The sequence below is a fragment of the Nicotiana tabacum genome, chromosome 18 (genome assembly GCF_000715075.1).
Source record: "Nicotiana tabacum cultivar K326 chromosome 18, ASM71507v2, whole genome shotgun sequence".
Taxonomy (NCBI): domain Eukaryota; kingdom Viridiplantae; phylum Streptophyta; class Magnoliopsida; order Solanales; family Solanaceae; genus Nicotiana; species Nicotiana tabacum.
Window position 1 is genome coordinate 96788565 of NC_134097.1, and position 72089 is coordinate 96860653.

General features: G+C 38.5%; 2 protein-coding genes across 2 annotated transcripts; one reads left to right on the forward strand and one right to left on the reverse strand.

Annotated features, from left to right (window-relative positions):
* The first annotated feature begins 29378 nt into the window (after positions 1 to 29378).
* On the forward strand, positions 29379 to 29821 carry LOC142172592 (uncharacterized). The gene is made up of 2 exons (XM_075236250.1): positions 29379 to 29526; positions 29601 to 29821. The coding sequence occupies exons 1-2, from the start codon at positions 29379 to 29381 to the stop codon at positions 29819 to 29821; spliced, it is 369 nt and encodes a 122-aa protein (XP_075092351.1).
* Positions 29822 to 36074: 6253 nt separating this feature from the next.
* LOC107816558 (beta-glucosidase 40) lies at positions 36075 to 42612 on the reverse strand. Its single transcript, XM_016642284.2, has 13 exons — positions 42135 to 42612; positions 39887 to 39953; positions 39473 to 39531; positions 39283 to 39358; positions 38172 to 38243; positions 37963 to 38050; positions 37617 to 37872; positions 37411 to 37526; positions 37063 to 37286; positions 36931 to 36962; positions 36721 to 36823; positions 36495 to 36603; positions 36075 to 36380 (listed from the first exon to the last, which is right to left on the reverse strand). Exons 1-13 carry the CDS (start codon positions 42273 to 42275, stop codon positions 36206 to 36208), a joined length of 1518 nt encoding a protein of 505 aa, XP_016497770.1. The 5' UTR covers positions 42276 to 42612; the 3' UTR covers positions 36075 to 36205.
* Between the last annotated feature and the right edge of the window lie 29477 nt (positions 42613 to 72089).

A 72089-nucleotide genomic window follows, 5' to 3' on the forward strand; every position in this document is an offset into this window, starting at 1 on the left:
GATCTGCCGTTATCATCCATGTACCACATCTTACTCATAATGCTTCATTAACTCTTTTCTTATTTCCTGATAACATTAATACCGATCACTTTATTCTGAAAATTTGAACAAGACATTATTTTTTGCTTTTTGCTTCCCTTTGCTCCATCCAGTGGCTCTTCAAGTTGCTTAACGTTCTCGCTTTACTAGGGACGCGAGCCACACTAAGGTAATATGTATCCCTTCAAGGCTTATAGTGCATGTCTTTGTAGTACTCATATCTGGCTGCACTATTTTAAAGTGTACCATTTGGGTGTCTCATAAGGAGATCTATTAGCATATTTGTAATATCCTTAGGAAACTTCAACTAACTCTACCAATCCATCCACTATTTTGGGTTATTATACCCCCAGCCGGATCCTGATAACTCGTCCTTTTCTTAATCGATGTCTGTTATCCCCCATAGGGCATAACTGAGATGGGTACGGCCAATTATACATACCTCTGTTACCATTGAATATAACTCAAAAAACTTATATTTCTCTGCCTGAATTATAAACACTGTTAACCTTTATTAACTGGGCGCCTCGTACTTTTCTTCATCTTACTTCTTTTACTTGTTGACACTTGTATTTACCTTCTAAATCTCTCATTGTCTTTCACCATTAAGGTGGATATGTATTCTTGCCTCAAGATCCTTACCAAGAGGCTTACATCTTTTAGTACGCACATGATCTACTGGAGACCTCACATTTACTTATCATAAACATGATGCAAAGTTTAGTTCCTCTTACTCAACTCTCCCATAACTATATCTCTTACCATCTATCTTTCTGGATGTAGGCATCGTCGTATTATGAATAAGGTAGAGTTTAGGAAATTGAGTTCTTACAACTGAGCTCTACCACACGATCTAGAGTAAGAAGAAAGAGTGATAGTCCTAAATGCCATGTAGCCTCCTGCTTATAAGTGTGGTGCATGACACACCCATAAACAAGACTCTACTAGACACGGCTTGTAGACTCCTTAGGACAGAACTGCTCTGATACCACTTTTTTCACGACCCAAACCGACGGACCGCGATGGGCACCCGGTACCATACTCAACCGAGTACCAACGTAAAGTATCTTTCTTATTACATTATCATATACACGTGACATACAGGCTTAATAGGCCAACATGATCTTTTATAAACACGAAACATAGGCCGACAAGGCTGCACAATCTTTCTCGTACAGGACATATGTCTACAAGCCTCTAAGAGTACATAAATGTCTCAAAGGTCGGGACAGAGTCCCGCCATACCAAACAATACACGTATAAATCATACTAACCAAACTCGCAACTCCGACGCAAATGGAGTGCACCAACATCTTCCGCTGAGCTGATAGCCTACTTGGAGGGCTCTCGACCTGTCTATCTGGACCTGCGGGCATGAAACGCAGCGTCCCTAGGCAAAAGGGACATCAGTACGAATAATGTATCGAGTATGTATGGCACATAAATAAATACATAAGAGACATGGAAGAAATATAGAGTACATGACTCAACCTGTAAGTCTGAATAACTTTGTAAATCATAAATTACTTTTAGCGTCATGCATATGCGTATGAATGTCATGTCGTGCATAAGTATATGTTTCATAACATCATCAGCCTCTGAGTGCATCCCATCATATCATATTGGCTGCTGTGGGCAAAATTATCAATGTATACCAGCTGATCAGGTGGTGGTGTGTATATAATGTCATAACCTTTCCTATATCCCATATACATATATATACATCCTATATACATATATATACATACATATATATATATATATATATATATATATATATATATATATATATATATATATATATATATATATATATATACGCGTATATAATGCCATTTGAATCATATTTTAGCCATTGTGGGCAACATCATCATCATATACCAGCTGATCAGGTGGTGGTGCGTATATAACACCTTAACTTTTTCCCATATCCCATATACATATATTTACATATATATGCGTATATAACGCCATCTGGTCATGGGTCAATGCACACGTATGAAATGCATGAAAAATACGTAATAATCTCAATATTCCTTCCGGATAAATTTTTTTCCAACTGCGTATTATTCTGAGACCCACGAGCAGAAGATAATAATATTTTTCATGGGGAATCAAGAATATAGACACCCTTACTATTTCTATGAATAGAGTAATTTATGGAAACTATGAGTTTGCTCGTTCTTTTAGTATCATATGGACCATGCCAAAAGAAAAAAGGAAGGGCCTTAACATACCTGGAGTAGGCAAAAATCCGTTTGATTTTCTTGAAAGGTTGCACCGTACTTTCTTAGGAACACAAAATCTCGCATTGCTAATGTGCTAAAAAATTTCGTCGGAATTTCTTTGTTGCGAGACTTTTGTTAAAAGCTTGTTGGATGGAGTTGTAACATCTGGTTTGGACATGTCTTGAATTTGTACTAGGAAGAAATCAGACTTGCAATGTCTATGAAACAAAACTTGTAAGAATTGCTCATGTCTTTGATTGTAGTACTTGAGTATATTAAATGTAAGGATTGAAGTATTTCTTTATAAAGAAACGTATTTAAGGTTGATGACAAAGGATAACGCCCCACCCACTCTTCTGATTGTAGTCTTTTATATGGAAAAGATTTGAATTGAAATGAATGGGTTACAATCACATAGTTGACACCTAATCAAATTTGTTCAAGAGTCACTCTTTTAATATGGGGCATGCTTCTACGTTTTGGGTTAATCTTATCCAATATATTCTCAATTAATTAGGTAATGTCCCATTACCCGGTAATTAATCAATTACCCGCAAAATTGAGAATTATTCTCACTTACTTAAAATATTACTCACTTTTCACATACCTTATATACCTTACTAGTATGATCGTGTGGTACCTTGTATGGTACTAGTCCATAAATACTTGGTATTTTAGCTCGGGCCGTACTTTACCCCAAAATGTCAAACTTGGACAAAATTCATTTTCTTTGATTTGCTCCCCCTTTCACCTTCACGAATTTACTAATCACTTGTGAAATAGCATAATCTTTATAATCTCCAAATAATCTCTTACTTGGACTGATGTCAATTAAATTACAACAAATTCAACGTACAATACTTCAGGGTGCAGCATCGTCGTAACTTAATACTGCGAAGCGTGAGATCACCGTAATGTAATACTGCAAGGCATAACATCCTCATAATATAATACTGCAGGAGCAGAGCATAACATCATCATAATATAATAGTGCAGAACATGATATCGACATAATATTGCGGGGCGTAACACTTCTGTGCAGATTCCTTGATTCCTTAGGATCGGAGGGCAGTTTTTCAGTTTTCAGATACTCTATATACTTGTTTCTCCAGTACAAAGTTAGGCTTGTTGAGTTATCTCAGCGTGACCTTCTTCCACTACTGATCTCATGACTTGTACGACCGCTCCCGAGTTGAACTCATCATCGTCGATCGATGATCCCAAGTTAGCGAGGTATCTCTACATTAGTTCCTCTCTGACTTTGAATGTCCCATTAACTTGGTTCATCATAAGGAGGGAGTCGCACATAGCTTCGATCACCTCTGCCCTCAAGCTTTTGGCCAGTTCGAGACCTGCAATCATGGCCTCATACTCGGCCTCATTTTTAGTCAATTTTACAGTCCTAATTGATTATCTAACAATATTACCCGATGGTGGCTTTAATACGATGCCAAGTCCATAATCCTTTGCATTCGAGGCACCGTCTGTAAAGAGGGTCCAGATTCCTGAGGAAGTCCTCGAGATCAAAAACAATTCTCTTTCGACCTCGGGTATTAGGGTCGGCATAAAGTCGGCCACGAAGTCTGCCAAAATTTAAGATTTGATGGCGGTCCGGGGTCGATATTTGATATTGTACCCGCTAATATCCACTGCCTATTTGGCCAGTCGTCCCGAGAGTGCGGGTTTATGCATCACGTTCCGTAATGGGTAAGTAGTTACAACACCTATAGGGTGGTATTGGAAGTATGGTTTTTGCTTCCTAGAGGTGCTTAGCAAAGCGAGCGCCAATTTTTTTGAGGATACCTAGTTTCGGCCTTGCCTAGAGTTCTGCTAACATAATAGATAGGAAATTGTGTACCTTATTCTTCCCCGACTAGGACTCCACTTACCACCACCTTGGATACTACCAAGTATAGGTACAGTTGTTCGTCTTCCTTCGGAGAGTGAAGAAAATGGGGGCTCGAGAGGTACCGTTTGAGTTCCTCCAAGGATTGTTGAAATTCTGGAGTCCATGAGAAGTTATTCTACTTTTTCAATAGTGATAAAACCTGATGGCTATTTTTGGGAGACCTCGAGATGAATCTACCCAAGGCGGCTATGCAATCGGTTAACCTTTGAACAGTTTTGATGTTGTCCACAACAGTGATGTCTTCAATGGTCTTGATCTTATCGGGGTTGATCTCGATCCTCGGGTTGGATACTATGAATCCGAGAAATTTCTCGAACCCGACATCGAACGCGTATTTCTCCGGGTTCATCTTCATATTGTATTTCTTCAATATATTGAAGGTTTCCTGCAAATATTTTAAATAGACCTCTGCTCGCAGGGACTTAACTAACATGTCGTCAATGTAAACCTCCATTTTTTTCCTATTTGTTCTTCGGACATCTGATTTACTAGGCGTTGGTAAGTAGCACCTGCATTTTTTAGTTTGAATGACATTACGTTATAGTAGTAGTTACCATACTCAGTGATGAATGAAGTTTTTTCCTGATCACCCGGGTCCATCCAAATATAATTGTACCCGAAATAGGCATCGAAAAAACTAAGGATCTCATGGCCGACCGGCACATCGATCATGCATAATATTGGGCAAAGGGAAAGATTCTGTGGGGTATGCCTTATTGAAATCTTTATAGCCTACATACATTCTTAATTTTTTCCCTTATTTAGGGACTACCACTAAGTTTGCTAGCCAATCCGGGTATTTAACCTCTTGAATTGACCTATTTTAAAGAGCTTAGATACCTCGTCTGTGATGAATGCATGTTTGACTTCGGACTGAGGTCTCCTTTTCTGTTTGATTGGATGAAACTTTGGGTCCCGACTCAGCTTGTGAGTGGTTATTTTCAGGGGGATCCCTATCATATCAAGGTGGGACCAAGTAAAACAATCCACGTTAGCTATAAAGAATTGAATGAATTTTTTTCCTGAGCTCGGGACTTAACCCCATGCCCAGGTATACCTTATGATCGAGCAAGTGCTAGATCAGTACAACTTTCTCCAGCTACTCGACCGTTGACTTGGTGGTGTCGGAATCATCAGGGATTATGAAGGACCTGCGGACCCCGTATTCATCATCCTTATCGGCCCATGCTTCTCTAATTGGGTCGGGGCTGGTGTTGGTAATTTCTATTCGATTTCTTCTTCAGCAACCAAACCCGGACTTTTTGTCATTGTAAATGCGGATATCCGGACCGCCTCTTCGACAGCGAACATTTCCTTCGCAGCTCATTATTCTCCTTAGATCTTTCTAATCCCTCTTGGCGTTGGGAATTTTAACACTTGCAGGATCGAGGGTACTGCTCTCATGTTGTGGATTCATAGCCTCCCGAACAGAGCTTTGTACCTCATATCTCCTTCGATTATATAGAACTTGGCTTCCTAGATGGTCCCCGCGACGTTCACCGATAATATTATCTCCTCTTGGTTGGTTTCACAGGCCATGTTGAATCCATAAAAAACTCGGACTACTGGCACGTTTTGATCTTGTAGACCAAGCTGTTCCATAACCCTCGATCTGATGATGTTGGCCGAGCTACCTGGAACAATTAACACACGCTTAGCTCGAGATTTATTTATGAGTACAGATATTACCAGTGCATCATTGTGGGGATGCACAATCCCTTATGTGTCTTCGTCATTGAAAGACAAAGTTCCTTCAGGCACATAATCCCGAGTGTATTTTCCCTTGTGATGCATACTTTGGTGCGCTTTAACATCGGCCCCTGGGAATGTCGACCCCACCGATAATCATGTTAATGATGTGTTGAGGTTCTTCCTGCTTGACCTATTTATTAGTGTCTCTATTCCTAAAATGATTCATGGCTCGATCGCTCAGGAACTATCAGAGATGTCCGTTATTGAATAGCCGGGCTACTTCCTCTCTTAATTGTCGGCAATCTTCTGTTCTGTGTTCATGAGTGTCATGATATTTGCACATAATATTAGGATCCCTTTGGGCTAGATCGGACTATAGAGGTCGAGGCCATTTGGTGTCTTTGATATGTCTGATAGCAGATACAATGGCGGCGGCATCAATGTTGAAGCTGTATTGCGATAATCTTGGCGCTTCCTTTGGCCCGATGGGCCTATCGAAACTGTTTTAGCTCATGAGTCCTCGGTTGTTTTGACCTCGATCACTCATCCTTTCACTTCTTACAGGGTTTCGCCCGGACACGTTACCTCTTCGGTCCTTGTTGTATGGTTGGTAACGATCTCTGCTTGATCTTGGTTCACGATCAATGTCTCTTTTGACCCTGTCGACGGCTCTAATGGGATAAATGGACTCGGAAGTGGCCCCAAGTTAATCGTCTTCGACCCTGATTTTTTACTAATACCAATTATGCACAGCGGCTTAAGTAACAGCCAGATACTTTACTAGATTTTGTTTTAACTGTTGTGAAGCCAAAGAGCTTCGAACATTGAGTCCTTAGGTGAATGCCTAAATGGCCCAATCGTCTGTGATCGGAGTCAGGTCTATCCGTTCTATTTGAAATCGAGATACGAATTCTCTGAGCATCTCATTGTCCCTTTGTTTTACTTTGAAAAGGTCTGACTTTCTAGTCTCGACCTTGATAGCCCTGACATGAGCTTTCACGAAGGAATCTACAATTATAGCAAACGAGTCAATAGAATTAGGAGGTAAATTGTGATACCATATCGTATCTCCCTATGACAAAGTCTCTCTGAACTTTTCAGTAGGACAGACTCGATCTCATCATCCTCCAAGTCGTTCCTTTTGATGGCGCATGTGTAGGAGGTCACCTTCTCATTTGGGTGGATCATTCCATTGTACTTAGGAATCTCGAGCATGCGGAACTCTTTAGGGATTGACTTCAGAGCTGCACTTAGAGGGAAAGGTTTTTGAACAAACTTCTTGGAATTCAAGCCTTTTAATATCGGCGGTGCTCCCGGTATTTGATCGATCCTAGAATTGTAAGTTTTCACATTTTTGTCATTGGCTTCGATCTTCTTCTCTCCCGATTCTACCCATTTTGTCAGTTCCTCGAGAATTTTTATGATCTTGGGGTTAGTTCCTAATTCATTTTCATTCAGCCTTTCCGCGACCGGTTCATTTATGTGGACGACTTCCTTGGATGGCTCAGGCTCAATTCTGGTCAGGGCGCGATTTTGGTTCTGAGTTGAGCTATTGCTGCCTGTTGAGCCTGTAATATTTGAAAGATCGCCCGCAAGTTGATCCCATCATCTTCACCGTTGTGCGTATTTGGTGCAACCGAACGGACTTCCCTACGAACATTGTTCTAAAGATCGATAGGCAAATTCGTATTGATGGACACATGCGAGCTAGTATTGATCGGTTCTAAAATTGGAACTCTGTTGAGGTCGACAGGGGGGGCAACTCGATACCAGGTGCTACATTGTTGTTCTTGCCATAGTGGTCGGATTTACCATCCACGTTTAAAGGGGCGGACTGGAAGTTTAACATTTCGAATTTTAACCTGAAATCAAAGGCACTCCAAAGAACAAATGTAAAATAGGATATGTTGTAGAAGTTTTTATCAAATAGTCACTATTATCCTTAGCCCCATGGTGGACGCCAAACAGTTTACCCTCAAAATCGGATAATAATTAAATTTGTAAGTGGTTTTAAGGAAATATAGATTAATTCGACACAAAGTAGTAAAATGGATTACATTGATCAAATAAAAATAAAAATAAATTAAAACCACACATGCAGGATAGTTTCGGCCTTAGTGAAATCTTTCCCCTCAATCTTGACACACTAAGACCACACGCGCAGGATTTTGAGCGTTCAAAACTCTTTTTACAGTAACATTTTTTTTTCCCGGAGAAACAAAGCATGCATTAATAAAACCCAACAGTCAATAGTACAAAATCGGATGAAGCCTCGGTGACAATCCAAACAGGAAAGTTGTCAAACCAAGAGACTTCACTAAGTAACACCGAAGAAAATTTGGGTAACTTATGAGTACAAGTATTGAACCCTCTACTTAAATATTTAAAAGATACATCACTCAGATGTTGCTGAAGTGCCCAAATATCTTCACAAAGAGTATTAACCACCCATGAAGGACCGCTTCTTCCATTAAGCATTTGAACCATTGTTAAGGAATCAGATAAGATATCTATATTCTTCCAACCATACTTCACCGCCAGTTGAATTACTTTTCTTATTGCCCACGCTTCAGCTATTATGGCTTTTCCAACTAAAGGAATTGGACTACCATAGGCATAAATCACGTCACCATTAGTCTTTAAGGCTACCATTCCAATATTCGCTTTGCGAGTGTTTGGATCCAGACCTATATCCACATAAAACAACACTTTTTTCTGAAGAAAGAGTTAGTAATGGTAGATTAGTAGAAGCATCGCTCATAGTGTTAACATGTTCCTTTGCAACTATAAATTCATTAAACTCAAATAATGCTTTAGATAAAATCTCATTTTTATTCCAGATCACCGAATTAAAAATATACTTATTCCTAGCCTTCCAAATCATCCATAAGATAGATACTGCTAGTTGCAATAAGGTATTAGTTTCCGAGAACCTTTTAATGTCTAACACTAATTTATACCACCATGTAGCAAATCAGAGATCAGATGCAAATTTGGCCAACGAATCAGACTCATTTTCCACACATAAATTGATCTAGGACATTTAAAGAACATGTGCTCTAAAGTTTCAAGTTCTAGCCCACAAATAGGACAGATGTCATCCATAGAGTGGATTCGTTTTTTAATAATATTTTTAACAGACAATGTATTTAAGACACACTTTCTTAAGAAATATTTGAGCTTGTTTTTAATATTTAAAGACCATAAATGGTTCCAAAAGGATTTCGGGAACCCATGAGAACTACTTTCCGCACGATGAGCCAAACTTCTATCATTTGTTAGGAACAATTTCGCCAAATAATATCCAAACTTCACTTCGTATTTACCTGAATTAGTAAAATGCCAAACCAGTCGATCATTTCCCCTACGGAAGAAACTGGAATAGTTAAAATATATTCGACATCATCTTCACTAAATAATGTATTCAAAATGTGCATATTACATGTATTAGTACTATCATCAATTAGTTCTGATACTTTCATATTTGTCGCAGTACCACTCATCATACTTAAGGGGTAAAAGGAGCTATCTCGTGGTAACCATGGATCTCTCCATACTCTTACAGATTTACCATTTGAAATATTCCATCTAACACCTCTACTTAATATATCTCGCCCCCATAAAATATTTTTTCATACCCAAGATTTATATCTATTGGTCGGTGCATGTAAGAAAGATTCCTTAGAAAAATATTTACCTTTAAGGACATGAGAAACTAATAATTCCGGTTCAGTCATAATTCTCCATGCTAGTTTGGTTTAAAGAGCCATATTAAAAGCTTTGAGATCCCGAAAGTCTAACCCCCCTTTAAAATTTAGTTCACATAGTTTTTCCCACTTTTCAAAATGTATCTTTCTCTTATCATCATTCGTACCCCACCAAAAGTTTGAGAATAAATTAGTGATTTCCTTACATAGCCCATCAGGTATTTGGAAACAAGACATAGCATATGAGGGAATAGCAGCTAAAACAGACTTTAATAAAACTTCCTTCCCTGCTTGACTTAAAAACTTTCCTTTCCAACCCTTTATTTTAGATATATTTCTATTCTTTATGAAAGCCAATATTTCTTTTTTAGATCATCCGACAATAGCAGGCAATCCTAAATACATTACCCTTTCACACATTCGTATATTATTCAAAGAATAGCATATTATAAATTTTTCCTCCTCCATAGTATTCTTACTAAAAAAGATTGCAGATTTCTCAAAATTAATAATTTGTCCGGAGCATCTGGAATATATGTCTAAAATATTATTAATCATAGCAACACTATTCATATCAGCTCTACAAAATATAAATGAGTCGTCTGCAAAAAATAAATGGGAAACAGAAGGACTACTTCTCCCTAATTTGAACTCTTTTAACTTTCCTTGTTGTTCAGCCGAGTATAATAGAGCAGATAATCCTTCAGCACATATCAGGAATAAGTAATGTGATAGAGGATCGCCCTGCCTTAATCCTCTAGATGGCTTTACACAACCCTTAACCTCTCCATTAAAGTTAAATGAAAAAGAAGCACTCATAACACAAGTCATAACCCAATTTACAAAAATTTGGTGAAAACCCATTTGTAACATCATTTGCTGAATATAAGGCCACTCCACACGATCATATGCTTTAGACATATCTAACTTTAAAGCCATTAACTTATCTTTGCCTTTTCGTTTGTTTTTCAGCACCTCCATAAATTCATGTGCTAACACGACATTATCCACAATTTGTCTTTTTCCAACAAAGGCAGCTTGATTCATAGAGATAAGTAAAGGCATCAAAGGTTTCATACGTTTCACCAGAATTTTTGTAATGATCTTATATAATGTAGAGCATAAGCTAATAGGTCTAAAGTGATTTACGGTAGGAGGTATTTTATTTATGGTACCAATGTTATCAAAGTTTGATTTCAAACGGGTAAAAGTTGACCTGTCTTAAAAAAATACCTTACTGCCAAACAAACATCATGATAAATTAACGGCCAAAACTGCTGGAAAAATAGTGGAGTCATTCCACCAATACCAGGGGACTTGTTAGGATGCATAGAGAAAATAGCTTCTTTTATTTCCTCATTAGTTACTTCACTAATCAAGCCCAAATTCATGTTTTCATCAATAGAAGTTGGAATAGACTGAAGAACATGAGATAAGGAGGAACGATTAGAAGTAGTAAATAGTTCCCTATAGAAATCCTCAATTTCCTTTAGCATACCGTTTTTGTCACAAATCCACTCTCCTCAATTCCTTTAATTAGATTCCTCCTTCTTCTCTGAAGAGTAGACATATGAAAAAAAAAGTATTTTTATCTCCTTCATTTAACCATTGAACTCTAGACTTTTACTTCCAATAAATTTCTTCCTCCTTATATGCTTTACCTAACTCATTTTTCAGCTTTGATATGACAGTTAGATTAGGTCCTTTTGGATTAAGTTGTGCAAACTTAAGAAGATTTTTCAGTTGCTTAATCTTTATCATAGAGTTTGTTGCGCCCTTCTTTCTCCATAAGATTAAAGAATTTCGACATTTTCTTATCTTTGAACACACTTTAGATTGACAATCCCAGAAGGATTAGTTACCCAAGATTGTTTAATTAATTCATTCATGAGCTTCAGAGTTTCCAACCTATCTTTTATCAAAATAAAATCTTTTTTTCCAGCAATCATTTAGTCCATTTGTGGAACAAAGAATTAATTCATGATCTGAAGCATTATTTTGAATATGAAGCACCATAGCATGATCATATTTTAATTTCCAATCATGAGATACCAAAACTCTATCTAACCATTCTTGAATAAGTCCTTCATTAATTCTGTAAGAAGACCAAATCCAAGGTTTCCCTCTATAACCAAGGTCTACCGCTCCTAGCATATAAATAAAGTTATTAAAATCCTTAAAAGTCCAAGGAGCCCACATAGTTCCCCCAGATTTTTTTGAATTATCAATAATATCATTAAAATCCCCTAGCAACATCCAACGGTTTCCCCAAGATACTGATCTAGTAATAAGTTCAGCCCATTATTTCTTTCTAGTTTCTCTATCTGTGCTAGCATATATGAAAATACAACAAAAATTAATCTTCTTTTCATTATCATAAATGGAGAACTCAATAAAATATGATGAAGAGTAAATGTTACTTATCTGAGTGTCTTCATGCCAGAGTAAGGCAAGTCCACCAGAGAGTCCAACAAGGTCCACAATTAGGAATTTTGCATCCCAATTTTTTGTCGTAGCCACTGAAGTCGTGATTGTTGGTTCTTCGTCTCACATAGAAGAATACAATCCGGGTAGTGGATATACATTTGCCTTTTCAATACGGGGAACTATCAAGGATCCCCCCAACCCTCGACAATTCCTCGCCAGCAACTTCATTTCATCAAGGGAGACCATTCCAGCCTGGCCTGCCCCACTACCTCTTTCTTTTGATGTTTTGCAATAGTTATTGGTGTAACTATCTCCTTAGCTTTTCGTTTTACCCCTATTATCCCAAATTCTTCCCTAATCGGAATATCAATTAGAATATTAGGCTCTTTTAAATTGACTGCTTCATTCCCAGAAGTAACATCACTCACATTTACTCCATTATGTGCATCATCAGTAGCTTTATATTGGTTCTGTAACATCGTCATCTCAATACCATCCTACTTTTTGTCTTCTTGCCTAAACTCATGTATACAAACGTTCGCAACTAACCTTTCACCCGGTATAATCGCAACTTCATGACTGTTTCCTGCAATATCTCCTTGTCTTTTGAAAAGTGATTGTGAATATGAATAGACTGGAAGTTTAGTTTTTTGCAAAGTATTCGTATGGAGTTGGCCAGTATCTTTATTTTGTGAATCAACAAGTGGTAGACTATTATTAGAGATATGGATTGTTTCTTCCTCTAGAGAATGTACCCGGTGCACTTCCTCTTTGGCATTCAAATTATCATCGCCCTTTGCTTGCAAATCCAGAACTTCCTTCCCTTGTAATCCATTTTCCCCCACTTGGACATTCTCTTTCTCGATACCATCCTGCATATCCATCGAGTCTCCGTCATCTTCCAGATGTTGCAAATCTTTCCTAGTTCTTGTAGCAATTTTCTCCTGAATTAATTTATAGTTACGATATCTCAACATTGTATTCCCTACTCTATCATTACTAAAATCTTGACGCTTTTGACTTTCCGAGAAAGATGCATTGTTCTCTGCTCGTAGTCATGTCCCGAACTGGTCGCTTCTAAGATTTCCTGATCGTACATCTTGTTCCCTATGTATACAGGTTTTATCATTATGTCCTAGCACACCACAATAGTAACAAACATAAGGTAGATTTTCATATCTCAATTCAACCCATATAGTTTTAGAGCCTAGCTTGATCCATTTCTCTCTAAGCAGTGGCTTAGTAATATTAATCTTGACTTTAAGCCCCATATACTGACCCTCTTTACTCCCATTTTCAGGTATGAGAATATCTAGGATTCCGCCTAACGCATGCCCTATTTTCCGACCAACATCCTTTGATATCCAGTGTAAAGGAATGTTCCAAACTTGAACCCACATATTACTCTCGTTAAAAATTGGAGAGTCACTCTCCAATCCTGGTTTCCAAGGATGAATGTTGAGAAGGTATCTATCATATAACCATGGAGTACCAAGTTTAACTTTATCTAAACCTGTCTTGTCTTTAAAGATGAACTGGAAAAAATTCCATGTGATTTCTTTAATTTGTAATTCTCTAGGGTTACCCCAAGCCAGAGTCATAGCATTCCTAATTCCATAAAAATTCACCTTTTTGTCAGAGATTACCTTACCAAGAAGACTTACTTCACATTCCTTCATGCTTGCCTAAATATCTGGAAACTCTATTGCCACAACCTCCTTTTCTTCCTCTGTTAAAATACATTTATGAAGGTGTTGTGTAATTTCTTCTGCTATCTTTGCACTGTAAATTCCTGATGCTAATGATGATATGAACTTTGTGATTTTGCTTCCCTTTTTGCCGTATCTACCAGACAATCTTTGATCTCTGTTGTTCTTTCTTTTTGTAATCTACTACCAGTTCCAGATGCCAAAATCAACGGCGACAGTCGCAAGCTTTAAGCCTATGAGCTTGCTTACAAGGAAAGTTGATGGAGATAAGTACCGGACCAGAAATGAGAAGGGGACTTGTCGGCGGCTCGGAAATCTAGAGAGAGAAAGAGAGAGAAAATTTAATGAGTGAACGGAGTGTTGCAAAATTGAGGAACAGAGAGGATGAAAGTAGCGATTTTGATAGAGTTATTTGTTGAAATCTGTTTGAGAGTATGATTAGGAGGTAAAAGTGAAGTAATTTTTTTGTAGATTTGATAAATTAGGGCAAGGAATAAAACCCCACAGAGGGGAAAAAGCTCTCAGTTGTAGAGAGAGAAAACCCTCACGAAGAAGGAACCGCGGACCAAATTTTTATTTTTACAGTAACATTACTTTCAAATTTCGGTACAACTCATATTTTATCATTTAATCCGATACACATGCGAAGACATACACCATATATTCATTTGATTTATGTAAATACCAGGACTTAAATCAACTTCATTTGGCACTATCGTAGAACCCTATAAATTTCACTTCTGATATATTGATAGAAGTTGCATGAAATATGAAAGTAGTATCGTGGTTATTTTAGCATATTTACCCATGATGAGTCAAAATATTTGAATATTCAATTTCATTTTGGAGAAAGAATATTCTGTTTGAAATATTCGCAAACTTCTTTCATTTAAAACCACCTTTAAATAACATGTACGTGAAATTTTAATTGATTATATGGTTGAAAATTATTTCAAAGATAGAGTTGGTCCGAGAGTACGACCTCTAACTTCATAATAAGAGGTATTAATGATACGCAACAAATATTGTTTAGCTTTTTAGATTTTTTAGTTTCTAATTAATATTTTAATCAAATTCTTCTTAACTATTTTTAAATATGTATTATATAAAATTAATACGCACATGTCCAGAAATCATACTTAGTATTTATACATTTGGATAAAAGATAGCTATGAATCTGGACCAAAGAAATTGGAGCTTTCACATCTCCCTTTCACTTGATGAGAAAAATACAAAAGTAGGATTGGCGTAGATTTAGGTCCACCCCACAGTGTACAGTGAAATGATCGTAATGAACAGACGAGACTTGTACATTAAGAGCCCGTTTGAACACAAAATTTTTCGCTTTTTTCCGAAATCAGTGTTTGGTCATAAAATTTTCAATTTCCACTTAAAGATAAATTTTAGAATATTTCGAAAATTTTAAAAACTCCACAAAGTTATTTTTAAAATTTTCACTCAGATCTCTCACAAAACTTCAAAACAACTCAAAATTATATTAATGTCCCACAATTCTAATTTTCAAATACTATTTTCACTTAAAAAAAATCACTTTTTTAAAAAAAAAAATCACTTTTTTTTTAAAAAAAATTCATAATTCTTATGTCCAAACGCCCACTGATAGTGCTCTCAGGACTCAAGAGAAACATATCTTACAAAATTAGAATCTCTCTGACCTTAATTAAAGTTTTGGATTCAAGTGGTGGAATAAAACTTCTCAACAGGGAGCACTTTATCCGCTAGGTAGACCTACCCTATGTGACTTTGAATTAGTCAGACCACACGAAGTTGTTTCTGATATTAACCGGAAGTTTGGACATAAAAATTGTGAAATTTCGGGAAAAAAAGTGAATTCTTTTCAAAGTGAAAATAGTATTTAAAAATTAAAATTGTGTTTCAATATAAATACAATTTGGAGCTATTTTTTTAATTCTTGTGAGTGGTTCGAAGTAAAAATTTTAAACAACTTTTTAAAGTTTTTTAAATTTCTGAAAATTTTCAAAATTCAACTGCAACTGAAATTTGAATTATCATGGCCAACATTTAATTCAAATTTATTAAAAAAAAATCGAAAAAAATTAAATTTTTTTATGGCCAAACATGCCCTAAATGCCTAAAGCAATAAAGAGAAGTCACGTGACTACTAGGAAGGATTAAAAACTATAACAAATTACTTAGTTCCACATATAATTTTTATAGCTTGTTGGCCAATCTTCTAAAATCAGCTTCTTATGTGCCCGTTTGAATTAGTTGATTGTAAATAGATGATAAACTTGAAGTGCTGAAAAGTATATTTAAATGTTAAAATTGATTTCTTTAAATAAGTATTTATGTGTTTGAATAAACATGTTGAAACTGATAATAAGCAGTTGATGTGTTTGGTAGAAAAGTACTGATATGCTATTCTTTTATTAAAATGACTAAAATACTCAAAAATAATTATAAAAGATTATAAATTAAAAACTTTCTTTATAAAGAAAATGATGAACAACGAATATGTAATGAAGAGAAAGTTAGGAATTTTATTTTGGAAAAATATTTTGTGAATTAAAAAATATTATTAAGGATAAATAGTAAAAATCTTGGTCAAACTAAAAATGCTTATAAGCTGAAAAATCATAAGTTGGGCGTGACCAACTTATGACATATGACTGATTTTAGCTTATAAGCACTTGGCTTAGAAGCACTTTGTGTATCTACCAAAATGTGCTTGTAAGCTAGTTTGATCGACTTATAAGCTAAGTCAAACACCCTCTATAAGAAGCGTCACGACCCAAATTTTCCTCCGTAGGATGTTGTGATGGCACCTAGTCTTAGGGACTAGGTAACCCTAGCATTTGATGGAATAATAATAACATTGAATATCATCTGACAAATGCAAAGTAGAAATCTCAATACAAGATTTACAAATCCCAAAACCGGTAGTACAAGTCATAACCTCTACTGAGTTTGCTAGAAAACTTCTAAATATAACTGTTTCAAAATAAAGATAAACATTGTAATTACAATATCAGAAGGTGACTCCAAAGCCTGCGAACGCAGTAGCAGGTTTACCTTGAGCCTCTACAGCAGATCTGTACAACTAGCTAGCAATCGGCTAACTTCGAATACCTGAATTTGCACAAAATTGTGCAGAATTGTAGTATGAGTATGCCACATTGGTACCCAGTAAGTATCAAGACTAACCTCAGCGGAGTAGTGACGAGGGGCAGTCAGGATACCTACTGGACTAGATAACCTGGACAAGTGTAAGCGGAAAACTAACATAGTACTATATCTCTACAAAACTACGCATAATGACAATAATAGTGCAATGCGTACAATAAGAAATTGAAGCAACAATTAGCAACAGAACACAACATATAATAACACAGAAGAGTAAGCTAAACACAGTTTAAATTCGGTGAAAACAAATAAAAGAAGGATAAGTGACAACTCGACAAGAATGGCCGCTTTCACACCAAGTTTATCCAATAATCTCCACGACATACGAAACTTCAAAATATTCACAATTCACAGGTAGAAATTAGTGAACCCTAAACACTTGGCATCTTGTGCCTTCATTATAACTGGTAACTGCACGAACGACTCACGTGCCACTAGAATCATTCTCACATAGAAGGAAAGTAGACGAGGGTGTGTAGGAAGGATCAATAACATCAGGATCCATCTTCTTAGACCGATATGTGTAATTAACTGTGTGTATGCTTGTGCAAGTGGTCTAACAAAGTTTAGGCCAATTAGTAAGTGTAGAGAAAATGAACAACATGTAAGAATATTTCCCACAATTTTGCACAAGGTAAAACTCACACAGGTTAGGCATGCCACTACACAAATATCAACAACAACAATGCCTCCAGGCCATCACAAGTCATCGCAATCAATCCCGGACATGCCCACCTTGTCTCACTACGTGTGCAATAATAAAGTAAATGCCCTCCTTGTCTCGCTGCACGAGCATAATAGTATTCTCACCTTGTCTCACCACATGCGCAAACACATAGATATAGTCTGCCTTGTCACGCCGCATGTGGATAATCAATAGAAATAATAGCACTGCAGAAACCTCGTACAAATACCCGAACAAATTCTCCCAACAATATCACGTGCCAACAACATAACAACACAATAGAATGGCATTCACAACATGTTCTCATATTCCATAATATTTCCTCTAAACAGTTTTTTATATGGTAAAATCGGAGGGTCCAATTTTCCATCGTTATGACACCTCAAAGGCTCAAAATCACGGTCGAGTTTTATCCCTCGAGGGTCATCGATGCTCGAACTCAGGACAGTATGAGGCCGATGGTTACGGGAAAAAAATGGGGAGTTCCCAAGGCGTGAAGCTAGAGCCGACAAAATCTGTCAAGCTAGTCTGAGCTCGTATCGTGGCATTAGTTAGGTGTCCCATCTCCATATCTTTGTAATAAATGCACTTGTACTACGTTGGGATTCCCCCTCTTATATAAAGGGGATCCTTGTCATTTTGTAAATATATGTTGCTCCACACTAAATATACTAGAACATTCTCTCTGCTCTTTAATAGATTCCCTCGGTTTCGCTATCTTATTTATTGCTCATATTTATCGTGTTCTATTTATTGTTCATCATTTATTGCTTATTACTGGCCACAAAGAGCCACCTTTGATCTATTTATAACTGTTATTCACCATCAACCGCCTTCGATAGCTCCCAACCGAGCTTTAGACTCGACCCCGAGGCCTTCGAATAGACAAGCTTGAGGTCCCGATTGACAGTGATTCGGTTTGATTAACACCTTGTTCTTAAGCTCTTATTTCATTTCTAAGTCTTTCACATAGCATCAACTGCCTAACAACTAGCATAAAAATAGATCACGTATTTTTAGAACCACTAAATCAAATTTAATTGTTATTACATTTTGAGAACCACGGGAAAAATGGTGTAGATGTTCCAGGTGCTGGCGTACCACCGCAAAACCCTGAGAACGTGCTAGAACCAATCTCCGTGGACGCGGTCTCACGCGATGCTCCACATGTCGATGTAAGCTCCCACACTAACAGGAGCGTGTACCGAGGAGACCAACAAGAAGCCCATGAAACCCTGGCTAGGGAAGAACGGGAGGTTAGCCTTCACGTTATTTTTGAAATGTTGAAGGCACAACAACTAGCGATTGCTCAGCTGCAAAGTCACCAGAAAACTCCCAGCACAGTAGCGCTGGGGACGGCTCCCCGGGCTGAGCAGGTACCGGAGAGGTCAAGCAACAATGGGTCGGTAGCTGACCCCGCCATTGTAAAGACGCTCGAAGACCTCACAAAGAGGATCGAATCGGGCGAGAAGAAGATAGAAGCCAATGACAAAAAGGTCGAGACCTACAACTCCAGGGTCGACCAAATTCCGGGCGCACCCCCGATCCTGAAAGGTGTGATTCGAAGAAGTTCATAAAAAGGCTGCTCCCAGAGGAAGCGGCTCCAAAACCTATTCCAAAGAAGTTCAGAATGCCAGACCTTCCAAAATTCAACGAGACCTCAGACCCTAATGAGCATGTTATGCTTACACTTGCGTAGTGAAAGGCAACGACATAAAGGATGACGATATCAAGTCTGTCTTACTAAAGAAGTTCGGGGAAACACTCTTGAAGGAGGCCATGATGTGGTATCACAACCTAGCTCCTAACTCTATAGATTTCATTTGCCATACTGGCAGATTCTTTCATAAAGGCACATGTTGTTGCCATCAAGGTAGCAACCAGGAAATCCGGCGTCTTCAAGATTAAACAGAGGGAGAATGAGATGTTGCGAGAGTTCGTATCTCACTTTCAAATGGAACGAATGGAACTACCACCAGTCTTCGATGACTGGGCAGTGCAGGCCTTTACTCAAGGTCTGAATGAGCGGAGCTCAGTGTTTTCGAAGCAACTAAAACAGAACCTGGTCGAATATTCCCTTGTGACCTGATCGGACGTTCACAATTGATATCAATCAAAAATCAAGGCCGAGGACGACCAACCAGGAGCCCCCTTGGGCTTGGTATACCCAAGCAGGCTTTTGGCGAAGGAGCCAAAACCGAATAAGGAAAGTTACCAGCCATACATCGGCGACAGGAGAAATGCCACGAGGCGTAACATACCTTGCAATGACCGAAGGATGGACCAAGGTCAAAACCCTTGGGGATTCGTCAATAGAGCCGGATTCGACAGGAACACGGGGCCAACGGAGGCACCTCGCTTGTTGGAGTGCAACTTCAACGTAGATGTATCAGACATACTATTCGCCATTAGTAAAATAAGAGACACCAGGTGGCCCAGGCCTATGCAATCAGATCCTTCGCAAAGAAATCATAACTTAGTTTGTGAGTTTCACAACACGCATGGCCACAGGACCCAGGATTGCCACAAGCTCCAAGAAGAAGTGTCCAGACTACTTAGTAAAGGGCACCTTTGAGAATTCCTCAGCGATCGGGCCAAAAACCAGTTCCGAGGAAGAGAAACGGCCAAGAAGAATGAATGAATGAATGAGCCACAACATGTCATCCACATGATCTTGGGAGGCATCGTTGCCCCCACAAGATCCCATGATGAGAAGAATAAAAATATCCGTCACCACAGAAAAGCGAACTCAGGATTACATACCCAAGGATGCCCTCACATTCAGCGACGAGGACATCGAGACCTTGTCTCAGCCCCACAATGACGCACTGGTAATCTCTTTTCTTGTAAATATATTTCAGATTAAACATGTACTTGTGGATCCAAGAAGCTCGGCCAACATTATCAGGCCCTTGCACTGGTACCTCCACCTTCAAAGGAGCCAAAGGATAAGCAAATAGTAAAATAGCAATAACAAACTACACTCCCGGCTATCCCCGACTAAGCAAAGCGGGGAACCCTATCACGTCCTCATCACAGGCGACTGAAATGTATCGGGGCCAGAAACATCGCCGGCACACTCTACGCTAAGGTATGATTGTATTCTCTCTTTCAATAATATTTTACGCTGATCTGAATGCAGGTATCCGATCGGAACGGCTAAAGCACTCTCCAGCTCAAAGACCTTAAGGTTTTAAATCATCTGTTGCACTCTTTTCCTTAGATCGAGTTTTTATCACGAGAAAGGTTTTACCGGCAAGGTTTTTAATGACGCAACACCTACATGCTACCTAAGGAAGATCTAACAAGTATTCAAGGCTTCTTTTGCAACCAACCTCAAATACTAGGGGCCATCCCCCCCGGAAGGTCACCTACTCGGAGAAGCCAAGATACGCCAAATGGGGGCTCAATAGGAAAGTAATATATAGGGCCAAATGGTCGAACGAACCGTGTTCTCATAGACTAACCGAGCCCGCGATAGCAAAAATATGTATACTTGTACCAAGCAATCAAAGAATACTTCCCAAAAGCATTTTTGCACTTCAAGGAAGCTCAACATTTTTGCAAAAAATGGCCCAAAAGCCGAAAGGCGCCCCGAACACTCGGGTACTGGCGTCATCAACCTAAAACAATGCAACCCCCGGGTCGGAGCTCCTAACTCATAAGCCTTCAATGACGCAAAATCAAGATCATAAAGTGGCTCCAGAGCCAAAAACGTCCCGAACACTCGGGGACTGGTGTCAAAACTCAAAAGTTACACGACCTCCGGGTCAGAAACTCCATCATAAGACCTCGATGAGGCAATACCAAGTTCACAATCAATGGATCCTGAGCCAAGCAACCCTCGGCCACTTGGGGACTGCCGTCAATCACCATCTCCATCGACTTATCAAAACCCGAGGCCATAAGACCAAATGCAAGAAGCCTCAGTCTCGTAAGACCTGCATAAGGCAACAACAATATTTGTAAGACCTCAAGCAAGGCATGAACCATACTTGTACCAAGTATCCAAAACTGTAAGACCTCAAAAGCATGTAAAACTTGTATGACCTTACTAAAGTCATAAATCCGATCTCAAAGTTTCGGCTATATATTAAACTTGTAAAACCCTTAAAAAGGCATACCCTTGATATAGGCACCAAAACTACTTCACTCGAGACTTAAAGTCTCCGGCCAAACACAAATGACTCTGGTCACAAGGCTGTACCAGCCAAACTAACGCGACTCGGGGACGCCCGACCGTCGCTACAAATCACATGCCTTCAATTACTTCGAATATACTTCGGAAAGAACCGGTTAAACAGGCTACCCTCGATATAGGCAAAAGAGCTTCGACCATGTCAGCTCCTAAACACTGCTTCGAGATACTCAGCCTCCGAGCCAAACCTCCCGAAGTGCTCGATCATCGCCATATAACGACTCACAATCAAGGTTTTTTATTAAACCATCGAAGAGTCAAGCAAACACTATTTCAAAAAATCCTTATCGAGGGAAAAATAAAGCCTACATAAAAGGTCACATCGACCCAAGGTGTAAGAGCCACTGTCTCCAGCCCACATATATAAAAGGTCGTACCGACCCAACGCGTAAGAGCCTAAGGGCCAGTTTGCAATTCAAAAACTTGAGGGTCGAATGAGCTCGAGTCGTAACCCGATTTAGAGACTGAACCCAAACCAGTTAACTAAATATGCCTAAGGGAAAAAGCGTAAGAGCCATTGTCGCCAGCCCACATACACTAAAAGGTCGCATCGACCAAAAGCGTAAGAGCCATTTTCACCAGCTCACATATACTAAAAGGTCGCATCGACCAAAAGCGTTAGAGCCATTGTCGCCAGCCCACACACACTAAAAGGTCGCATTGACCAAAAGCGTAAGAGCCATTGTCGCCAGCCCACATATACTAAAAGATCGCATAGACCAAAAGCGTAAGAGCCAGTGTCGCTAGCCTAAAATTCGATAACTTGAGGGTCAAATAAGCTTGAGTCAATGCCCGACTCGGGGACTAAGCCCAAAAGAGTTGGCCTAAATATGCCTAAGAGAAAAAGCGCGTAAGAGCCAACAGGCCAGCCCAACGAGCCTCAAGGCCATACCGTGAATCTAAGGGTTCCTCTCAAATCGAAGACCAGTTCATCTGGCTAAAATCAAGACAAAAAAATATAGAAGAAACAAAACCACAAGGTTTCCTCCTTATACATACATGCGAAAATATACAAGCTCCATTTACAACATACTTCGAAAGTACTATGTACAGAATCAGAAAGCAAAATCTACATCCCTTTGGGGGCTATGGCTCGTCGGCCTCATCTTCGCTATCCTCGGCATTGGACAGAAGCAACTGAGCACCACGCTCATCCGCCCTTGCCAGCGTCAACTCTTCCGAGAGATCGAATCCCCTAGCACGGATCTCCCCGAGGGTTTTCCTCCGAGACTTACACCGAGCATATTCTTTGCTCCTATCTTCACGGCCAAGGATCTTTCTCATCTTAGCTTGAGCATCGGCAGCATCCTTCAAATAGACTGCCACTTTCTGGTCAGCCTTAGTTCGGCTCATTACAGCTTCAACTTGGGCATCCGCAACCTCAGACTTTATCTTCGATAGCTTAGTCTCGAGCTTCATAATCATATCTGTTCGAACCAAGATATTATCACAAGCTAAGCAAAGTCTAACCTGAAGGGCAAAAGTCTTAGCTATAGCATCCTTCTCCGTCGAAGCCTGAGCGTCTACCTGGGCCTTGAACTCATCATACTTGCGCTTGGCTCGGCCAACCTCGTCTTGAAGGCGCTCCAAGCCCTCTGCCTTTTTCTACAACTAAAATAAACAAAGTGTTAGCGTCAGGAGCTAGAAGGAGGAACGCACGCTCGCTCGAAACAAAAACTACCTGCTCCTTCAAGTAGCTCTCATAATTCGATCTCCGATTCGCCTTATATCGTAAGCGTGCCAACTTGACTTCCCATTTCTCACAAAGGAGACTAAGGGATTTCTCCTTATCCAGAGCTTTTCGTAGCCTGGCCTCGCGGTGGAGCAGCTCGGACTTAAGCTTGTCAAACGCCTGCGAAATAAAACTTAATAAGGAAGAGAAGGCCCGAAATTCGAAATGCCTGTGCCAAAACTCACCACAGAGTGAAGCCATTGGGCTTCCTCGAAGGTCGAGCGCATATCTGCTTACCTAGTTCCCTCAGCTCCGAAAGAATTGACCTCCGTCGAGGCACGGTCACTTGGAGCATATGACCCTGGATATCGAGTATCCCTCGAAGTACCTCCAATAGAAAAAGAAGGCGATAGCGGAGGATAAACCACCTCTTCAATACCGGAAATCACGAGTACGGCAGGCTTACACACTTCTATTCCGGGCCCCCGGCCTAGGTTTTCCTTGCCCCGACCGCCATCGCCCTGCAAAGGTATCTATTGCTTATTGTTATCATTCTTTAGCCTAGAAGTTAGCGATCCTTCTTCCCCCCAAGGGGACACAGCCTCGCCTCGGAAGGCTTCCATATGCCTACAATAACAGGGTTAGCACGTAGAAAGAGAAAGTGCTTTTTCAACTAAAAGAAGGGAACAGATCGCACGGTATATACCGTGATATTTTGCCTCCCACCTATCCTTAAATAAAGCTCGCCACTTACGCTCGTTGTAAGTCGAGTGGGTTGCCAACTTCCGAACCCAATCCGATAGATCGGGAACCTCGCCCGGCATCCACGAAATCGTTGTAGAAAAAATAAAAGAAGGCACATTTACGGAACACCCCTTTTCCATAATTGAAGAACTATAAAGGCACGAGTGTACCACTTACGTGTATAATTCCATTCCTCAGGGAATGGCATAAACTCCACGGGGATAATATCTGGAGTTCGTACTCGGATGAATCGACTCATCCACTCCTGACCCCTGTCTTCTTCATCATCCACAATGAAAGGTGTGGCCGACCGGCATCGTAAGGTTAGCATACCTCGATGATGAAAGGGCCGGTATAGTCTGATAAGATGGCTAAGCGTAAATTCAAACCCCGCCTTCTCCGCAAAGAACCTTACCATCAACATTATCTGCCAAAATAACGGGTGAATCTGGGCCAAGTTAACCTGATACTTTCGACAAAAGTCAAGCACAATCCTATCAAGGGGGCCCAGCATAAAGGGATACATGAACACATTCAGAAACCCCTCGACACGGTCCGTAACACTCTCATCCGGGGAAGGTACCTGCAGTACTACCTTTTCCCTCCATCCACAGTCTTTCCTCACCGACCCAAGGTGTCTATCTCCTATTAATGAAGTATACTTCAAGATATGCTCCTGTGATCTTGAGAATCTGGGCATTTTCTGACGAAAAGTCCCCTCTCAAAGGAAAATGCCCCGAGCCAACAAGGCGAGTACCGGAGGTGAAACCCTCTCCTCCCTATCAAATAGGTCCTGATGTAGCAGTCATGATTACAGCAAAATCAGAGAACTGGAGCGGAAATTTAGGCTAGAGCGTCAATGTTGAAATAATGAAAAGCCTAACGTAGGAAAAAAGGGTAACTTCTCAGAATGGTGGAATCTCCAAAAGGGCAGAAGCAGCCCTATATAGGGAAAAAGCGGCAATGATCCACCTGCCCTAGAGGGCTATTAAAATGTTGGCCGAATCCACTTTGGTAAGATATGCCGGCGGAGACGCCTTGGTCACTTTACAACCATGTCGCCTATTTGACAAGCGCCATGTGATGTTTCGTGGTCGGAGACCCCTGCACCAAACCAGTTCTGAGGTGGTACCCGACCTCGAGGACATCCATCAAAAGAAGTAAGGCTCCAAGGAGCCATTAATATCACTACCAGTCCCGAGGTGGTACACAACCTCGAGGACCTCCACAAAAAAGAAGTTAGGCACCAAGGAGCCATTAATATCACTACCAGTCCCGAGGTGGTATCCGACCTCGAGGACCTCCATCAAAAGTAAGAAAGGCTCCAAGAGGCCATTAATACCACTACCAGTCCTATGGTGGTACCCGACCTCGATGACCTCCATCAAAAAGAAGTTAGGCTCCAGGAAGCCTTTGGCATCATCACCAGTCCTGAGATGGTACCCAATCCTGGGAACCCCACCAAAAAGAAGAAAGGCTCCAAGAATCCATTAATATCACTATAAGTCCCGAGATGGTACCTGATCTCGAGGACCTCCATCAAAAAGAATTTAGGCTCTAAGAAGCCTCTAACATCATCGCCAGACCCGAAATGGTACCGATCTCGGGGATCTCTCCAAGGGGCCATCGACGTCATTACAAGACTCGAGATGGTGCCCGATTTCGAAGGCTCCTCTCACGGAGAAAAATAAGCACTTAAAACTTTGTTCATATGGGCTTGGCCTCGGGATACCATCTAAACCCTGGCAGTCCCTCATCCGGGATCTACCTACAATGTATATGCACTAAGTTCAAGACAAGTTTCCAGATTGCCCGAGTTAACCCTCACTCGGGGACTGCTCTCTAAAGCCTAAAGGCAGTCTCCATTCTCGAGCTTCCGAGCGAATCCCCCCTTGAAGATTATCACCGGGTCTAAAGGCTAAATCTTGATTTTGGGGTCCGAAGTCCTACTCTCATTAAACTCGAAGTCAGGATCCCGATGACCCAAGTTTATCAGTCCAACCCGTGCTCGACATTTTCCACAAGCATAGATAAAGGTAAAATAGTATGCGTCAGAGACAAATTAAAGAAACATTTTTCATTCATAAACATTCGATTACAAAAGCCCACGAGGGGTCCTTACATATGATTACAAAAGCCCACAAGGGGTCCTTACACAGAAACAAAGAAGCAAAAAAGGTACATATGAAAGAAAAGCCTAGAGTCTAATCTCTGCTCGAGGGTTCATCCTCAGCGGAAATATCTTCGAGCGCCATCCCCTCAGATATGCTTTCTCGGTGACAATGTCTTCCGCCGCCACATCCTCGGGGATCTCATCTCGATCCTCCAAAATGGTATATCCAAGGGAGAAGAAGAAGAAGATGAAATGGGAGAAAGGCTGATTGAAGAACAATTGAATAAGGAATTGGTTCCAGAAAGCCCCCATTTATAGAGAAAGGGCAGAGTAGCCGGCGGGAACAATCAATACTCTTTTGAAAAACGCAACCGGCGGCGCCATAAATGTCCTTGAAAGACATATCGGCGGACGTAATTAATGCATTTTGGGAACTGAATCGGCAGCGATATTATCGCCTAGAAAGACGAGAATCGACTGTGCATTGAAAGGCACTGAAAAGAAAAGTCAGCGGGATGCCTCGGTTGCCATAAAAGCCTATGTCATGATTATGACATCATCAGTATAACATTATCATGGGAAATTCAGAAATATGGTTATCAAGGTCATTTCTTATCGTTCTACTCTAAGAAACACGGGGACTATCTGTATATGGTAAAATCGGAGGGTCCAATTTTCCATCGTTATGACGCCTTGAAGGCTCAAAATCACGGTCGAGTTTTATCCCTCGAGGGCCATCGACGCTCGACCTCAAGACAGTATGAGGCCAACGGTTACAGGAAGAAAATGGGGAGTTCCCAAGGCGTGAAGCTAGAGCCGACAAAATCTGTCAGGCTAGTCTGAGCCCGTATCGTGGCATTAGTTAGGTGTCCCATCTCCATATTTTTGTAATAAATGCATTTGTACTATATTGGGATTCCCCTCTTATATAAAGGGGATCCTTGTCATTTTGTAAACATCTGTTGCTCCATACTAAATATACTAGAACATTCTCTCTGCTCTTTAACACATTCCCTCGGTTTCGCTATCTTATTTATTGCTCATATTTATTGTGTTCTATTTATTATTCATCATTTATTGCTTATTACTGGCCATAAAGAGCCACCTTTGATCTATTTATAACTATTATTCACCATTGACCGCCTTCGATAGCTCCCAACCAGCTTTAGACTCGACCCCGAGGCCCTCGAATAGGCAAGCTTGAGGCCCCGATTGACAGCGATTCGGTTTTATTAACACCTCATATTAAGCTCTTATTTCGCTTTTAAGTCTTTCACATAGCATCAACTGCCTAACAACTACCATAAAAATAGATTACGTTTTTTAGAACCACTAAATCAAATTTAATTGTTATTACCATTTTCATGGTAAACAAGTTTCAATACCACAACCACGCATAGCCCTCGGCTCAACAAACTGAGTACCACAACAACAGCCACAACAATACAGGGGAATACAACAAGTAAATCAACTCATGAGCTTTCGAACACAAAGAAATAGTAGAACGAGCTCACAAAGAATAGACACAATAGAGAATACTAGTCACAACAAGGGAGAAAACATGAGTCAATAATTCCAAATAAGGATGAGGCAACTATGATAAATGACAACTAACTTTATTTAGGGTGGAGCAATCACGAAAGAGATATAACAATTGCAATTAAGGATAAGCAACGAAAAAAAGATGGTGATGACCTCAATTAAGAATGGACAATTACAGAAGAGATAATAATATCAATTAAGGATAAGCAATTAGGAAAAAGTTAGCATGACAATCGAAGAGGCAACAACTTCAGTTAAGGTACACAAGAGTCAAATAGGCAATACGAGTGAAACATGAGGCAATTAATCCCAATTTAAGATACATAGGAGTGAAATTAATAAAATGAGGAATTTAGCATAATAAAGCAACTTCATATCTAATGAACATAAGAACCTAAGAACCCAAAAAGGTTAACTTTCCACAGATAAACCCGAGCACGTACTCGTCACCTCGCGTACACGGACTTCACATGACATAATTGGCATAAAAGAGTCAAATCCTAAGGGGTAGTTCCTCCACACGAAGTTAGGCAAAATACTTACCTCAAAGAAGATAGACTGTTACTAAAAGATGAACTTCTCGAGTGAAATAACCTCAGGACAACTCAAATCTAGCCAAAATAAATTCAAAGCATAAATAAAACTCAAAAGAAACTATTCCGGATAATACAACTTCAATCTTTATCAAAAACTAAAATTCAACCCAAAAGTCGACCCCTGGGCCCGCACCTCAAAATCCGACAAAAATTACAAAACCCGAACACCCATTCCGATACGAGTTCTACCATACCAAAATTATCAATTTTCGATACCAATTCGTCCCTCAAATCATCATTTTATATTTTGAAAGTTTTCTTCAAAAATCCTCATTTTCCTCAACTCAAAACACTAATTTAATGATAAAATAAAGATAGAATCATGGAATATGATAGGTTACAAGTACTTTGGTTATAAGTACTTTACTTTATGTTTTGATGATCTAACAAACTTACTATCCAGAACCAGATAAGGAACCTGTTACACATTTACAAGACCTCAAGATTATAAGGTTCCGGGTTGGGATTAAGCGTGGAATATGATTCAACCCTTCAGAAGTGGAAGGAACAACTGAGGGACCAGGTCCTTACCAGTTCCCGATGAGACTGTACGAAGTCAACTTTCCAGCTGGAAAGTTGCTGCCTGCACATGCTATAGTGCAGGAACAATGCTGCAATCAACTCTCCAGGGAAGACTTTTTACCTACCATGCTTACATCATTGTAAGTGATGTCACACATGTATATATGCATTCAAGGGAGGTAAAATAAAACACTTGAACATATGAGAAGCTCATTCACGTATCTATTCACGTAGGTTGTGGTTTTCAATCCCGTTGAGTTGGGAATCTTTCACGTAAAATTTCTCATGCCATTTAATTACTGCTATGTGTGTGTACTGTTGGTCCTGATAGAGAATCTGGTTCTCTATAGAGTTTGGTGGACCCTTATATTCTATCAATTGGTATTAGAGCAGGTTCTTTCTATCAGGTTAACACCTAGAAAGGATCCTCATGGCTACTCCTCCAAACTTCGAAGAAGGCCAGTCTACTTACAGACCACCTAAGTTAAATGAAAGTATTATGGATGGTGGAAAACCAGAATGCATGACTTCATCATGGCTGAAGATTTTGAGCTATGAGATGTCATATGTGATGGACCGTTTGTTCCTACCAAAAACCTTGGTGACCCACAAGTAGTCATTCCCAAGACAAGGAAAGAATTCAATGATGCAGACAGAAATGCCATAGAGAAGAACTTTCGTGCTAAGAAAATTCTGGTGTGTGGTATTAGACCTGATGAATACAATAGGATATCATCATGTCAGTTAGCCAAAGAAATCTGGGAAGCCCTTCAGACAGCTCACGAAGGAACAACACAGGTCAAACAATCCAAAATCGACATGCTCACAACTGAATGTGAGCTCTTTAGGATGCAAGACGATGAATCTGTCTAAGAAATGCATACCCGGTTCACCTTCATCATTAATGAGCTTTACTCCCTTGGTGAAACTATTCCAAGAAACAAGCAGGTAAGAAAGATCCTAAGCTACCCAGTTCTTGGGAAAGCAAAGTGAACGCCATTACAGAGGTGAAGGACTTGTAGGAGCTAACTATTGATGAGCTTGTTGGCAATCTAAAAACATATGAAATGAAGAAGAAGAAAGACAGTGAAAGAAGAGCCCAAGAAGGAGAAGAACCTGGTCCTCAAGACAGAAAACAATGACTCAAGTGGTGAAGATGGTGATATGGCATACCTAACAAGAAGATTCCAGAAGATAGTTCGCATGAATAGAGGCATTCCAAAAAGGGGAAGTGCTAGCAAGCCAAAGAATTATGACCTTTGTCATAAATGTGGCAAGCCATAACATTTAATCAAGGATTTCCCTCTCCTAAAGCATGATCAGTACAAGAACAACTCTGACAAAGCAGCCAAGATGAACCTGGTTTCTTACAGACACTTCAATAGAAAAAACATCGCTGACAATGTCGCGAGACAAGCTCTTGCTGCACGGGAGATTCATTAAGCAAATCTGGAGAAGATGATGAACCAGGTAATAGCTCTATGACGGCAATGGAAAGTGAAAGCAGCCGAGTATGATTCAACTTTTTCTTTGATAGCCTAGTCTGATGATGAAGATGATGATGATGAGGTAAATTTTCTGGATGTTCAGAGAAATCTGAAATCTTATTCTCCTAAGAAACTCATATCTTTGGTAAATGTTCTAATCGACACTTATCATAGTCTTATAAATGACAGAGATATCTTAACAGTTGAACTAGGAAAAGCATAAAAGTCTAGAGATGACCTAGTAATAGTTGCATTTGATCTAAGAGAGTCAATTTAGAACCTGAAGAAAGAAAGAAATGTCTTAGAAAAAAGGATTGAAAATGTAGAACAAGAAAGAGATGACCTTCTAGTGGTAGTAATGGACTTGAAGGAAACCATTGGGAAACCTACAATGGAGAGTAGGGCTGAAAATTATCAAAAAGGAAAGGAAGTTGCAAGCGAGGCACACATTAAGCTTGAAAGTAAGCTAAATTTAGTGAAGTTTAGTCTGTGTGCTCAGCTTTAGAAAAACAAACAACTTCAGGAAGAACTGGCTAGAGTGAAGAGCGATCTTGAAAAATCACTTAAGTGGATCTGGTCCTCTAATGCTATCACTGCCATGTACTCCAACAATGGGGGAAACAGGCAGGGGATTGGGTTTCAAAGGGAAAAGATTCCTTACAACCCTCATAGCAAGTACGTTACTGTACCTAACAATTGGCTTTGCACCCATTGCAGTAACAATGGGCACCTTAAAGAAAACTATAAGGCCAGATGTCAGTCACAGAAGAAAAACAAATCCTTTGCTGAAAACGTAACTACTAGTAGAGAACCTGGTCCTTCATTTAAAAAATGCATAATGCCTGCATGGACCAAATGATCCCTTATTCACCCCTTTCCTCATTACAAAGGACCCAAATTGGCTTGGGCTCCTAAAACTAACTCCTAATGTTCTTGTACAGGGAACAGTAAAAGGAAGCAGCCTACAATGGTACATGGATAGTGGTTGCTCAAAGCATATGACTGGAAGTACAAACGATTTTCTTTTACTAAAGGCCCTGCAAGGAGAGAGTGTATCCTTTGGGAATGGCAAAAAGGGATACATTCTGGGAGTTGGAAGGATTGAGAAGTCTCCCTCTCACTCGATCAAAAATGTGTACTACGTGAACGGATTGAAGTACAACTTGCTAAGGGTTTCCCAAATCTGTGATAAGGCTGGGTATTTTATGCCATCGAGGTGTTGGTGTTGAACCTAAGGAGGAAACACTAGTGCATTTGTTCTTTACATAAAATGCTGCTAATAGAGTTTGGAAGTACTTCTTATCGAGGGCAAGAATAACAACGGACGGGGATGTCAATGCACCAAGCAATTACCAAGTGTTGGACTGCCCAGGTACTTCCTCGAATTAAACCAATTATGCAAGCTTTGCCTTCTTGTATTGTGTGGGAATTATGGAGAGAAGGAACAACTACAAGTATGGAGAGGCAACGTCTATCAACAGAGTTATCTATCAGGTTTCTACAACATTACAACCTCTTATTCAGGTGAGAAAGCCAGGTTTAAAAATCCCCCATAAGTAGCAGGATCTTCTAACTTTGTTGGAAAATTGTACTCCACGTTTGAAGTTTGAGAAAGTTATCTGGGAACTACCGATGGAGGGTTGGATTAAAGTAAATACAGATGGAGCATCTAAAGAAAATCCTAAAAGAAGCTCAATTGGTTTTTATGTGAGGGATGAAGCAGGGGAGCTGAGATATGCACTGGGAAGGGAGATCAATGAGGGTACAAATACTGAATCAGAAGCTTTAGCATTTGTGGAGGCACTGAGGCTTTGCAGATCACACAATTACACTCACATATGGATTCAGACAGATTTGATGTTAATGAAGAATATAATTGAGGGTTCATGGAAACCACCTTGGGGTATAGTTGATTATGTAGAGGAGATCATGCAACTGATGGAGGGGTGTATCACCAAGGTGTCACACATCTATAGATAGGGAAACAAACTGGCTGACCACCTTGCAAATTATGCTCTTGAAGTTGGTACAATTGAGTGTCATGATTTTTGGCATCTCGATTCACATGGCAGAAGGATAGTGAATGAGGATAAGATACAATGTCCATATTTACGAGTAAGAGTGGCAAAGAATTAGGGGGAGGAGGAGAAAGATTGTCAAAGGGGAAGGAGATCACTGGAAGTCATACAATCGATCACCATGTTCAAATCCTTTCGGAGGAGAGCATGGTGATGCATTTTTATACTAACATGGTTTTTCTTTTTTGCAGGAGACGTTACTATATTTATGCGCTGTCCTTTGATGAACTTTCAGCTGGTGGTATATGTAGTATGTACTCATTCCACTGGAAGATAGTTAAAGGTAGGCAAAAGCATGGACACGAGGATGATATTGCGGGCACCAAAGATTAGCATTGCAGTGTGGTTCTTCAAGTATCGAAGATCATTTCTCCACACCATACACTATGGTGTCCTAGTCCCTATGCTGAATACCAATAGCTTTCACTCAAAGCTATACAAAAGGGACATACAAGAATGGAACTACAAGACAAGGCTGCCCAGAAATTTCAGGAGAGGTATGCGCTTTTGGCATTAAAAAACGGGATCAATGGGTATGTTGTGGATTGAAAACTCAATGCATTTCAGTACTTCAACATCCCAAAAAGGGAGACCAACAATGTTTATACCAGAGCTTCGCTGGAAATCACACGCATTCCTCTTCAAACTATACAGGTTCACCTATGTGCAAATCTGCTGCATAGTAGAAAGTAGAGAGGATGCGTGTGGTTCTGTTGGATTTTTTCGTATTGTAGGTGACCTACTGGACTCTAGATGTCAAGAGAAAACACTTATGAAATGGGAGTGGATTGGTACATGCAAAGAGACATAAGACAGGAAGAGGAAAGCAATGCAGTAAGGGCTACTATATGGCTTTTTGCTCGATTTGTGGAAGGTCTGATAAGCTATGACAAGGAGGATGATGCTGATTGTTGGGAAAGGAACAACATGGTTTCACAGTTGGATTCATTATGCTGTTATGAGTACCAAATTTTACAAGAGGACAAGGGCCAGATGTGCATCGACAGAAACATACATATGGGCTTCAGTAGAGATCATTTTCAATGGCTAGTTTTTATATCTTATTTGAGGATTTCTTTTAGAATTCATTATGTAATATCATTGTTGAGTTTCTTGCTCAACCTTGGTAATATGATTTATGTATTCGGCAAATTTTATGTCTTTCACAGGGTAAGACCCCCTGACATTGTTTTGTTTTATTATATACATACATATATATATATATAAACTAGCCCTAGGCACCTTGCCTAGTGGATTTGTTTAAAAAAAAAAACTCCCGCTATGCACGGGGTTCGGGGAAGCGCCAGACCACAAGGGTACAGTCCAAACCGTTACAATATCCCTATCTATGAAGACGGTTTGCAAACCGTTGCAAATAACCGTTCCAATAGACCTATTGTAACGCCGAATCCCGGAACGCATCCAAATCCGTCCCAATAGACCTATAAGGACGGTTAGCCTATCTATTGCAACGGTTTAGAAGGGTTGCCATAGCTGCAATTTCTAGTAGTGGGGCAGGTTCAAGTGTACAGGAAAAACATAAGGATAGTAAGACATTTACATATTTTTAACAATAAAGTTTGCACTAATTAATTATTGTATTGCATTTAGATTTACTAGTTTCAGTATACTCTACAATAAGGGATTATGAAATATCAATTGCACAAACTAGCAATAATTTTTATGACTGCTGATAAACCTCTGGAAAACAATTATGCTTTCTGTATGACAAAACGCTACTTTAATTGTCATTATTAAGAATACAAAGGAGATGGATTTTTGCATACCTGCATAAATGTTCTAGCTAATTTATGATTTTATAACTGGTCTTTTTATGGGATTTTTACCTATCTATACCATATATCAAAACTTATTACCCTCAATGTTTAAGGTTTGTGTTTATTACATTTAAGCATACCAAATTACCATTTCTATACCATAATTCAAATTAGGGATATAATTAAGGGTTCATTTTTATTAGGCATAATTATAGGACTGTATCTTCCCACTTTCTCTTTCCTTTCATCTCAACTGTTCACAACACACACAAAACTCACGATGCTCCTATGCTTCCTCTCGTTGATCATCCCCAACTGCCCACCACCGTCGAAGAATATCATATTTTCAGATTCACAAGAAAATTTTAAATTCTTTGATCGAACCACTTGAATTCCCACTGGAAATAATAATGGCAGAGAGTTCGAAATACGTTGACCTCTTTTTTTTTTTTTTGGGCAGTAGTTGAAGGTTACTGGTTAACACTGTCGATTGAAACTCGAAGAAGAAGAAGAAGAAGAAGAAGAAGAAGAAGAAGAAGAAGAAGAAGAAGAAGAAGAAGACATATTTCCAGAATTTGTAGATATTTTGTAGTCAAATTGTAGTCAAATTAGAAAAATTATAGATAAATTGTAGACTGTTTTTTGCAGAAGATTTTGTAGAAGCTTTAGTCGTTTTGGATTTGTGAAAACAGAAAATAATGCATCTACAATCAGAATACAAATAATCTACAATTTATCTACAAGATATCTACAACATAGATACATTGAATTTTAATATCCAAATTCTCATTTCAATTGTAGCATAATTGGCATTTTTGACATAATTGTAGAAGATTTGTAGAAGTTTTAGTCTTCCCAATCTACAATTTATCTACAATTTATCTACAATTTATCTACAATATATCTACAATTCTACAATTTAACTACAATTTATCTACAATTTCTGGAAATACGTCTTCTTCTTCGAGTTTCAATCTAAAATTCAGTCAAAACCAAGTCTAATCTTCACCAAAACCCCTGAAAATTGAGATATAAACTCCTAAACATATTCCGAATTATTTACAACAACACCCAATCCAAACAAATAATGATTTTTGAAAACCCAAATTTGAATTCAAAGCTTTCAAGCTTTTTAATGGCTATCAATGGTGGAAAATATATGGAAGAACAGATGAAGATGAAGATGAAGAACAGAAATCTCCTTTCCGTTTGATTGCTAGAGCTTCAGTAGCTTGCGTTTTTTGAGAATTGTAGTTGAGTGAGAGAAGAGAGATCTCTTTCCGTTGAGGAAGGAGAGAATTACGCAGCAATTCGAATTTAATGTTGACAGAATCACACGCAGATCTGGTGCCTTCATTTTAGCGCGTTTTTATGGCAAAATCTATCTATTTTTGGATTGGTATATAATTTGTAGTAAAAGTGTGGACTACACGGGTTAATAACAAATTATGAACATTTTTGGTAATAAGATTTGATATATGGTATAGATAGGTAAAAATCCCTCTTTTTATTAGCCAAGAGATCATGTTTGATTAAGAGTAAATTATCTGGTTTGGTACAAACATAAAATAAAAAGGCAGCCCGGTGAACTAAGCTCCCGCTGTACGCAACCTTACCCTGCATTTCTGCAAGAGGCTGTTTCTACGGCTCGAACCCGTGACCTCCTGGTCACATGAAGGATAAGTCTTTTTACTACTTTCTAATTAAGTTAGTCCAAACATTTAGGAGTCTTAGTTAAATACCAAACTTGAACAGGAAAATGAATGTGATGTACTTTGCAAGATATCAAACAACTTTTAATTTGTATTACAAATCCAGTGAACTCTGTTGAAAAATAATGAGGTAGTGCGAAAGAATTAATGTTGTATACATTCCCTCTTTTCCTTGTACGTGGTCTCTTGAACTTCCATCCATTTAAGCAGATCCAAGGAAATTCTTGAACCAGTTCACAGAATTCTTAGGATATCTCTTGAGGTTATCCTTGTAATCCACATAATAAAGACCAAACCTCGACGAAAATCCAGCTGCCCATTCCCAGTTATCCATCAGAGACCACACGAAGTATCCTTTCACGTTGCAGCCATCTTCTCTGCATATTCAGCAAAATATTAAACATATCCTTCCATAGTAAACGATAAATAAGTAGTGTTTTATGTTTGTTGGCCAAGTTGTAGCCAGTATCGATGCTATTTGAATAACTTACTTGATAGCAGCTAACAGGTTAGTAAGATATTCATTGTGATATTTGATCCTTTTTGTATCCTTGAGAGCATCTTGTCTCGATACTAATGCATTATTTGAATCATCCATTCCTGTAACAGTCGCAAGCAAAGGATTCTTGTTTCATGATAATTAACAAAAGGGAAATGACATAAAAATGTCATGAAATGACATGGTTTAGTAGCTGCATTGCTGATTTAAAGACTTACCATTTTCAGTGATTATGATTAGAGGGTTCCCATACTTTTGCTTTATGTAGTTCATTAAGCTTCTGATTCCCTGAGGTACTATGTACAACCATATGGAACTTGCCTGCAAGTAAAAATTATCGGTGATATCAATTCTCATAACTGCAGTAATTAAATTAAAGCTTCTTTTTCTGGTGACCTGAAAATGGTCAATTGAATGAAATTACATACCCTTTCTGCTATCGGCGTTAATCCTTTGAATGCTGCAAGATACAAAATCATGGCGAAAACGCTTAGTTCTTAATGTAGAATGAGTCTCATAAATGAGGTATTGAGTAAATAGAGAAGGCGTTAATGACATACGGAGGGTAATGGCACCAGAGTCTGCGAGGGAGTCATTGAGCAGAACACCGATTATGTTGGTTTTGTTCTTGCTGGCATACCATGTAGTATAATGATTTATGCCTATGAAATCATAGGAACCTTTCACAAGAGCAGATTCAGCTGGTGAAAATTTTGGCAACCGGCTTCCCACTCTATTTACCATTGAACTTGGATACCTTCCAAGCATTATAGGTTCAAGATACCTGAATTCAGTTACAAATCATTTAACTATCAAATTAAGTCTCATATTGAATATTCCAGGACATGTTTTAACAAATTGGGCGCGAAAAATGAGTAGCATTTCGACGGCTACAACAAAATCATTACCAGTCTAAGTTAAACTCAATGGCCCTCTGTGTTGCTTCAATGTCATCTTTGGAGTTTGTCAAAGGTTCATACCAAAAGGTATCTAGTGATATCCCAATTGATCCATGCTGTATAGGCTGCAACAGCAAATGATCACAAACATTAATATTATCTTTTTTAAACACAATGAAATTTATTGCTTCCTTTCACTTATCAAAAAACTTTACATTGTACTTTCTCTTGTAAATGTCAACAACACTTGCATGAGCAAGTAGTAGATTATGAGTAACAATGTAAGGTTCAGTTGCAGAGTTGCCAGCCCTGCAAAAAATTTTGAGAAGGATGGAACATCGCCCGGGCGCTTGAAGCCCTACATCAAATCCTTGAATGGCAACAGTATGTGGCTCATTGATAGTGATCCAGTTCTTCACTCTATCACCAAATTTCTGGAAGCACGTCTCCGCGTATATTGCAAAATCTTTTCTGTTTAAATGACCTTAAAATGTCACATAACACAAATCCAGACAAAGATTAAACAGTTAAGTTGGAATAACATGTACTGAACTTAATTACATGATTTGTGGGCTGAGCCATCCATTGTACTTGTCTTCTAGAGCTTGAGGAAGGTCCCAATGGTATAGTGTTACATATGGTTGAATTCCTGAGGATTAACATACATTAACTGTAACAAACAGTTTATATTTGATGTAAGAAATTTTGACATAAATGCTGAAATAAATGTATAGTATCTAAAGATAGAAGAGTAGGAATGTCAACTGTACCATTAGCTAGTAGAGCATTGATCAACTTATTGTAGTGATCAACTCCAGCCTGATTGATTTCTCCACTTCCATCTGATAATAATTAGAAAGTTAGAGTTAATTATGTTAGAATTTGGACTTAATTGGTTTATAGCATGAAAAAGGACAGTGGTCTCACACAAGTCGATAAAATTTAAGGTGTTATCCTAATTTAATTATATGTTGCAAAATAATGATTATATTATAGTTACAACATAATATATAGGGAAGTGCCCAAATAGCTGTTTGTAGAACCCTTCTCTAAAAAATAGTCGAAATTTACTAAAAATTTTACGTATAACAACCTCAAAATCAATTTCAGACTCTCTACTCTGAAGTTGAAATCGCAGGTCTGAAATTTCAAAATTTTGACCTTCAGTTCCGAAGTGTAGATGAAGGAATCTGAAATTAAGCTCATTTTGATATGGCTAAACTTTCAATAGTTTGTCAAAGCTGACTATATTTTTTTAAAGGAAAAATGACACTGTATAGTCGCTCTTAAAATAATAGTCGAAAAATGTATATTTGTTGTATATATATACATTTTGTATGTTATGTACAAAAATTATACAAATTTTATACACTTTTTCGGCTAACAAATGTAAATAGTTTCTTGCGCGGGTTAAAAGTGAAAAATGCCCTTTTTTTTAAATAGAAGTGCTCAAAGCGGCTATTTACATCAAGTAGGCAAGTAAGAAAAAAGTTAAAATAGCACGGTTTAGCCAGTTTTCGGACTGGTCATTAAAAAATAGCCAGCGTTTGTCAAGTCATTGAAAAATAGCCACTATTTTGCTGCAACAAAGACCGGTCTGACATAATATACTAGAGCTCGGTGTACCTGTGTATGAACTTCCAGTATATTATGCTGGACCGGTATACTTTGTTGGCTCCAATAAAATATATTATACTGGAATTTTAGTATATTATGCTAGAGTATTTTTCGGATTTTAAACAATGTTTTCGTTCAAATTTATCTTTACTTGAAAAGTGGCTAAATTTCGATAACTTTTAAAACTATGGCTATTTTTAGATGACCACTTGTAAATCTGGCTATTTTTGAATTCCTCCCAAGAAAAAGGGAAAGAAGCTTTACTAGGGAATATTCTGGTCCAAGCAATAGAAAATCTATAAGCATCCATTCCCATATCCTTCATAAGCTGTATATCTTCCTGTTAGAAAAATAGAGTATTGGAATTATTTGATGGTTTATAATTTTGATATAAAGAAAGGAAGTAAGGAAAGCGTTACTGTAATATAGTGTTTATAAATATGAATAGATTTACCGGGTACTTGTGATATTGATCCACGGCTACATCACCATTGCTAAAATCAAGTACTTTACCTACAAATCCATCCAAATTAGCAGTAATATTTACTGGTTAAGTAGGCATTTGGGCATAAAAATTATAATTTTTGAAAAAAAATAGCATTTGGAGTTAAAGTGAAAAGTGGTATTTGAAATTTGAAATTATGTTTGGACATGCATTTGACTTGATAAATTATTACAGCTCATAAGTGGAGAAAAAATTATTTCCGAAAAATTTGGTTTTTGAAAAGCCTATTTTCGAAAAATCTCCAAAAATTTACAAATTTTTATGGACAAACACATTTTTGAAAAAAAAAATTATGAACAAACGAGTCTTAAGTCTCATTTTGTTAAACAAAATCATCAATAGACAATATTTGTAAAGTTTTACCAAAAGAATGAGAAAATTTATCCCATATGGTTGGACCTCTTCCATCCTCCTTTACAGCCCCTTCAAACTGCAATATTATGTCACGAGCAATGAGTTATAACATATAAGTGTGAATTGTTATGACAAGCTAGTAACACATAAATTATAAAGCACTACATAGATCCTATTTTATGTAGCACTATTACCATTTAGAGCATTGAATAATTTTTTCTTTGATTTACGATCTCTTAAATATTCTTAGATATTTTTAATTAGTAAAAAATTTGATATAGTAGCTTGATAGAGTTTCTAAGTATGCAAATTTTATTCAAGAAAGTTGAGGACTCTATATCGAAGTTGACACTAAAAATCAGATGCATTGGCCAATCACATTTTTTTTCTTTTTCATCATTTGGGACGGGTGGAGTTCAATTTAATAAAATTAGGAGAAGATTATATGGTAAAAATAGCACGGGCTAGCCAGTTTTCGGATTGGTTATTGAAAAATAACCATTATTTTGCTGCAGCACGGAAAGTTCCAGCATAATATACTGGAGATCGGTGCACCTATGCACGAGCTTCCAGCATATTATGCTGGAACTCCAACACGCGGAAAGTTCCAGCATAATATACTGGAGATTGGAACACCTGTGTATGAACTTCCAGCATATTATGTTGGACCGGTATATTATATTGGAGTTCCAGTATTCTCTTGATTATATGTTATGATCAAGCTTATATCGAGATATAAACATAAAGTCCATTGTAATTTTAGGCCCCTCAACCTTAACATTTGAATTATCTCATCGACTTTAGTTAGGTTATAATGATGAGTCATGGAAAAATCAAAAACTACAAGAAAAAGCCCAGCAGGAAATTGGAAAAAAATACCTATTCTCTTTCTTAATTTTCATAATTAAATGTATAGCAACTTTTGATTTTGTAATTTTAACTTGTCTCTAAGTTATTATACTTTCATATACTTAGATACAGATATACACCTATTTTCCAAAACTAAAAACAACACACCTTTGTAAAGTAAAAATATTATTAAGAGAATATTTGGGTAGAATTGTCATTGCAAAATGAGGTTAAGTGCATGATTTTGAAATATAAAGGGATGTATCTACAGCTTTGGTATATTACATGGGTGTGCAGTGTAATTTACTTTTGATTTACTCGACAACCTTAGTGAGCTGTTTGATACGTAGCATAAAGATAAAGTAACCCAATCGAGAAAATGTAAAGATGCTTAGTAAAATTTCCTAGTTTCTTGACGCAATGAGCTCTCTCCCTCATCAACTAACGGATTCTGTTGAGATATTGACCGAACCAAGTTTTATTGATGCTTTCATTTTCTGTATTTATTTTTATTTTTACTTTTGTTCAGTTTCTTCTTCTATTTAATTAGGAATATTTATTATCTATAACAATAAAGTCACACCATTGGAGATATTTCATATTTATGAGAGAAGTTACGATAGCCTATATAGTGTAATCATATACTACACGTTTATCTAATTAAGGCTTCAAAGTTTTTTTTCTTTCCTTTTCCTTATACCATTTTTGAACTTTGTTACCTACTTAATGCGGATCTTTTGGCTAAGTGGTAGAAAAAAAACAAAAGGAAAAATAAAGAGATTCTAGTAGAAAATGACGTTCAATTAAAACATCAATTGTATTAATAAAGAAAAGATGGTAAGGACAGAGATTGCTAGCTTTTACACTTCTATATACCAAAATACCAAACTAATAGTTGAAGTAAAGAATGGACTGAAAGCTCCAATAAACCCTGATTTTTATCAAAGTAAATGTATTATGATCAAACCTCCTTATGACTCCCTCGTTGTTCTGGATTTCTTGGGTTGTTTATTATATATTATAAAGATTAGTTTCACTTTTATAGTAAATAAATATTATATAGCGATAATGTTATAAAAATATCTCATTGTATTAATATTGCTTTATTAAATAGAGAAAGTAATCTTAAAGCCATGAAAAGAAGATCTTAGAAACTATTGTTTGTTGCCTTGGACTAATAAAGGAGAATAAGAAAAGATGAAAGAAACTAAATTAATTAATTATTTAATTAATTAATCGTGGTTCTGGAAAAGGATAATAAAATATGAAGAAAGAGACTAAACTAATTAATTAATCGTGGTTCTGGAAAAGGATAATAAAATATGAAGAAAGAAAAAGAATATAAAAAATTATAATGAATGGATATAGAATGAGTGATTCACATGCATGTGAAGAGAAGGAGACAAACCTGGTAAGCAGAAGAAGCAGTCCCAAAAACAAAACCCTTTGGAAAGTTATTTCTGCTAATATTCTGTGCTGAATATGTATGAAACTCAAGAACAAAGACCATAAGTATTGCCCAAAGAGCAATGTCTCTCTTCTTTAACATAGTTTCTTTTCTCTTCTTTTTTGGCCTTTGGAGATGGAGAAGCTTTCTAAGTATATTTCAAGGGGTTTATCAATTCTATATTTTGGAATGTGATTATTATTACTTGTGTTGTGTATTTATAAAGGCTCACAAAAGGAATGGATAAAGTATTTTTTTTTAAAATAAAAATAAAGAGGAGGATGTTGGTTGTTGAGTGAAGCAAAAAATGGTGGTCCGACTACTAATGAGAAAGGGAAAGAGAAGATAACTTTTTTTGTTTAATAAGAGAATTCTTTTTTAGTACTTGTTAATTTAGCTTCTTCTTCTTCTTTTTTTTTTTTTTTTTTTTTTTTGCTTGTGAGATGGGGTGTTTTAATGTGCATGATGATTGGTCGTTTCCACACTTATATGGGTATGGGTGTGGAGTATAGGGGGAATAGATAATGGGGAAGGTGGTGGGGTATTTGGTGGGGTATTTCTTGAAATATAAAAATCTGTTTCATCATCCATTATGAATGCAAATTTAGTTAAGAGTTTGATTTATGTAAACCAAGAGTTTAAAACTCCAAAAATTTATTTTTTAAAATTTTCGCTCAAATTACTCATAAAACTTCAAAACAATCTAAAATTATATATATTCATATTCAAACATAACTCAAAATTTTATATACCATTTTCACTTGAATTTTTTTTATCATTTTTTGAAATTTTACAATTCTTATGCCCAAACGCCCACTAAAGAGAATAATACTTTAGGTTATGATCCAAAAATGTGGAAATTTCTTTAATAATATTATCTTGAGTTGTATATAAATTAAACTTAATTAGTTATAAATGAGCTAGTTGCTATATATGCCATGGACCCATGTGCAGTTTTATCAAAAAAGTATTGTGAACAGTTAAATTTGAACAATTTCTGACACACAACAGAATTTTATGGGGTATATCTACATGACAATAAGAATTGTACTTACAAGGAAAGGTATGTATATGAACACCAATTTCCTTTTTTATTTGTTTTAATTAACTTGTCTAATACAATATCATGAGGAAGCAGACAATATAAAGATTTTTTATTCCCCAAAAATTAGTTAGAAAATTGTTATAGATGTGGGGTGTGTTTGGTTTCCATTTTTTTCGTGTTTGGTTGGCCTAAATATTTTGGAAAATATTTTCCTCGTGAATTCATTTTCTTTCAATTAGAGGAAAATATTTTCCCTATCAAGAGAAAAAAATATTTTTCAAAACTCTTTTCCAACATTCCCCCATTCCCCATCCCCACCAACCCACCCTCATCCCACCACAACTCCACCCACCTCAACCCCAACCTACCCTAAAAGTACTTTCTTTTCATGTTATAGATGGAATATTTCTTTTCATGTTGTAGATATAGTATTTTTTTTTCATTTCAACAAATAAGTATTTTCTTTTCACGATAAAAAAATGTACTTTTTTTTCATTTTAACAAAAAATAATTTCTTTTCATAAAAAATATTTTCTTTCATTTCAAAATGATGTAGTAAAAAGTATTTTGTTTTATTGCAACAAAAAGAATATTCTCATGTTGTAGAAATAGTACTTCTTTTTCAACCAAAGAAAAGAGTACTTTTTTTTTAAAGTTGTGGAGCACAAATTTTAACATTTGTTTTGTGTAAAAAAGTAAGGCATCACATTAGTTCTTTTGAGTTTGTGTGAATTTTTAAAAGAATAATTAAATTCTTGAAAGAAAATAGAGTCATGAAAATGTTGGGTATTTGGGGGAGGGGGAGTGGAGAGCACAGAAAACATGGGGACCTTGGGGAATGGGGAGAGGAGAGTAGCATAAAAATTATTTTCTACTCTCTAACAAAACACTAGAAAGTATTTTCTGAAAAATAAAAATTTCACTCACCAACCAAACAAGAAAAAATAAGTGATAAAACTATTCGTTTTCCAAGACAAATATTTTCTTTCGTACCAAACACACTCACCGATTAAGAATGCAACCATTTCAGGGTTATTTGTGGATTTTGCCGTGACCTTTTTATTTTATTTTAATCCAAATTAAGTCTAATTAGCAATTCTTACTATTATGATTATCCAATCCAAGAAAAAATCACTTATATTCTTTTGCCACAAATAGTAATCTATCAGCGTGTCCATTTAAATCTCTATATTTAATAAACCCTTGTATTCCTATTATTTATCAAGTGTAAATAAAGATAATAATTTTGACATTTTTCAAAGCTAATAATGAGGCTGTTGTTGAAAAAGCATGTCATGTTCCATTAATTAGCATATTATATCCTAGATTTTCTCGACAAGTGCATGTTTGAGCATTAACTTGTATACTATTAGCAATAAGTAAATGCATGAATTCAACAAATCATATCTACTGAATACACCTAAACAAGTTTTAGAAACAGTCATCTTATAGAATTATATTGCGAATTGGATTATATTTCTTGCTCAATGAATTGTTCATTTGGGGATTATTTCTTAGCTAACTTTAAATTGTATTTTATGGACCTTTTTTTCAAGAAAAAAAATAAAGAAATATCGTAAGCCATGAGGATGAATATGAATATACAGACCATATTGGCTGGAGAAAATAGAAATTGTGGCTCTTCGTGGAAAGCAATGATTATGTAGTTTACTGTAATGTTCAATCAGCTGTGGAAAACAAAACATTACTTTTGTTCTCTTCACACTTGTATATTTTTCACCTGCCGACTAGCAGTCTAAGTTTCATGCATACAGTTCATTGACTGTAGAATACTAATACTACTATTTTCCTGATAATCAAAAAAGTATCAAGAAGTCTGTTGAAAATGTTCAATTACTACTATTCTGCATGTGATATAGCAGATCTGTTTGTCAAATATATTTGACTAATTAGAGGAATGAGTGCCTGCAAGTTTTGTATTCTAGTGTTTATGAATATGAATTATTGCGTTCTAATTTTAGTACATCTTAATTAGGGGCCTACATCTCTCCTCCAAACCCCCAAATTTGACTAAGTTTTTAATTATCTAATCTTGTAATCTTATGGAGTTGTAGTCTAGAGTTGTGTTCGATCGATTATGTCAACTCTCATTTGACCGGTTATTCCCACCTAGTCTCTTCCGTTTTCCTACTGCATGTCTCTTCTCCTCGAGCTACTCTTTCTTTTTCTTTTTTGGTAATTATTAGACATATTACCAATAATTACTATGCGTCATAACAAAAGTTAGTGCTATATATCTAGTGCACTATGTATGAACTAACTATATATGCATTAGTCGTAGTTTGTCTTACAAAGGAAATTCCTAATTGGTCTGCTTAAACAACAATTAAAACAAGCAAAGGAACAAATGCTAAAAAATACAAAAGTATTACTCCTTTAACTTTTTTCTTCTGTTTCTTCTTTAGCTAGAAGGTTAGCCACTCTATTTTGCTCCCGAGTACGCATTACTAAGTTTTAGAAAATAAATAAGAAAATGACTTATATTTTTACTTTTCACCATCTCATTCAGAGTGTAACGCGATGATTTTATTATAAAATCATTACTTTCATAATTCAAATGTAGGTAGAGTGAATAATTTTCATGGATTCATGATCGAGGAGACTCCTTTCTTTAGTTTTGTGTCGAATGGCAACTCAAAAAGGAAGGAGAAAAAGTCCACACATCACCACTTACCCAAATTCTGATCCTTTCTTGGGTTAATGGAGAACACTAACCGAAAAAACGGAAAAGAAATTCCATGCTTTTCATATTTCGAATTATTTGATTAGACGAATCAAGAACCATTATCAACTTGACTAACTGCTGCTAAAAGTGTTGAAAAAGAAAAAAAGATTGTCAAAACTAGAAAGCTAGCACCCATACTACTTTAATTTCATGTGGCTGAAGTAACGAGGAGGATTCCCTGTCACATGCTGTTTTTCATATTGGAAGTCATAGTTTTCACATCTTGGCTCTTTCTGTTTCGTATAACATTATATGCCATGAGCTATATATGACAACTTTTTTTAGTTTTAATTAATATCGTGGATTAAAATTAATTAATTGAAAAAGCTACATTTTCCATCCATGCCGCTTTGAGAATCTTAGACACTAAAAATAGCTGGCTTTTTTATTGTAAATCGTTTCTTGTTCGACCAATTGTTATCGTTTTCGTTACTTATTTTTTACATACATAAGCAAACCCAAAAAGTAAGAGCAAAAATAATCTTCGGCAGGAAGCATATAGTATGATTCACTAATTAATTGATCTTTGTTGAATTTGACAAAATGTTTGTCCCACATCGGTGGGAAAACAAAAGTTGGGGGGATTTTCCCCCTATAAAAGAAGGCTTAATGTTTAGGATTTAAACACACCTCTCATTTGCCTTCTCATCTGTTTAAGGCATTTGTATCTTCTCTCTTTAGTATTATTTCACTTGTATTTTTGGAGTGGAATAAAATATTGGTTGTGTCCGAGGAGTAGGCAAAATTAGCCGAACCTCGTAAATTCTGGTGTTCTCTTTATTGTTGCTTTATTGTCTTATTTATTTATTATTTGGTGGTTGTCATAATTTTTGGTATAGTAGTTGTGACTTATTCACACTATATACATTTGGCTTCCGCAACAATTGGTATCAGAGCCAAGGTACTGTCTTAGTATGCTCTGCGGTTGCAGCATAGTCTGATCTTCCACATCAGAAAAGATTTATCTTGGTAACTGTGTCAAGATTATGTCTTAGTATGCTCTGTGGTTGCAGCTTAGTCTGATCTTCCACACCAGAAAGGAAATAATCTTGATTTGTGTCGTCAGCTATTAAATAATATTTGTGTCAAAGATGGGAGACAATAAACAAGAAGAATCTACATCAAGTGTCAACAATACGTCATCATTGGCATCTTCGCTTATGACAAGAATTGTGTCAAATGCGAAATTTGCGGTAGAAATATTTGACGGGTCCGGACATTTTGGGATGTGGCAAGGCGAGGTTCTAGATGTCCTTTTTCAACAAGGGCTAGATCTTGCTATTGAAGAAAAGAGACCAGATGCTATTGGAGAAGAAGATTGGAGAATTATCAATCGTGTTGCTTGCGGTACCATTCGATCCTACCTTGCTAGAGAGCAGAAATATCCATACACAAAGAAAACTTCTGCAAGTAGATTATGGAAAGCACTGGAGGATAAATTTTTGAAGAAAAACAGTCAAAATAAATTGTACATGAAGAAGAGACTGTTTCACTTCACCTATGTTCATGGTACTACGATGAATGAACATATCACCAGTTTCAATAAGTTGGTCACAGATTTGCAAAATATGGATACAACTTATGATGATGGTGACTTGGCCTTGATGTTGTTGGCGTCACTTCCTGATGAGTACGAGCACCTTGAAACTACTCTACTCCATGGAAATGACGAAGTTTCTCTCAGAGAAGTTTGTTCGGCTTTGTACAGCTATGAACAAAGAAAGAGAGAAAAACAGAAGGGCGGAGAAGGAGAAGCACTATTTGTGAGGGGTCGTCCTCAAAATCAAACGAGGACAATGAAGGGAAGATCCAAGTCTAAATCCAGACCCAGCAAAGATGAATGTTCCTTTTGTCGAGAAAAAGGGCACTGGAAGAAAGACTGTCCGAAGTTGAAGAATAAGGCCAAATATAATAATGGAAAGGTCATTATGGATTCAAATGTAGCTGATTGTGATGATTCAGACTTCTCATTAGTTACAACAGTGTCATCAACATCATCAGACATATGGTTGATGGACTCGGCTTGTAGCCATCATATGTGTCCCAACAGGGACTGGTTTGTGGAATTTCAAGAAGGAGAATATGGAGTCATCCACACAGCGGATAACAGCCCTCTTACCTCATATGGCATTGGTTCAATACGATTAAGGAACCATGATGGAATGATCAGAACATTAACAGATGTTTGATATGTACCGGATTTGAAGAAGAATCTCATCTCTGTGGGAGCCCTAGAATCAAAAGGGTTCAAAATCATTGCAGAAAATGGAGTGATGAGAGTATGCTCCGGTGCACTAGTGGTAATGAAGGCTAATCGGAAGAATAATAATATGTACCGCTATCGTGGCAATACAGTTATTGGGACAGCGACAGTGACATCCAGTGACGACAAAGAGGCAGAAGTAACCAAGCTATGGCACATGCGCTTGGGACATGCTGGAGGAAAATCCTTGAAAACTCTATCAGATCAAGGATTGTTAAAAGGAGTCAAGGCTTGCAACTTGGAGTTTTGTGAGCATTGTGTTAAAGGGAAACAAACAAGGGTTAAATTTGGTACAACGATCCATAATACTAAAGGCATTTTGGATTATGTACACTCTGATGTTTGGGGTCCTTCCAAAACACCTTCATTGGGTGGGAAGCACTATTTTGTAACCTTTGTTGATGATTTTTCTCGAAGAGTGTGGGTGTATACAATGAAAAACAAAGATGAAGTGCTGGGATTTTTTCTCAAATGGAAGACGATGGTGGAGAATCAAACAGGCAGGAGGATCAAGTGTATTCGCACAGACAATGGGAGGTGAATACAAAAATGATCATTTCAATAAGGTCTGTCAAAATGATGGCATCGTCCGACACTTCACTGTCAGACATACACCACAACAGAATGGAGTGGCTGAACGTATGAACCGGACCTTGCTGGAGAAGGTACGGTGTATGTTGTCCAATGCTGGCTTGGGCAAAAAATTTTGGGCTGAGGCAGTTACATATGCATGCCACCTCATTAATCGCTTACCATCTGCTACTATTGATGGCAAGACACCATTTGAAAAATGGTATGGAAAGCCTGCTTTAGATTATGACTCTTTGCACGTGTTTGGCTCAACTGCATATTATCATGTGACGGAGTCAAAATTGGATCCAAGGGCAAAGAAGGCTATTTTTATGGGAATTACTTCTGGAGTCAAAGGATATCGCTTATGGTGTCCTATGACAAAGAAAGTAATATTCAGCAGGGATGTTACCTTTGATGAATCTGCTATGGTAAATAAGGTAACAGAAGACACCAAACAAAATAAAGGTGCTTCTAAGCAGGTGGAGTTTGAGGGAAAATTTATTTTTCCTACACAAGAAGCAGAGGAGGAAACAAATGAAGATTACCCTCTGGAAGAAGAGCCAGTAGAGGAGATTCCAACTCAGGAACCTCAACAACAACTTGAATCAATAGCAACCAGCATGCCAAAAAGAACAATAACAAAACCTGTTCGTCTCATAGAGACGGTTGCTTGTGCAACCTCAATTGTAGCTGATGATGTTCCTACCACTTATAAAGATGTTGTCCAAAGTTCAGAAGAAGATAAGTGGAGGATTGCCATGAATGATGAAATACAGTCCCTTCATCAGAATCATACATGGAGATTGGCCAATCTCCCGAAGGGAAAGAAAGCAATTGGGTGCAAATGGGTATTTGCGAAGAAGGAAGGATTTCCTAACCAAGTAGATGTTCGCTACAAAGCAAGATTGGTGGCCAAAGGATATGCTCAAAAGGAGGGAATTGATTACAATGAAGTGTTTTCTCCAGTTGTAAAACATTCCTCCATTAGAATTATGTTGGCTTTGGTAGCACAATTGGATTTGGAACTAGTTCAGATGGATGTAAAAACTGTGTTTTTACATGGAAACTTGGAGGAGGAAATCTACATGACTCAGCCAGAAGGATTCAAAGTTGCTGGAAAAGAAAATATGGTGTGCAAACTTGAAAAATCGTTGTACGGATTGAAACAATCTTCTAGACAATGGTACAAGCGATTTGACGAGTTTATGTTGCGGCAAGGGTACAAGAGAAGCAAATACGATCATTGTGTGTATTTGCACAAGCTTAAAGATGGTTCCTTTGTATATCTTCTCCTATATGTTGATGATATGTTGATAGCTTCCAAGAATTTGGAAGAAATTGATAAGTTGAAGATTCAACTGAAGAAGGAGTTAGAGATGAACGATTTGGGTGAGGCAAAGAAAATTCTTGGCATGGAGATAATTAGAGATAGACGTTCAAAGAAACTCTGTTTATCTCAAAAGGAATATTTGAAGAGAGTACTTCAACGTTTTGGCATAGATGACAAGACTAAGCCAGTTAGTACTCCACTTGCTTCCCATTTTAAGCTAAGTACTACTATGTCGCCAATGGATGAAGTTGAACGAAAGTATATGTCAAAGGTACCATACGCAAATGCTGTTGGTAGCTTGATGTATGCAATGGTTTGCACAAGGCCTGACATTTCACAAGCTGTTGGAGTTATTAGCAGATATATGCACAATCCAGGGAAGGAGCATTGGCAAGCTGTGAAGTGGATTCTACGGTATATTCATAATACTGTAGATGTCGGGTTAGTTTTTGAGCAGGAAGACAATCAGTTTGTAGTTGGATATTGTGACTCAGATTTTGCGGGTGATCTGGACAAACGAAGATCAACTACTGGTTATGTGTTTACTTTTGCAAAGGCACCAGTTAGTTGGAAGTCTACTTTGCAGTCAACAGTTGCTTTGTCTACAACAGAGGCAGAGTACATGGCTATTACAGAGGCTGTGAAAGAGGCAATTTGGCTTCAAGGATTGCTAAAGGAGCTTGGTGTTGAACAAAAAGGTATCACAATTTTTTGTGATAGTCAAAGTGCTATTCAATTAGCGAAGAACCAAGTTTATCATGCAAGGACGAAGCACATTGATGTTCGGTATCATTTTGTACGAGAAATCATAGAAGAAGGTGGAGTCACAGTGAAGAAAATTTATACTACGGAGAATCCTGCTGATATGCTGACAAAGGTGGTGATCCTTTACACACTCTACCTTTTTCAAAGTGTGTCTAAGACACACCTACTTGATGCTTGATCACCTTGTTCCCAACAAGTGTATTGTAACGATCCGACCAGTCGTTTTGAGCTTTAACGCGACGTTCGACAGTTTGAGGTCCTGAGTAGCTTCACTTAATGTATTGTGACTTGTACGTATAGTCGGAATTGGATTTCAGAAAGTTCAAAGTCGATTGGATAAAAACTCTAATTTCGGAAGCTTTAAGTTGGAGGAATTGACTAGGATTTGACTTTTGAGTAAACGACCTTGGAATCAGAATTTGAAAGTTCCAAAAGGTTCATATGGTGATTTGGACTTGGGCGTATGTCCGGATCGAGTTTTTGATGACCCAGGAGCGTTACGACACTTATTGTGGAAAGTTGGCATTTTAGAAGAATTTTATAAAATTGGGTTGAAGTGTATTTTAATGTTATCGATGTCTGTTTGGGATTTCGAGCCTAGGGAATAGCTCCATATTGGAATGTTGGTCTTAGGAGAGAGTCCGGATGTGGATTTGGAGGTCCGTAGGTCATTTCGGGGTCATTTGGCAAAAGTTGGAAGTTTGATGGTTTTTGGGAAGTTTGACCGGGAGTGGACTTTTTGATATCAGGTTCGAATTCCGATTCCGAAAGTTGGAGTAGTTTCGTAATGTCGAACGTGACTTGTCTGCAAAATTTGAGGTCAATCGGACGTGATTTGATAGGTTTCGGCATGAGATGTGGAAGTTAGAAGTTCAATAGTTCATTATACTTGAATCGATGCGCAATTTGTAGTTTGATGTTGTTTGGCATAGTTTGAGGCCTCGACTAAGTTCGTCGTATTTTGGGTCGTGTTGGTATATTTGGTTAAGGTCCCGAGGGCCTCGGGTGGATTCCAGATGATCAACGGATCGAGTTTAGACTTGGAAAAAGTGCTGAGGTAGCTGATATCTGGTGCAATCGCACCTGCGTGGAAAGGGCTGCAGGTGCGAGCCCGCAGGTACGGCGATGTGGTCGCAGAAGCGACATTTGGACTGAGCTGGGATGGCCGCAAAATGCGAGGATGTTTCCGCATCTATGAGCCCGTAGATGCGAGGAAAGCTCCGCAGAAGTGGAATGCGAGCTGGGCAGCTGGAGTCGCAGAAGTAGAAGGTTTCCGCATATGCGAGACCGCAGGGGCGTCATAAGTAGGGATTTTAACGAGTTTCATGATCCTTCTTGCCTATGCTTTGATTATAAATTGTTACAAAATACTCCCAAAAGGCTCATAAGTTGTGCTTGATTGCAAGTTTGATCGACAAAGTGACGAAATGTCAAAGAACGACTCAAAAAGGAGTGAAACTTACTCAAGTATCAAAGACAAAGTAAACTGAGGGCAAACAAGCCTAGTGCGGACCGCACAAAGTCGAATGCGGCCGCACTAGGTGATTCAGAGAGATGGCAAAACCAGGCTTCAGGCAACGCGACTGCAGTACGCATTACGCAGTCCGTGGTGAAGGTTCCGCGGCCGCACTACCTTTTTGTGCGGTCCGCGGAAAATAGATTCAGAGAGATAGAAAATTCCAAAGTTCAAGCCATGCGGTCCGCGGTCATGATTGTGCGAACCGCGCCAGCTACCTCCGCGGCTGCGGTGCATTCTTCACGGTCCGCGGAGCCCAAGTTCAGAGAGCCCAGAATTGAAGTCCAAGAGCCTAGCGCGGCCGCGGTCCATTTTATGCGGCCCGCGATGAACCCGCAGGGGTAGTTTTGTCCAGTTTTTCTATAAATAGAACATTTTACCATTTTTGGGTTATCTGATATATCTAGAACTGATCTGCACTCGTGGGAACCTCATTTGTAGCCATTTTTGGTATCTTAGCTTCAAATTAACGGTAGATTCTTGTATTTTAATTTAGCATTTAATTAATATGCCTTGTTCTTCATCTATTTCTCTATTTTCTCCTTCAAGCATGAGTAGCTAAACCCATTAGCTAGGGTTGTGGCTCAACCCTAGTACGGGTAATTGATGGGTGTTGCCATCTATTGTTAGATTGACTATGAGTGTTTGTTATTTGGGTCAATTTTATGGTTTAATCTATGAATTGGTGGTTGCAAACACTGGTTTGTGCTAAGTTGACTTGTCTCTTCTTGAGAAAGAGAGCCTAAGTCTCTAAAATTGACCCAACAAGGAATTGGGATGGACTCAAGAGAATTGATAGTCCCAATTAAAGGGTTAAACCTCAAGAGAGTAATTACCCAACTTGAACCCTAGTTGCTTGAGCTAATTTGCCTACCCATTTGGTCTCGAGAGAGTCAATTGGGCAAAATCACTCTCTCTACCGAGAGGTGTGAGAGTAGGTAAAATTGTGCAACGGTTATAGCATAAGCCCCAATTATGTCAATCGAACCTTAGAAGTATTTACCCGTCAATTATCCACCTAGGTGAAAGTCACTACCCTAGTGCCTTTCTCCCATTAGATACAACTTAGCAATTATCTCGTAGCATAATCTAGTTTCAATTAATAGTTTGATAATAGTAGTTTATAATCAAAACCCAAAAATGTATGGAAGTGACATTTGGAACAATTACACAACTCTAGTCTAGATAGATACTCGACTCCATTCCTAGCACCCTGTGGAAATAGATCCCGACCCTCATATCGGGTAAAAGCTATTGCGACCCTCTCTTACACTTTTTATTAGTGTGGAGTTAGAAGCGATCAGGGCACGCTTGGCATCCAGCTAAGCCAGACACTTCATAGCTTGAACAACTGGATGTCGACTGCTTCGTCCAAGTTGTCTACATTGACCTCCACCATTGCAGCTCAGTCGGCACCATAGCCAGTGCAGGTGCCCAGTCTATCGAGGATTCACTTAAGGAGATTCTTGCCAATCAAGAGAAGATCCTTGATTCTCAGGCTGCCTTAGCTAAGGCAGTGGATTCACATGGCAAGGCGCTAAAGGAGCTTGCCAGGGAGCACAAGAAGCTGTGCAAAACACGGGCTTCCAAGGAGTTTGTGAAGGAGCTTAGAGTGGATGTGAACAAACTGAAGGCAGACCAGCTGCTTTTAGATTTGTTATTTGAGGATCCAGCTCCAGTAGTTGTACCAGTAGCAGAGCCACAGCAGGAGCAGACACAGAGGCTTCCAAAGAAGAAGAGGAAGCTCCCTAGTGCAGATGAGGCCATCATCCAGTTGGCGGACCCACCGGAGGCCTCCTCCAGTCAGCCACAGGATGTACATGATATACTGTCCAGGTCCAGGCCCCAGTTCCAGCAGCTGAGCAGCAGGATACCAGGAACCAATCAGAGGTTCCCGCGCATACAGAGGACCCGGGGATCACTGATGATCCTATGCAGACGGACAAGATTTAGGGAGTCCTCATATCCTTTCCTTATACTTTTTGGTGCTTATTTGTTTAGTTGGCATTGGAGACAATGCCAGCTTTTATTTGAGGGGGTGCGCCCTACATTTTTTGGATGACTGTATATATTGTTACATTTTATGTCTTGTTGATTTTCTATTAGTCTGTATATAACTTTACATTTAGCTACTTTTATCGCATCTTTTATCTTCCCTTTTGTTTGTATATAAAGTTACATTATTGTATATATTCATCCCCGTTGTATATTCAAATTCCCTATTGTACATATTCATTCTATTTTCTATTTTTGTAAAAAAAACAAATTCGTTTTTAGCTTCTTAGATAGGCTCGTAACTTTTTGTTTCATTTTTAGTGCTTTCAATAAGCCTTTGGTTTTCTTAATCCCACGGTTCTTTCCAAAGATGGAGTATTGTGTGAATCGGGTGGCTCTTCCCGATGATGGATGGCGTGACAACCTTCTTAAGGGTTTGAGTCCGTTTTTATTTTTATTTTTGGTAGCTTGTAGTTAATGGTACCTCAAGCAAAGCTTCACTTGGGCCTAACACATTTACCTTTGATCCCATGATCAAAGACAAGTTGTTGTGTTTAGGATGGTAAAAGTCGTGACCTTGAGAATCTTGTGTTGATGAAACAATCATCACGTGGTCTTTCAGGATTATTGTGTGCTCAATCATGTCTAAGATTGTTGTGGGCCCCCGACTCTATGTCTTTAGCAATACTTGAGTTTGTGCGGTGAGAAATCGAACTGTGAGTCCATGTCCCGAGCCAATGATCTAGAACTTGCCCTAAATGTCTGTTGAGGCGAAATCTTGAGTGAAATTTGGCTTGAAAAATTAGGCTCTCCTTGATCCAAATGATAGTTGAACAATTCCATAGTCCACAAATGATATAATCCCTAGTTAAACCTTTTTGAGCCTTAAACCTTTTTCTTTCAAGAACCAATACTATAAGCCTATACCCGTTCTAAAATATACCCTCTCTTGGCACCTGATCTTTCCTTGAGCAATGGCAAAAGTTTAAGTTTGGGGGGAGAGACGAGAAAGGGAACAAAGTGATAAAAGGTACAAAAAAAGGGAAGGCAATGAAAAAGAAAAGAAGACAAAAAGAAAGCCCAATGTGAAAAAGAATAAAAAGGGATTCAAGAAAAACAAAAAAAGAAAAAGGTGTGAAAAAAGTTGAAAAGGGAGAAACGCTTTGAAGTGCATAAGAAAGACTGACATTATGTCTCTCTAACCCCTTAAAAAGAAGTGATATACTCAAAGAGTCAAGAGAATTGTGCCAAATGAATAAAAAGAAGTGCTTAAGGGAAGATGGAACCCATTTAGACCAAAAACTTTTCCTACCCTGAAAGCCTTCATATTGACTCCTCAAAAGCCCTATATGATCTTGAGTTGAATGACGCTTACATTAGTGGATACTTACATGAGGGGCAAGCATATGGTACTTAGAGCCGGACTTGTGGACTTTCCTTGAGAGAGATGAGTGAATTCCTATTAACCTCGGTTTGTGTGCTAATACTCTAAATGGTGAGGTTTGCTTAGGGAGAGTTGAGGATGTGTGAGTTTGGCTTTCACAATGACCAAAGTAATTGAGAGAGTTCCTTGATGTAATGAGTCAACTCTTGATGCTGTTGTGTCACACTTGATCCATAGTTTTTCAAAGTTTAAGTGTTGTTAATGATTCATTCGTATTGAGGGCAATTGTTAGTCCCAATTGATGCTTGTTGAGGTTACTTTAGGATAGCTGGAAATACTTGGATTTTCCCTTAAGGGGTGGGTCTTATTTTGTTTGCTTGAGGACAAGCAAAGGCTTAAGTTTGGGGAAGTTGATAAGTAGGGATTTTAACGAGTTTCGTGCTCCTTCTTGCCTATGCTTTGATTATAAATTGATACAAAATAGTCCCAAAAGGCTCATAAATTGTATTTGATTGCAGGTTTGATCGACAAAGTGACAAAATATCAAAGAACGACTCAAAAAGGAGTGAAACCTGCTCAAGTATCAAAGACAAAGTAAACTGAGGGCAAACAAGCCTAGCGCAGACCGCACAAAGTCAAATGTGGCCGCACTACATGATTCAGAGAGATGGAAAAACCAGGCTTCGGGCAACGCGACCGCAGTACGCATTGCGCGGTCTGCGGTGAAGGTTTCGTGGTCGCACTACCTTTTTGTGTGGTCCGCGGAAGATAGATTCAAAGAGATAGAAAATGCCAAAGTTCAAGCCATGCGGTCCGTGGTCATGATTATGCGGACCATGCCAGTTGCCTCCGCTACCGCGGTCCGTACTTCACGGTCTATGGAGCCAAGTTCAGAGAGCCCAGAATTGAAGTCCAAGAGCCTAGCGTGGCCGCGGTCTATTTTATGCTGCCCGCGCTGAACCCGCAGGGGTATTTTTGTCCAGTTTTTCCATCCTAGTAAATAGAATATTTTAACATTTTTAGGTTATCTGATATATCTAGAATTGAGTTGCGCTCGTGGGAACCTCATCTGTAGCCATTTTTGGCATCTTAGCTTAAAATTAACGATTGACTCTTGTATTTTAATTTACATTTAATTAATATGCCTTGTTCTTCATCTATTTCTCTATTTTCTCCTTCAAGCATGAGTAACTAAACCCATTAGCTAGGGTTGTGGCTCAACCCTAGTGTGGGTAATTGATGGGTGTTGCCATCTATTGTTAGATTGACTATAGGTGTTTGTTATTTGGGTCAATTTTATGGTTTAATCTATGAATTGGTGGTTGCAAACATTGGTTTGTGCTAAGTTGACTTGGCTCTTCTTGAGAAAGAGAGCCTAAGTCTCCAAAATTGACTCAACAAGGAATTGGGATGGACTCAAGAGAATTGATAGTCCCAATTAAAGAGTTAAACCTCGAGAGAGTAATTACCCAACTTGAACCCTAGTTGCTTGAGCTAATTTGCCTACCCATTTGGTCTCGAGAGAGTCAATTAGGCAAAAATCACTCTCTCTACCAAGAGGTGTGAGAGTGGGTAAAATTATGCAACGGTTATAGCATATTTCCCCAAACATGTCAATCGAAACTTAGAAGCATTTACCCGTCAATTAGCCACCTAGGTGAAAGTCACTACCCTAGTGCCTTTCTTCCCATTAGATACAACTTAGCAATTATCTCGTAGCATAATCTAGTTTCAAGCAATAGTTTGATAATAGTAGTGTATAATCAAAAACCCAAAATGTATGGAAGTGACATTTGGAACAATTACACAACTCTAGTCTAGATAGATACTTGACTCCGTTCCTAGCTCCCTGTGAAAATTAATCCCGACCCTCATATCGGGTAAAAAATATTGCGACCCTCTCTTCCTACTTTTTAGTAGTGTGGAGTTGGCAGCGATTAGGGCGCGTTTGGCATCACAGGTGAGGAGCTGTGTTGGCCGGAGGGTATGCGCAAGTACGAGTTTTTGGCCGCACCTGCGAGACCACTGATGCGGTGAAGTGGCAACAGGTGCGGTAGTCGGGCTGGGCAGTGTTCTTTTAAAATGAATGGTTTGGCCCAATTCCACTTCATTTCGTCCATGGGAGCCGATTTTGGAGCAATTTTAGAATGCCATCTTCATCAACTATTATGGGGTAAGTGATTTCTTCACATTGTGAGTTAAATACATAGTTTTTATATGGATTCAAATATGGAAATTGGTAGAAATTGTGAGACGTTGAAGGAAACTTAAAAATTGGTATTTTTGGGTTTTGTCCATGAATTTGGGCATGGAATTGGGAATAAATTATATGTTTGAGTTAGTAATGTTATGGGTAATGTTTATCTTTGAAAATTTTTCGAATCCGGGCACGTGGGCCTGAGGGTTAGCTTTATCGATTTTTCGATCGGAGTTGGAAATTGTAATAATTTGATTTATAATGAGTATTAGAGTATATATTTATGGATTTGCACATTGATTGACTAGTTTTGGAGTGATGGGCACCGGTTTGAGGTATTACAGTAGCGTTGGAGCCGGTTATGGAACTTCAGAGCGAGGTAAGTCTCCTATCTAATTTTGTGAGGGGAAACTACCCCTAGGTGATGCATTATATATGTGTGACTTGTTGCGTGAGCTATATACACACGAGGTGACGAGAGTCCGTATGTAGTTTGATTCATATTATTGTCCGGGTAGACTTAGATTCACACCATGCTATACTTGTACTATAGGGGTTATCTTGCACATATAATTCTTTTATTTCGTGTTACGACTTGAGAATAGACGTGCATAGAGTGATATACATTTTATTGTAGAGATTTGACGAGTTTCATGATTAGCCATGGAACAACTGTGTTCCTCTTATGGATTTCTCCCCCGCTATACATTTTCATCAAAAAGTTTTCCTTAAAATTATAACTCACACATTTATTCGTGGGTGGGGTCAGGGACCTGTTAAAGCTTCTTATTCTAATGGGATCGGGTCGTTCACCTTGATAAGATTATGTACCACACTCTCATAGGAGTGGGCCGTTCGCCTCGGCAGTATAACAGATGCATATATGGTTAGTGTTGTTCAACCCTCGGTAGTGCACAGATTATGATGTGATCGGGTTGTACGCCTCGGTCTTTCTATAAAATACTCTCATATAATCGTGCATAATATTTGACAAGAAGTTAGTGTATTTATGAGTCTTCCTGATTTGAATTCTGACGACCTATCCGGTGAAGTCCATTATATATATATATATATATATATATATATATATATATATATATATATATATTGAGGAGGTAATTGCTAATTGAGAGCTTGAGTCTATCATAGAGAGGAGGATTGTATCACGTATTTACACTTGTTTATTTTGTTTGTTTACTCTGCCCCATATCTGTTTACTTCTTATTGTAACTGTCTTATTGGACCATTAGTAAGCGTCGATGTCGATCCCTCATCACTACTTCTCTAGGGTTAGGCTAGATACTTACTGAGTACGTGTTGATTTACATACTCATGCTACACTTACTGCACATTTTATGCAGGTACATATATGTCTGGTAGTCTTTTGGGCGCAGAGGTGCGGATGTTACAAGGACTTACTATGAGCTATATTTCATGTTACGATCTGTAGCCTACAGAGTCTTCATCAGAGTTATTCATGTTCTCATGTCTAATTTGTATTCCAGACAGATGTTGTATTTAGTTATACTTCCTAGTTGATGCTCATGCACTTGTGATACCAGATTTTGGGGGTGCTTACATGTTGTTCATTATTGTAGTTATTAAAATATTATCATATACCTTGTAAATTCTATTTCTTAATTTTTAATTGATGAAATTTTTTATTTCAAAATACTAAAATAAGTAATTAAGTTAATCATTCACCATTTGTTTGCCCGACGGTAGTTTTAGGCACCATCACGACCTTTAGTGGATTTTGGGTCGTGACATGTATATCACACACCATTAATATCATGACACATGCTATTAACTTTAAAAATACTGCAATTAAAATTATCGATCTTCTTAAAAAATGGAAAAAAATAAAATACACTTCAACCCAAATTTATGAAATTCTTCCAAAATGCCAACTTAAGTGTTGTAACTGTATTTTTGATGGTTACAAGGCTTTGAGCAGGTTTCTATGATGTTCAGACGTTGTTATCGCACAATATTTGTACAATGGTAGGGTGCTTGTCTATGTGTCAAGGTAGTGAATAACTTTAAAGGAGGGTTTCTCGGTGCGTGATTTAGGGATTCAACATTTAAATACCATGAAGGAAAGACAATCGGTCTATGAATACTCATGCTTGTGTTGACAGAGTAGCAAGACTTGATATTCTCGAGTGTGGTGGAATTCTCTTTTTGATGTGGTATCGTCCTTGTTGGAACGCATTAAGGTTCGCCAATGTTATGGTCTCCTTTGATTTTCCTTCGGAGCAGGATGTTGTGAAATAGTGCCTAAGAAGCGATTGTTAGATATGGAAGGTATATGTTAGCTTCAGGATCGAATCGATGTTTCTAATACAGATGGCTCGGGAAAGATGATCTTCGAGGAGGCTTAGAGTTGGTAGCAATTTATCAGGTCAGGTGCTATAGTGATGGATTTTGCTTTGAAGTTGCATTTGGGCAGTGAAAGATGAGGAAGGACAGGGTGGAAAGTGTCTCGCGGTTATTGACTTACTAGCAGGTCAAGTATAAAAAACAGAAGTCGAGAAGTTGCTTAAAGGAGAGGGTTTAACCTAAGTAGGAGAGTGGCAGATTAGCATATGGGTTATGTGGTAGGATAGCCACACGCCTTGAGAAAAGTTTAGAGAGATTTGGGAATCATGGTGGGCAGTGACTAGGTCCACGGATTTTGTTTGGATGCAACATGACTTCAAGGTCTGCGTACACTCTACTCTCCCAGACCCCACTGGTGGGATTTTACTCGGTATGTTGTTGTTGTTGTTGTTTGCAACATGACTTCAAGTTTGGAATGTATTGGTGGAATTTTAGTTGATGTCAATGGGGAAGAAGGAATCTTGGTGGGTCCCAAGGTTATGTAATTATAGCTTCAAGCTAAGTGGGGGAGCCCCACCGTCTACGATTGGATTGCGTGGTTGTCTACTTATGCGATTTCTAGTTATCGGTGTATTGGTGGGTTATTATGACTAAGGAAAGAAAACATCAATGGTAATTTGAGCAAAGGATTTGAGGAATGTGTGCTATATTTGGCCTTATCGATTCATGTTTAGGTTTTAAGGAGGCTCACAGTTTATGCTTCGTGTAGATATAATGTATAAGGAAAGTAATTCAACCGGGTGCTTCTTTGAGTGGGTGTTCATGCGCTAGCAGAGCCGTAGGGTTCATTATATTCAGAACCAAGTTAGAGTGAGATACTCTCAACAACGGTCCTAGTGTGTTCAAAAAAAAAATTAATGTGTGGTGCCTAAGGATTTCGAGTCCGTGGTGTGGTTAAGTATCGAGCTTTTGTAGTGGATTATGAAAGAGACTTGGAATGTTCCATGTTATCACCGGTCTATGGTGTAGCATTGGAGGAATGGGAGAAAATAACTTCGGATTCGTAGAGGGATTATCAGAATGGGTGTTCCAGTTGGAGATGCAAATGTGCTCACAAGGAGGGTATGAGATGGTTCATGGGTTTTGAGACAACAGGTTCTCATGAATTGGGTCACTCAGGATGAGTACAGATTGAGTTCATTATATTTGAACGGAGCTATTATTATTTCTAAGGCAAGTCCAGAGTAAATTAGAAGAATTTGGTTTAGTTAGCAATGGTTGAATCCGCATGATGGTGGCAATGATCAGTTCCTTTAGCGTGTTATGTTATACATGTGATTTGTGGCGGTACATGCGAGGCTTGACGACTACCATAATTTGATTTATTGGGAGGCATTCAATTATTATGGTCTGTTATGTACAGATGGATCACAGAAGAGTTATGGTGGTCTAGACCACTACTTGAGGTTTGTATTTTCTGTGGTTATGGAAATTCAGTCGCGTATTGCAATGGTTCTCTTGAAATAAGTTAAGTGAAAGGTTTCTATATGATGAAGTGTTTATTCTATTAGTGGTTCAGGAGTTATGATGAAATTCTTGTACTCTCACGTAGTGGCATGTTAGGTGCAGTAAATGACATGGGAATTGGAAGTTGAGGATCAACGTTGCGGTTCGGTGTTGACAAGAATGTTCCGAGCTCGGATGAGCAGGAAAGAATTCAGATGTTTAGAGTAAGCTAGTATTTACTTTAGCGTCACTTGAGAACAATGTCTTGTATAGGAGGCTTTGTGTACTGATTTGAAGATTCTCGATTTTCTTTACCGCATTAGTATGGCCGGTGGTGTGGATGTGCAGACCTTGCCACCTGGTGTAGAAGGTCGTGGGAGCGTGTCCTAGGGGAAACTTGTATAAGTGTGACATGTAGTCACTTGATTGATTAAAGATTGAAACCAAGTGTGGAGATTATGGTACTATTGCTAATGTGAGAGTTTAGGCCTGGAAGGCATTCTATTCCTTAGGCTGTAGACCGTGTGAGTTTGTTTCGAATTTGACGGTTGTTCTTATGTGTCATGAATAGGTTAGTGTGGATCCTTGAAGGTTATTAGCCCAATGTGGTATGATCAGAATCGCCTTGAGGTCCGTTGATGGGTCTAAATATGAAAGTGTTCTCTACACCAGGCCGAGTGTGTTTATTCAGCATAACATTTCTTATGGAGCAGTCTTCGGACATTGGATGCTATTTTCGCCGTCAGCTAATTTCATGTAATACTCTATTATGCCATGTGGGTCGTGAGATGGTTTGATTATTCGCACATGTGTTGAGGTCCCGCATAGATGTGGTGTTATGTAAGCAGGATGGCTCTCGAAATGCAGATCATATATCACACCTTAGTTGTGCTTGGGTTTCGTAGCGTATGGCGCTATCCGTTTTCCCGGGATTTATGTTATGAATTTGGCGTGCTTGTGGTCGATATTTTGACATTTTGCGAGTATAAGTGTTAAAGTTTGATGTGCATTTCTTCTTGATTGTTATGTGTTGATCGGGTGGCACGCCGCCATGGGTATATTTTTTGGATCCGGTGGCACGTCGCCACGAGTATCATGGTTCAGATCGGGTTTTATGCCGCAACGATATCATGGTTGGATCAGGTTTCATGCCGCAATGGTATCATGGTTGGATCGGGTTGCACGCCGCAACAGTGAGATGTTGAGCATAGTTCCTTACACTCATTTTGTGTGCCTTGTTTCATCCCTGAGGTAGGTTCATAGCACCTATTCGGCTGTTTTATTCATTACGCGGGCTGGGTAATTCCCTATCAGAGTTCGTTCTTCCTTATGTGTTATATTCTAGTTTGTAGCTTGTTGCCACATTGTTGGGGTTATATGAGCTTTTGGTAGTGTTCGAGATAACTTATTGCCTGAACAACTTGTACTAGGCTAGACAAGGTTATTAGACCAGAGATTAGTGAGATCGGAGTTAGGAAGGGTATATTTAGGCGAAAATATCGTTATTCAGTTTAGAATGAGGTAATTGTCTTTGTCAGGAAGAGAGACTTCATGATTTATTAATTTGACAGGAGGTTATTAGTTTCTATGCATCTCTTCCATCATGACAGCATTAAGAGAGTTGGAACATGACTTATATGCGTCATGAGGTGTGTTGTGGGCATTGGATTCATGGAATTGCAGTTATTATTGTCAGAGGATATGGTTATTGTCAAGCGACCTATGTGGTGCATGGTGTGATTTTAGTGGAGGAGCATGATCATGATTGGGTACATTGTATTGTGATTGATATGGTGCCAGTATGTTAGAATCAGGTATTGTAGAGAAATTCGAAGATTGGAATTTGGTTATCTGATTTTGAGCTTTGTTATATTGACGGTGTTGAAAATTAGAATATTGGAAATTCTGCTAAAGAATTTGAAATGGGTTTCACCGAATTGGTGGCAAAGTAGTGGCAATTTTCTATGTGGTTTATGGGTTTTATTTTTGAACAACAAAAATGGAAAAAAATTATGGTGTAGAACACATTGAGGAAGGTGATGTTAGGTGGCAAAATAATGAAGGATGGCGGTGGAGCAGTAATGAAGGGATGGTAGAAATGTAGGCTAAAAGGACTTTTTTTTTAAAATAAAGGGAAAAGGCATAAGTACCGCCAACCTTTGACCGAAGTTTCAGCTACACACATTTTTGTTTGAGGTCCAATTATCCTCTTATACTATTCCAGAGTATAATTATTGCACCTAAAGGCTTATGTGGCAGAGTGAGTGTATATAACTCTATATGAGAAAGTGAGAAGAAAAAAGATTTTAAAATATCATTTTCTTACTTTTGAGAAAATTAAAAATATACTTTCTTACTTTTTTTCTCTCTTCTTATCTTTGTCTTTTGCTTCTTCTCCTCTACTTCACTATTCATATCAACAACACACAACACTCGCCGATGACTTTTATGGCTTTCTCTTTAATTTTTTCTATTAATCTTCTTCCTCTCTCTCCTTCCCGAACACATAAATTACACTTTTATGAAAAATTTATACATACGTAAAGTTAAACCACCCAGATTTGGAAACATCTATCACCATAAAGCCTTTTTTCTGCCGGAAAAAATAGAATTTTTGAAATTTCAAACCGAAAGAAGCATTTTTATTACCTAGTAAGCACACATATACTCACGTCATTCACCATCACTTGCCTCTTAATTAAAAGAGCCGTCGATTTTATGCCCTCTAATCACCGGTGATAGAAACCAACCAAAAAACCTCCACCATAATAGTCATTTTAAAGCCACAAGCCTAGCTTAGCAGCAAAAATATAATAATAATAAATAAAATAAAATAAAAAATTAGGGGCCAAAATTTAGAATATAGGGTGAAAATTTGTTGTCTAGTTTGGTGGTGACACGAGTAAATGAAGAAGAGAAAAGAGAAAGAAAAAAAGTAAAGTAAAGAAAACAAATAAAATTTTAATGAAATATACACTTGTTTAGGAGTGTAGTTGACCTCCCAACAGAAATCTGGTTGTAGTGTTTCAAGGGCGAATTTATTCTATTTTAAAATAGTACGGGGGAGGGGGGTAATAGGACCCCCGAAAAGGAAAAGTGTATAGTTGGAACATCGGTCATAGGTTGGGGGTACTTATGCCTTTTCTCAAAAGTAAATTTAAGATTAATTAAAATTTGATGAAAAAAAGAAGATAGATTATAAAATAAGAAAATAAAAAGAATTGGACACGTGACATAATTGCTTCATACACAAAAAAGTTAATGAACACTCACTTATATTGGGTGTAAGAGCTCGTTGGATTAGCTGGTTGTAAATAATTGATACGCATGAAATGCTGAAAAGCAATTTTAAGGGCAGAAACTGATTTTTTAAATAAGCATTTACGTGTCTGGATAGACGTGCTGAAACTAATTATAAGCAGTTGATATGTTTGGTAGAAACGTGTTGATAAGTTGTTCTTTTGTTAAAATAACTAAAATATCCTTAAATTTTTTTTACAAAAGGTTATAAATTAATAGGTTTCTTTGTAAAGAAAAGGATGAACAGTGAATGTGGAATGAAGAGAAAAATAGAAAATTTATTGTAATGACCTGGCTGGTCGTTTCATGAGTTACCTCTCTGTTTCCCCCATTTCTACTTCTTTATGTAATGTTCAGCGGTATTATGCTATATCAGGTTAATTGATTCGGGTTTGGAATGGTTTTGGAGAGGTTTGAGATATTTAGTCTCTTTTGTGTAAGCTTAAGTTGGAAAAGTCAACTGGACGTTGACTAATGTGAAAAAGGGCTCGAATATGAATTCTAATGGTTCGTATAGCTTTGTTAGGTGATTTGGGACTTAGGAGCGTGATCGGAATGTAATTTGGAAGTCAATGGTAGATTTAGGCTTGAATTGACAAAAAAGAATTTTTGGCGTTTTCCGGTTGATAGTGAAATTTTTTATATCTGAGTTGTAATGGAATTCCGGGAGTTGCATTAGGTCCATTGTGTCAAATGGGATGTGTGTGCAAAATTTCAGGTCATTCGGACGAGGTTTGATAGACTTTGTGATCAAAAGCGAATTTCGGAAGTTTTTGAAGTTCTTAGGCTCTAATCCGTGATTGATTTGTTGTTTCGATATTGATTTAGGTATTTCGAAGATTTGTATAAGTTTGGATGGTGGTATATGACTTGTTCGTACTTTTGGTTGAGGTCCTGGGGCCTCGGGATGTTTTTGGGTGGTTATCGGGAGGTTTGGAGTTGGAAATTTGAAGGCTGAAATTGCTGAAGCTCTAGTCATAACCGCAACTGCGGCTTGGGGACCGCAGGTGTGGGCCCCCAGAAGTGCAAGGAGGGCCGCAAATGAGGAAATGGGCGAGAGGAGCTGGAACCGCAGATGCGGATGTTTGAGCGCACCTGCGATAGAGCAAGTGCGGGATTTGATCGCAAGTGCGGTCCTTGCGAGGTTAAGTGAATTTCGAAAATGCGCACCTGGGTTCGCAGGTGCGTGATTTCGACTGCAGAAGCGGTTTAGCTGGGGAAGAAAATATAAATTCAGCCCTTCGCGATTTTGGAGTGGTTTTTCACCATTTTCATGCGGGTTTAAGCTTGGGAGAGCAATTTGAAGAGAGAATTCAAGAGGGTTTCATGGAGGTAAGATTTTTGGACCCTAAACTTGTTTCTATGATGGTTTTTAACTGGTTAAGCTTGAAATCTATGGAAATTTGTAGACAAAAATTGGCAGTTATGGCTTGGAAATTGGAGACTTTTATCTAGGGATTTGAGGGGTCATTTGTGGTCGGATTTTGGTATTCTTGGTATGTATAAACTCGTGAGAGTGTAAGGATTCTAGTTTGGTACAGGGGTCGGATTTGACTAATTTCGGGATTTGTGATGTAATTTGATTATTTTCGTGCGGGCTTTGTTCCCTAAGCATATATTGATGTTATGGTTCTGATTTTGGTTGGATTCAGGGCATTTGGAGGCCGAATCAAGAGGAAAGGGCGTCGCGGACTAGAGTGTGGCTTGGCTTGAGGTAACTAACGCTTCCAAACTTGGTCTTGAGGGTTCGAAACCCCGAACTATGTGTTCTATGATTACTAATGAGGTGATGCAAATGCCAAGTGACGGGTGTGTGGGCGTGCACCGTGAGAAATGTGGCCTGGATCATTCCAGAGGACCGCTTAGTGACTCTTTCTTACTGATATATGTGTTGTATCTATGTGATTAAGCTAATGAGCTGCAAATCATGCTAATTATCATGTTAGGGCTTCACGCCAACATTGTTGAGACCCCAGAGGTCGTTTCTTGCTGTCATGTCATTAGCTTCATTTATATTCTATACTTAGTCCTGTTCATGCATATTATATCATGCCTCAGTCTTGAATATTTGTATTAGACATATCATATCATTGTTCGGGCTTGTATCATGACATAGCTAGCCCGTGTGTGTGAGACTGGAGAGTATTAACTGAGTGAGGCCAAGAGCTTGATATTGATTGACAGTATGGGATCGGACTGCACGCTGTTGCGATTTGATCATGTCTTCGTTGGCATTGATATAACTCTTGGGCTCAGAGAAGCCCCTCCGGAGTCTTTACACCCCCAGCGAGCATAGTTGATGATATTGAGGGATGGATCTTCCCTGGACATGGATCTTGTCCGAAGTATTGGTATGGAGATGGATCTTCTCCATGAGACTGGATTAGCATGTTTCCTCGGTACTAAGTGACTTATAGTCTATTAAAGTATATATTCTGGGATGGATCTTCCCTGGGCCGAATGGGCCATATACAATACCGAGTGGTTGAGCACTATGAGTGGAAGTATTATACGTAACATTTATCATGCTATCTGGGCATTGGTACTTAGAAGTTCCTAAGTTGTATACTCTGTATTGTTCATACCATGTTTAATCACTGCTGATAATTTACTTGAACTGTAAGCATGTCTACTCTTCTGTACAATTAAATGTTGCTACCTGTTAAGGCTTGGTTCGTCACTACCGACAGTCCATAGTTTGGACTTGTTACTTACTGAGTTGGCGTACTCATGTTACCCTCTGCACCCATGTGTGCAAATCCAGGTATCTTGGGGCACGACAGTGGTTGTTGTTCACACCTGTTGGAGACTTTCTGTGGAGATTGCGAGGTAGCTGCTTGGCGACCGTAGTTCCGCCTTCTCCTTTCCTTATCTTCCTTTAGTATATTTATTTGGATATTCTCAGACCGTATTGGTCATGTTATTTTGAAGAGATGTAGTAGTTATAGCTCATTACTTAGTGACACCCGAGGTCGGGATTGCGTTTCTTTCCGCTGGATTTTGATTTCTACTTTTATCTTGTTGAATTTCTGTTAAAATTATGATTTTCCTTAAGTTTTATTTGAAAAAAATGGAGTATTTGGAAATAAGTGGCTGGCCTAGTATCACGATAGGCGCCATCAAGACATGGTTAGATTTTGGGTCATGACATTTATTTTGTGAAAATATTTTGTGAATTAAAAAAATTTATTAAGGATAAACTAGTAAAAATCTTGGTCAAAATAAAAAGCTTATAAGCTGACTTATGTCTGATTTTAGCTTATAAGCATTTGACTTATAAGTACTTTGGGTGTTTACCAAACACGTAGGTAAGCCAAAATGTGTTTATAAGCTTAGATAAACACCCTCTGTCACGACCCAATTTCTCCTATAGGTCATGATCGCGCCCAATGTTACAGCTAAGGAAGCCAATAGTGAACTAACCACATGATAGTTTCTTTCAATAATTTAGAAATAGTTGATTTTTAATTAGTGAATAAATAAGAAGTGAGAATTTTGATAAAATGAGAGATAAACAATTTTAAGAGCAAAAGAAATGAGTAAATAATCAAAAATCATCATATGTCTACTAGCATAATCTCCATGACCTGGTGTTACAAGTGTATGAGCTACAAGTAGAATATATAAAATACTAACTAATGTTTGAAATGAGTTAGACAGAAAGTAAAAGCCAAAAAAAAGACTTCGGGTGCTGCAGAACGGGTTCGGAAGGCAGCTCACCGCAAAGTCACGTAGTATCAGGAGTGCGCACCGGGATGATAATCAGATGCACCTGCGTCAGATCCTGCACGATGAGTGCAGAAGTATAGCGTGGGTACATAAACAACATGTACCCATGTGACGAATCGGCCTGTCGTCTCATGAGTTACCACTCTGTTACCCCCATTTCTGCTTCTTATTGCTTTGTTTATTGGTTCTATATGTGATCGGGTTGGTTGGCTCGGGTTCGGAAAGGATTAGTTAAGGTTTGAGACACTTAGTCTCTTTTGAGTAGCTTAAGTTGGAAAAGTCAACTGGATGTTGACTTATGTGTTAGAGGGCTCAGATGTGAATTCTAATGGTTTGGATAGCTTCGGGAGGTGATTTGGGACTTAGGATCGTGATCGAAATGTTTTCGGAGGTCCGGAGTAGATTTAGGCTTGAATTGGCGAAATTGGATTTTTGGTGTTTTCCGGTGGGCAGGTGATATTTTGATATAGGGGTCAGAATGGAATTCCGAGAGAGTTGCAGTAGCTCTGTTGTGTCAATTGGGATGTGTGTGCAAAATTTCAGGTCGTTCGGACATGGTTTGGTTGAGTTTTAGATCAAAATTTGGAATCTTAGGCTTGAATTTGATGTGATTGTGGTGTTTTAATGTTGTTTTGAGCATTCCGAAGGTTGGAACAAGTTTGAATAAGGTTATGGGATATGTTGGCGCTTTTGGTTGGGGTCTCGGGGGCCTCGGGGTAATTTCGGATGGTTGACGGAGAGTTTGGGAATTTGGTGAAGCTGCAGATTTTTTTCCAGTTTAGTTGTTTCCGCACTTGCGATTGGGGGCCGCAGGTGCGACGCCACAGATGCAGAAAAGAAGTCGCAGAAGCGGAAAGAGGCTAAGAAGGCTGTAATCGCAGAAGCGATTGGGTAATTGCACCTACGATGGAGCAGGTGCGAAGTGAGCATCACAGATGCAGAAGTTGGGATATAAGTGAAAAACCGTAGAAGCGGTTCAAGGACCGCAAAAGCGGTACCGTAGAAGCGGGATTTTGGCCGCAGATGCGAAATCCATGGGCGAGAAGGTATAAATTATTTCCTTCGCAATTTTTGAGCTATTCCACCATTTCTAAGTTGGCTTTTGGAGTTTTTTGGGAGATTTGAAGAAGGATTTCAAGGGGATATCATTGAGGTAAGGATTTTGGACCTAAAACTCGTTCCTATGGTATTACTTCACGGATTAGAGCTGAAATTAATGGAATTTAAGTATTAAAATTGGTGAAACTAGGGCTTGGTATTGGAGACCTAGACTTGAGGATTTGAGGGAACATTTGGGGTCGGATTTTAGTACTTTTGATATATATGAACTCGTGGGAAAATAAGGAACCTATTGACGTACAATTTATCAAATTCTGAGACGTGGGCCCGGGGGGTCGGGTTTTGGTAATTTCGGGATTTATGTTGTAAATTGATTATTTTCGCATGGGCTTCGTTCCCTTAGCATATTTTAACGTCGTGATTCTGATTTTGGATAGATTTGACGCGAGTTGAGGCCGATTCGAGGGGCAAAGGCGTCACAGTCTAGAGTTTGGACTAGATTAAGGTGAGTAATGATTGTAAATATTGTCTTGAGGGTATGAAACCCCGGATTTTACATCGTTGTGCTATACTGAGGTGACGCACACGCTAGATGACGAGCGTGAGGTCGTGCACTGTTGGGGATTATGACATAGTCCATCTCGAATGACTGTTTTACCGCGTATTTGATTGAAAACTATTTGTTATCATCATGTTTTGGGCTGAATGCCATATTTGGGTCTCGTGCCAACTATTTGAACCCTTAGGGGATTTTTACTGATATTTCCTCACCGTTTTGACTTTACACTTGAACTCAATTATGCTATATTCTACTATTTTGATAACTCAACCATGTTTACTCCACTATAACACTTAAATGATATTTTAAATGATATTTTGGGTGGAGCCTTATATTTTACTATTTGCCCGAGTGGCTTATCAGATTCTGATTGAGTAAGGCCGATGGCCTATGTTGTGAGGAAACACTGATTATGATTATGAGGCTGAGGGCCTAAGATTTGTACGCAACGAGGTGGCTTATTGATATGAGGTCGAGAGCCTATGTGATTATGCCAAGAGATGGATTGATATTGTGCTTGGGCCGTAAGGAGCCCCTCCAGGAGTCTGCACACCCCCAGTGAGCGCGGGTACCCATTGTGATGTGAGATATAGCCCGAGGGCCTGGTTATTGTTCCGTGTGTTGCCCGATGGTTGATTCTATTGGTATTGTGCCTGAGGGGCGTTTCTTTATGTGTTTACCTTTTCTAGTTGCTTGTCTTTTACTTGTTTAACTGCTTAAAAAGGGATTTTAAGAAGCTTAAACTGAACTAAAGTGAATTTAAATATTTTCACTGTTTCATTATTTTTACTAGCTTTTACTGCTTCCTTATAGCCTGTGATGTGCCTTACGTGATTTCTTATTTCTCAGTCTTTATTTATGATTATTACTCACTGAGTTGGAGTACTCACTTTACTCCCTGCACCTCGTGTGTAGATTCAGGCGCTTCAAGTCCTGCTGGCGAGGGTTGAGAGCTTCCAGCAGATTCCGGAGTTCACAAGGTAGCTGCTCGGCGTTCACAGCCCCGTGCTTCTCCGCCTATCTCATTTCTTTTCTCTTATTAGTGTTATATAATAATTTGAGTAGACTTTTCAGACTTGTAGTATATTGATAGATGCTCATGAATGGTGACCCTCTGATGTCGTGCTGTGTTCGTTTTAATTCCGCAAATTGTACCATTCACTACTTATTTTGGGGTTTTATCATGTTAAAGACTTAATACTTATTTTTGTAATTGCTTAAAATGAAGTGGGAATATGTCGGCTAGCCTAGTCTTCACGAGAGGCGCCATCACGATCGGGTCCGGTGCTAGGAGTTCCCTTCAGTCCCCTTCTCCAGCACTCGGGAGTTGCTATGAGTGTGGATAGATGGGTCATATGTGGAGACAATGTCCTCTTCATCTTGCGGGTTCATCTCAGCAGAGGAGTCAACCATCGTCTTCAGCGCCAGTTACTTCACCACCACCCACCCAGCCAGCTAGGGGTAGAGGTCGGTCAGCTAAGGGTTGCCTTAGAGGGGGAGGTCGATCAGGTGGCGTTCAGGCCCGTTTCTATGCACTTCCAGCTAGACCTGATGCTATTGCTTCTGATGCTGTCATTACACGTATTGTCTTAGTCTTCCACAGAGATGCCTCTGTATTATTTGATCC

Coding starts and splice junctions, on each gene's coding strand:
- LOC142172592 (XM_075236250.1), top strand. CDS start 29,379: ATGGCTACTCCTCCAAACTTCGAAGAAGGCCAGTCTACTTACAGACCA. Junction 29,527..29,600: donor GATGTCATATGTGATGGACC/GTTTGTTCCTAC, acceptor TCAATGATGCAG/ACAGAAATGCCATAGAGAAG.
- LOC107816558 (XM_016642284.2), bottom strand. CDS start 42,275: ATGTTAAAGAAGAGAGACATTGCTCTTTGGGCAATACTTATGGTCTTT. Junction 37,527..37,616: donor TTTACAAGAGAAAGTACAAT/GTAAAGTTTTTT, acceptor TTGCTGTTGCAG/CCTATACAGCATGGATCAAT. Junction 36,381..36,494: donor AACCTGTTAGCTGCTATCAA/GTAAGTTATTCA, acceptor CTGAATATGCAG/AGAAGATGGCTGCAACGTGA.